Raw genomic sequence first — 72,089 nt, forward strand, 5'->3', positions numbered from 1 at the left:
AGTTGTGGGGACTATCCCGTAAGCACAGCAGGGGAGGACCACAACACACAAGCGCTAGAAGGTAGGCACAGATTTCCACCTGCAAAGGGAACTCTGGAGGTGCCATCGGACCGGCCGGACTTGCGCAGCCTGGTTAACCGTATTCCGGACTGAGGATCCTGAAGCCTTCAGTAAAGAGGTAAAGAGACTGCAACCTGGTGTCCTCGTTATTTACTGTGACCGGCACTGCACCGCACTACCACCACCATCCACACCTATTATTGGGCGCCCCTCAGCAGGGTCACGGACCGGGTCTAGCCACCGTGACAATCCCAGAGCAGAGACTCAGAGGCCCGGTACCGGGTACCCCTCGGCCCTGCGGCAGTGGGGGCGCTGCAAACTTGGCGTCACGAACAGCATCTACTTAAGCCTGAAGAATCAGGTCATGTGTGCCTTGGAACTGTGATTTATTGTGCTTGGACTGTGACTTATTGCAAAGACTGTGTATTGCCACTTGCCGCCAGAAGTTCCCGCCAAAACCGCCGCCATTACAGCGCTGAGGAGAGCGCAGAAGAAGAGGGGCGTGGAGTGGGCGTAGACAAGCTGAAGAGCGCGAAAGACAATGGCCGCCCAGTCTAAATATTTCTGCACCGTGAGGACGTGTCCGTCAGCAGCCGAGATCCGCCTCCTGATTCTCAATGGTGGGCGGAGGCAGAGGAAACGAAACCGCCCACGGAGGAGAGAGCGGGAAAAGGACCAGGAGGAGGAAGTCAGCGACATGGAGGACGCCATGGCGAGCCACCCAGAGCCGGAGCGTGGGGTAGGAGCAGAGTACTCCCCCAGCTACCCGGAGGGGCACCGCAACCAGGCCTCCACCGCTGATATTGACTTCCTGCAGGCCGGAGTGGATGAGCTCAGCGACCAACTCCGGCGGACGCAGCTGAGCACTGAGGCCGGGTGGAAGAAGACCTTCATCGGGAGCCTCATCAGATGTCTGTTGGCAGCCTCGTCTGGTCCGGAGCAGGAAAGAAGTTTCAGCGCTCCGAATCCAGAAAGCAAGGCCCTGCCGGAAAGCGAGGTGCTGCAAACGGAGATGACAACGCCGCAGCGCAAGGCCCTGCAACTAGCGTTCCAGACCCCAGCGGAGACGGAGCAGATCGGCACCGGAGGGACCGCATCTGAAGCAGGTATGAAGAATGACCCTGCCTCGCCAGCAGAGGACCTGCTGATAGGCCCCATTGCGGTACCCCCTCTCCCTGGGACCTATAGACTCCGGCGCCTTACACCCTGGGATCGGGCCACGGGTATGGAGCACTTCTTAAAGGCCCCGATCTCGCCAATCACCTTGCCGAGCGAGGTCTATGCGGAGCTACGGCCGCCAGAGCGACAGTAAACCTCGATGCCATGGATATGTAAATAGTTAACTGCTTGTTTCCCTGCTTTTTGCTGCTAATACCCGACTAGGGTTATTCTTAAAGGGATCCCTTCGTTTACCCAGGATCCCTATTGCTTTTTATTTTTGCTTTTATTTTCATTTTTGCTCTTGTTCCACAATGTTACAAAGAACTGCTGGATCATGAACGCTGCATGATTACAAACTCCTTGTAAATAGTTTGCACCTTCTTAAAGGTGCCCTCTACTGGTTTTATAAAAGAAAGGACTCTTTGCGAAGAAACTGTTCCTGGAAGCAGTACCGGAGTCCTTGCTGCGTACAGACTTGCAGCTTGAGAAGTTGCACTACCTCATAGAGACTTGGTTCCTTCTTAAAGGGAACGTTCACCCATAGCACTTAAAGTATAATGATGCCTTAAGAGAAATAGTGATAATGCTTACATGTAAAGTTATGTGTAGTTAGACAGTTGATAGTAAGAAATGTTTAATGATGTGTCAGAGAATGAGGACAGGAAGTGGACCCGTACGGGGTTAATCGGTGAGTCCTCCTAGGAGCCATACAGAGATGGCTCAGTGATCCTGAACTGAGAGATGGATGATACATTCTATACTGTGTATAGTAGCAGAAAGGCAGTAGGCCCGGGCGGAAAGGGGCGGTCCTGCAACAGAACGAGAGGCAGTAGGCCTGGGGCAGATAGACAGGCGGTCCTGCAGATGTAAAGATGGAAAATGAAGAAAAGTTGATTAGCCTTATAATGTTTTATAAGAAGGTCTTTAGTGGATTCAGCGTGTACGTCCTTAAAGGCAATGTTAAATTATTGTTCAGAAATTTGCACTAAGTAGAATACCCGGTTGGGTAAGAAAAGTTATTTATAGTATGTTATTCAAAGTATTTAACCATGTTTGTAACGTTCAAGTGTCCTCACCTCCCATAAAGGGAAGCTCTGTGCAAATTTGCTTATTGTTATTGCATTTCAAAAATTGTATGTCTTTTTGCTGACATGTATTGTTGTTTTCTTCCCAGTCCAGGAGTACTGGATTTAACCGGGGGGAGTGCAGCGCCCCAGAGTCCTGGTCGTTGCAGTACTGATGCTCCGCCGCTAAGGGGGGCTATGGTACGTCTGATGGCACTGAAGGAGTTCACCTGACCAGGTATCACAGACACCAATACACTTCACAGTCTGGCCTCCAGGGGGAGCTAAGGGTGCTATGTATTAGGCCACTCCTCACAATCTGGTAAAACTGGGGGTTGGATAGGAAGTTAGACAGAAGCTGACTGGGAATCGAACAGGCAACACCCTGTGGCAGAGGGTGTTGCGGGGAGAGACTCAGGGGGGTCCCTGTCAGGGGTGGGATCCTGACAGAGGCCTAGCGAACAGAGAGAACGTTACGGGACCGCGCCTGCACTTGATCGCGGCGGTACCCTAAGAAAGGACAAGAAGCGAGGTATATTGTGCTGAGTGAGAAACGAGATCAACGCAACAAGGAGAAATACCAGTAGGAGTCGTGCTGTAAGACGAGGCAACATCCTACTGAGGCGCGTAGCCGGTGGCCGGAACGCCGAGGAAGTACTAAGCTCCAAGCAATACTTCAAACCTACGGCAGGACAGTCAGCTATAGGCGGGCTGTCTCACACAAATCACCTACGAAGACATAGGGGGCAACAATAGGAGAAGGGCGACACTAGGGTCCAGGAAGAGCTCCGAGCCTACCCGTCATACGGGTGCGTCCTAGCCATATCATCTTGGGGACGAAGAAGAACATCAGAATCGAGTTGTGAGGGAACACGAGAAACAGACACAACAGTTGTGGGGACTATCCCGTAAGCACAGCAGGGGAGGACCACAACACACAAGCGCTAGAAGGTAGGCACAGATTTCCACCTGCAAAGGGAACTCTGGAGGTGCCATCGGACCGGCCGGACTTGCGCAGCCTGGTTAACCGTATTCCGGACTGAGGATCCTGAAGCCTTCAGTAAAGAGGTAAAGAGACTGCAACCTGGTGTCCTCGTTATTTACTGTGACCGGCACTGCACCGCACTACCACCACCATCCACACCTATTATTGGGCGCCCCTCAGCAGGGTCACGGACCGGGTCTAGCCACCGTGACAATCCCAGAGCAGAGACTCAGAGGCCCGGTACCGGGTACCCCTCGGCCCTGCGGCAGTGGGGGCGCTGCATAGACCTTCCCTGCGGAGCACCCGGGATAGTCCTCACAACTAATTCTTTCTGCCTCTGATGTTCGTTCTCTCTCCGTCCCCCAGATGATATGGCAGGACGCACCCGTATGACGGGGTAGGCCTGGAGTTCTTCCGGGACTCTAGAGTCGCCCCTCTCCCACAGCTGCCTCCGTTGTCTGCTTAGGTGGTTAAGTGAGACAGCCAACCTATAATTGGCTGTCCTGCCGTGGTTTGAAGTAATGCTTAAAGTCTCTTACTTTCTCGGCGTTCCGGCCACCGACTATTTGCGCCTCAGAAGGATGTTGGCTCGATCTTTCAGCACAACTCCTTCTGGTCCCATTGCCTCTTTGCTGTATTCCTGTTGCTCACTTGTTGCGTTGGTCTCTTAGGAGTCTGCCAGGATCCCATCCCTGACAGGTCCTCTCTCTAGCTCTCCCCAGTTACTTCTCTCCGTCTTGTTGTCCAACCCCCAGTTTTACCAGAGCGTGAAGAGTGGCCTACTAGATAGAACCACCCCCCCTGGTGGCCGGAGTGTGAAGTCTAGTGTGTGATACCTGGTCAGGTGAACTCCCTTAGTGCAATCAGACGCAACATCACTCCCCGTAGCGGCAGAGCGACGTTACTGCAACGACCAGGACTCTGGGGCGCTGCACTTACACTTGCAGAATGCTAAAAAAAACGGAAAAAAAACGCAAAAAAAAAAATGCGGATTTCTTGCAGAAAATTTCCGGTTTTCTTCAGGAAATTTCTGCAAGAAATCCGGACGTGTGCACATACCCTAAAGCTTCCAGACTAGTTGCATATGGAACACGGCTTCATTGAGCGCGCTGGTTGATCATCAATTTTCACCCGCCGCAGCTGCATGTACCGCGGCAGTGTGACTGGCACCACACCATGGCGAGGCCAACAAATAGGCTTCGGTTGTGCATGGGTTGTGCCACTCACACAGCCTTGGAACATGCGGCTGCGGTGCTGGAAAAAAGCAGATCATCCACCGCACACCAGGAAGCCGTGTACATATGCAAGTAGTTGGAAAGTGTTTAGCTTGCCAAGGAGGGAGCCGATCTTGTTCGCTCCACTCTTGCGAGTCTAAACTATTGAAGTCAGGATGCTGAAATACATCCTGATTCAAATAGTGTCGACACTTGGCCACGTGACCATTGCAACCACCTCACCAGAGCCATGACCTTATTGTATGTGTACAATCTATGTGATAATCCTGTTTGTGGTTGTAAACACCTTATAGAACAATGAGAGACACCAAAAAAAAGGCGAATTAAAAATTGATCAAATAATGTCTGACATTGCATATATATGAGGTGTATAAAACACAAAATTTGTGTAGACGGCGCACGGTGTGAGTTGCCGATAACTATAGTGAACAATAAAAACAAATATTGCTTGAAACACAACTGGTTTATTTGGAGAAACAAAAACAAAAGGGGGAAAGATAACTATGGGGTATCTATTTCTGCAATTAGGGGTGACAGGTAGCTCCCTGCTTGGGAGTGGGTAGAGGAAGAGGAGGATGTGGAGCCGTAGTCCAAAAGACTGGAGGGCAATTCAGACCACCCTGTGTGTGATGGCGATGATACAGCCACCTCTGCAGGGGAGGGAGGAGGCAACACAAGTCTGCTTAATGGTCTTGACTGGCTCTGGCTGCTCCTGCTCTGGCTTGACCCCCGCCGAGATCTTGGTGTCTGTGTTGGAGCAGCCAGAGCCACAGCAGCTGTTCTGGTTGTCTTCCTCCTTTTGGTTTGTCCCTCGGCGCCTTCCCTAGCAGGACGGGTTCGGGAGGTTGAGGTCCTAGCAGGAGCAGGACTCGGAGGCTCTGTGTGATGGTGTCGGTGGCGGCGTCCCTCGGCACCCGGACCTCGGTAGAGTTGCTCTGCAGCAGGACTAGGTGTCATGCTAGCCAGCGATGGTACTACGGGCATTGTAGTCGCTGACTGCATGATCCGAGCCTGCTGCAGAGCACTCATGTAGGCATTGTTGCAGGCCTGCATCACCGAAATCTGGAGTTCCGGCGTAAGATGTTCCACCATGCCCTTCGCAATGGCACTAAAAAAATGTTTTGCCGGCCTCATGAGCTCGGATTCCATTGTTTCAAGGCGCCGGTCGATAGTGGCCAGAGCAGTGTCCATTCTATCTCCCAGCACCTTGAAACAATTTTGGAATACCGTGCCCAAATGAAAATATTCGGGCATTAGCGGCCTGTCCGAGGCCCTCTGACGCTGGTGGGAATATCCAAACAAAGGAGCGCCAGAGGCCTCGGCCAGAGGAACACCTGATGGACCGGCTGCCGGTTCTCCAGAAAGTGGTGCAAGCCTGCTCTCGCTGTGCGATGGCTGTGACGGGTCAGATGGCGATTCATGAAGGACCGCTCCAGATGGCCGAACAGGTTCGAGGGTGCTGCTGTGTGTTCTGTGAAAAGATAAGGAAAACATGAGTATTCCAAAAATAACATATCACATACGCCAAGTCCTGTAATATAATAAAGTTAACATTACATCACACAACACTATAAAATAATTTAAAATATAATTGTACGGGTAACCTCCGTCTGTCAGTCTGTCTGTCCTTAGCTCATCATTCGCTGATTGTTCTCGCCAGCTGCCGGTCATGGCTGATGCGACCAATCAGCGACGGGCCCAGTGCAGAAGAAAATGAGCGCTCCTTCCCGCAGTCAATGCCTGTCGCCCGCATACTCACTACTGTCAACGCTAAACACACGGCCGGCGTTAACGCAAAAAGTTTTGGACGAAAAACATTGGTGTCAGCAACTGTTTAGTATTGACGCTGCCTATGCCGCATCAATATTAAACAATTTAAAGTTACCAATTTGATTTAAAAAAAAACCCTGCTATGCTTGCCCTCCATTGGCGTTTGAGACGACCGCCAGCTTTTACGCTGATCGCAGGACCTGCCATGACGTCACGGTCATGTGACCGAGACGCCATCACAGTTCCAGCGATTAGACCTACCCTGGCTCGGAACGGAACCTGTCGTGGACTACAAGGACTCACGAGGTTAATTTTTTTTATTTTTTAAAAAACAGTCACAAACCTGGATGGGCAATATACCATGCCACTAGGGAAAATGTAACGTGGCTGGCCAATATACTACGTGTACTACGTGGATGGCCAATATACTACGTGGATGGTCAATATGCTATGTGGCTGGACAATGTTCTATGTGGCTGGGCAATATACTATGTGGATGAGCAATATAATACGTGGCTAGGACATGTACTATGTGGCTGGGCAATATGCTATGTGGCTGGGCAATAAACTAAGTGGCCTGGCAATATACTATGTGGATGGGCAATGTAATACGTGGCTGGGCAATGTACTATGTGGCTGGGCAATATACTATGTGGATGGGCAATATAATACGTGGCTAGGACATGTACTATGTGACTGGGCAATATGCTATGTGGCTGGGCAATAAACTAAGTGGCTTGGCAATATACTATGTGGCTGGGCAATATGCTATGTGGACATGCATATTGTGCAGTACCCTATGCGTTGCACTAGGTACACCAATTAAATACTTACGCTCGGCGGCCAAGGATCGGTCTCAGGAACTGCAACGTCCTTGTATATTTGTATGTTGATTACCTGGCTGCAGCAGCACCACTTCGAACCTGTTCCTCCTTCCGCAGGCCCCGATTGAAACGGTCCTTCATGGATCGCCATCTGGTCTTCAACTTTTTGACTGTGAATGCAAACAACAAAAAAGGTTAGATATTGTACATTTCCAAATGATAACACAACCGTGTGCGATGCAACAAAGTTGAAGGAGTTGATCACATCACACACGGTTGTGTTATCCTGGACTGGTGGGTCTGAGCGGAGTTTCAGAAATACTTACCAAAGTTTGATTTGTGCGCAGCGGAAGCGCTGTCAAAGCCATCCCACAGCGATTTTGCCACCTCAGCCCACATCCACCTCAACACGACCTGGTCCAAGTGCCGGGGGTCACGGCTGTCCCACAACGGGCCTCGCTCCTGTATGCTGGCTATAAGGAGCTCGACATTTATACTCTCCTCGCGGTCCCGTTGTGAAACCTAGAATAATATAAAAACATTAGTGTTAGAAAGTTTTCAAAAATTGCCAACAACCACCACCACCCCCGGAAACAAAAAAAAAAAGTTTTGAAATATACTTAATCGCCGTCTTGCCGCCACAGCTTGGCCCCGAGGTCCCTGCTGCGGCTGGGTACCTTCCTCCTCACTACTTGCAGAAGCCTGTTAAAATTGTTTACAAAAAAAATTAGTGCCAAGTCTACAAATGACAGCGAATAGTAAGCAACTGTAGATAATTTACTCACTGAACTCCCCTGCGCCGTGTGGCTCGATGAGTCCGTCGCCATTCTACCACGATAATTCTGCAAGGAAAAATTGAAAAAAATATTACATTAAAAACACAAAACACAGCCACATACAAGAAAATAGCAAAAAAAACATACATAACATTACTACCACAACGGACTGTTCACTCATAGGACAATGCCTACTCAACAAGCGCTGATCAAACCACAACGCCATACATTGCAATAAAAATCAATGGCAGATACGACACAATGCAGAGTATAGCAAAAGATGAATTAAGTTCCAGAAAAGATAAAAAAAACAATTCAGCAACAACAGCCCCCTATGTACCAATCAAAAAAATTAGACACATATAGCTTTTTTGTTTAACAAAAAAAAAAAAATTTACAAAGGGCAAAGAAAAGGCAAACTAGCATAAACCGCCATACTTTACAATTAAAAACAACAAGACATGAGCCAAAACAACACCGTCTGGTTACATATAAAATACATCAGAAACAGATAAAAAGATAAAAACCTTTATATATATATATAAAAAAAAAAAAATTATGGCACAGCCGCTGTTAATTATAGAGCAACCCAATACAAGATAAACCACCATAAATTGTATTTAGTCAAATTAAAAAAAAAAAACAATTGACAAAGAAAAAAAAACCAGGCGCAAAAAAAAGCAATACATTATAAACAGCCATACTTTACAATACAAAAAAACAAGGACGGAGATATACGCTATACGGTTACAAATGCCTGAACTACATCAGAAACAAAAGAATATAATAAAATATATACAAACAGAAAAATACAAGGGAAAATACAATGGCATATAGCCGCATGGAACAACCCAATAAAAATTTACTGAAACACCATAAATGTAGCCTCCCCCCCCAAAAAAAAAGGCACACAGGAAAAAAAAAAGACGGAAAAAAAAAAAGGCAATCCAGTATAAACCGCCATACTTTACAATAAAAAACAGCAAGACATGAGCCAAGAAAACGCCATACGGTTACCCCCAGAAATAGAAACCAGAATTAAAACCACATAAACCAGAAATTAAACAAGAAAATCATTAAAAACACAGTGGAACAACCGCATGACATTACAGAACAACCCAAAATACATTAAAACCAATCCAAAACCAAGCAAGGCCGGAGACAAGAAAACGCCATCATATAACGCCAGAAATACATCAGAACCAGATTTAAAAACACAAATTTCCAATAAAAACCAACAGTGGCATAGCCGTACTAAACTACAGACCAAACATTGCACAAATTGCATTCAAAATGAAGAAATAAAACAGAAGAAAAATGCAATGAGAAATTATATACTTACAGGGTTTGAAAGCAGATCACTGTTGTTCTCACGTCTTGTGTCCTGATGCCAATTAAAAGACAATGCCACTCCCTTTTTATATATATATATATATATATATATATATATATATATATATATATATATAGGGTGTTTTGTCACTGTCTAGACACCGTCTAGACACTTTTCTTGTTTTTTAATTAAAGGACGCATGCGTCGTACAACGCGCTGCGACGCAAGTACTTGCGTCTTCTGCGTTGTCAATAGACTTCAATGGGGGTTTTGGCGCATAGACGACGCAAGCGCGACGCATGCGTTTTTTGAAAAATTTGTGACGCCGAAAAACTGCAACATGTAGTGTCTGCCGCGCTCTGCCAGGTGCGCCGAAACGATGCATGTGTCGCAAAACGCCCAATGTTAAAGATAGGGGCGCATGACGCATGCGTCAATAGGCGCAAATGTGAACGTAGCCTATATACTCTAACCTGTATACAGCACGGTGGCGCAGTGGATAGCACAGCAGCCTTGCAGTGCTGGAGTCAAGGGTTCTAATCCCACCTTGGACAACATCTGCAAGGAGTTTGTATGTTCTCTCTGTGTTTGCGTGGGTTTCCTCCCACATTCCAAAGACATACTGATAGGGAATTTAGATTGTGAGCCCCATTGGGGACAGTGATGATAATGTGTGCAAACTGTAAAGCGCTGCGGAATATGTTAGCGCTATATAAAAATAAAGATTATTATACTCATGTGTCTCCATCTAGTGGACTATCTTAGGTACTGCACTTTCCCTACCTGTACAATAGAAAACATATACATATAGCATCATACCGGAACATGACAATATATACATTCCATTAACTAGAAAAAGCGGAGGGGTACAAGACAGTCCTGGAGCACCCCTTACACATGGCTGGTAACCCGTATGTGAGGTGTTTTTTTATGCAGCCATCAACGGGCTAGTCTGATCCACAATATGGATGAAAGCTTGTACGCTATATTTTTGCACGAGCACCGTTGGTCCGTGGAGAAGACATTCATGTGCACTACCACATAGACTTGCACTGGTCAGTGTGTGGTTGTATGTCAGCCGTTCGTCTGAAGCCCTAAATGCCTGAGATGGGGTACCCCCACCATATAGGATAATGCCAGTGCTCAGGCTTTGGACAGATAAACATGCCTGCTTGTCTGGCATTGTAAGGCCACGTTCACACGTTCAGTATTTGGTCAGTAATTTACCTCAGTATTTGTAAGCCAAAACCAGGAGTGGGTGATAAATGCAGAAGTGGTGACGTTTTTCTATTATACTTTTCCTCTGATTGTTCCACTCCTGGTTTTGGCTTACACATACTGAGGTAAAATACTGACCAAACACTGTGTGATTGTGGCCTTAATGGTCTCAATTTTCAGTGGATTTTTTTACGGCCCACAAGTGAGATTTGATAAATGTGTAATTAGCTGCGGATTGAACGTTGCATACAACCACAGCATTCAACCCGCCGTGTCCAGATGTTACCGCATAGCGGAGGGGATTTTATGAAATCCCGTCTCCACTATGTGTACGAACATGCACCCGGCGGCCCTGCGTTTACAGACATGCGGTGCGTCTTTTCAGAACGCAGCATGTCTGTTTACCTTGCGGCGACGCTCCGTATGTATGGGGTGCGGAGAGTCTGGATGTGCGCAATGAACACATCCGGAATCACCACCCGTACAGAAGGGGGCGGCGCTTTGGGGTTTCTGCTCCATCCAAAGCGCCGTAAATCCGGACAGTGGACACCACGCACCCTAAGACCCTAAAATCCAGATGTGATCATGCGCCATGTAGCCACAACAGGGCCACATCTTCGATAAAAAGAGCACTACCCCACGGAGGCAGCCAGGAGTGGGGCCCCCTGCTGGCGAAACTGGCTGATGGCAGGGGACGAAAAGGGTCTCATCTAGTGAACCAGGTAGGTACAGGATAGTGGGGGCGTCCCGACCAGGGCCGGACTGGGACTAAAATTCAGCCCTGGCATTTGAAGTTACACAGGCCCACTTGTCACATGGTGACTGTATAATATCTTTGTACACTTGTAGGCAGGGCCGGTTTTAGGCAAAGTGGGGCCCTAGGCAAAGTTTAAAATGGGTCCCCAAATGCTAACATATTGCACATCACACAGAAGCCTTTCTGTTGTATTTACGTGCGCTGAGTTCAGGCCGCTAAACGAGTTTGATCGACAATACTGAAGTTGTTCAACGCTTGTTTCCCGGCCTCTTTCCACCAGCTGAGGAATAATGATGAGACAGAACGATCACTAATAGATCACCATACAGTATCATGTTTTCAGCAGCACATCTACAGTTTACACTGGCAATGTGCTGCTGACAACAAGGCTTTTTGTTCCAGCAAAAACAATCCGAATATGCAGCATTTTACTTGTTTAGTAAAATACACCCCATAGTCCTCCATATATTATAATGTGCTCCATAGTCCTCCATATAGTATAATACACTCCCTATAGTCCTCCATATATTAAAATACACTGCTCAGTCCTCCACATAGTATAATACACTCCTCATAGTCCTCCATATAGCATAATACAATCCTCATAGTCCTCCATATAGCATAATACAATCCTCATAGTGCTCCATATAGTATAATGCACCGCCACAGTCATCCATGTAGTACAATTCACTTCCCATAGTATAATGCACCCCATAGTTCTTCATATAGTATAACGTATTCCCCATAGTCCTCGATACAGTATAATGCAGCCCACATATAGTATAATGCAGCCACCCCAGAGTATAATGCAGCCACCCCAGAGTATAATGCAGCCACCCCACAGAGTATAATGCAGCCACCCCAGAGTATGTAACCCCCATAGAATATAATACAGCCCACCTCCCCATAATATATAATGTAGCCCCCCATAGAATATAATGCAGCCCCCCATAGTATATAACGCAGCCTCCCCCATAGAATATAATATACCCCCACAATAGTATATAACACTGCCACATAGTACATAACATGGCCTCCCCCATAGAATATAATATACTCCCCATAGTATATAGCAAAGCCCGCATATTATATAGCACAAACCGCATAGTATACAGCACAGCCTGCATACTATAGCACAGCTCGCGTAGTAGATAACACAGCCCACACAGCAGTATTCAGCACAGACCACACAGTAGTATACAGCACAGACCACACAGTAGTATACAGCACAGCCCACGTAGAAGTATACAGCACAGTCCACACAGTAGTATACAGCACAGCCCACAGAGTAATATATACAGCACAGCCCACAAAGTAATATATACAGCACAGCCCACAAAGTAATATATACAGCACAGCCCACTATATACAGCACAGCCCACAGAGAACTATATACAGCACAGCCCACAGAGAACTATATAAAGCACAGCCCAGAGTACTATATACAGCACAGCCCAGAGTACTATATAAAGCACAGCCCAGAGAGCACTATATACAGCACAGCCCAGAGGGTACTATATACAGCACAGCCCACAGAGTACTATATACAGCACAGCCCACAGAGTACTATACACAGCACAGCCCACAGAGTACTATATACAGCACAGCCCACAGAGTACTATATACAGCACAGCCCACAGAGAACTATATACAGCCCACAGCAGTATACAGCACAGAGCACAGCCCACAGAGAACTATATACAGCCCACAGCAGTATACAACACAGAGCACAGCCCACAGAGAACTATATACAGCCCACAGCAGTATACAGCACAGAGCACAGCCCACAGAGAACTATATATAGCACAGAGCACACAGTAGTATACAGCACAGAGCACAGCCCACAGAGAGCTATATACAGCCCACAGCAGTATACAGCACAGAGCACAGCCCACAGAGAACTATATACAGCCCACAGTAGTATACAGCACAGAGCACAGCCCAGAGAACTATATACAGCCCACAGCAGTATACAGCACAGAGCACAGCCCACAGAGAACTATATATAGCACAGAGCACACAGTAGTATACAGCACAGAGCACAGCCCACAGAGAGCTATATACAGCCCACAGCAGTATACAGCACAGAGCACAGCCCACAGAGAGCTATATACAGCCCACAGCAGTATACAGCACAGAGCACAGCCCACAGAGAGCTATATACAGCCCACAGTAGTATACAGCACAGCCCACAGAGAACTATATACAGCCCACAGCAGTATACAGCACAGAGCACAGCCCACAGAGAACTATATACAGCCCACAGTAGTATACAGCACAGAGCACAGCCCACAGAGAACTATATACAGCCCACAGCAGTATACAGCACAGAGCACAGCCCACAGAGAACTATATACAGCCCACAGCAGTATACAGCACAGAGCACAGCCCACAGAGAACTATATACAGCCCACAGTAGTATACAGCACAGAGCACAGCCACAGAGAACTATATACAGCCCACAGCAGTATACAGCACAGAGCACAGCCCACAGAGAACTATATACAGCCCACAGCAGTATACAGCACAGAGCACAGCCCACAGAGAGCTATATACAGCCCACAGCAGTATACAGCACAGAGCACAGCCCACAGAGAACTATATACAGCCCACAGTAGTATACAGCACAGAGCACAGCCCACAGAGAACTATATACAGCCCACAGCAGTATACAGCACAGAGCACAGCCCACAGAGAACTATATACAGCCCACAGCAGTATACAGCACAGAGCACAGCCCACAGAGAACTATATACAGCCCACAGTAGTATACAGCACAGAGCACAGCCACAGAGAACTATATACAGCCCACATCTCTTCTCTTCCTCCCCTCACCTCCTCCGAGAATGGCCCCACAGTCCAGAAAAAAAAAAAACTCCCCTCACCTCTCCTCGTGCCCAGCGTTGCTTCCTGGTTCCTGCTCCTGTCTCAGCAGCTGCAGTCTGCCCGGGACACAGCAGGTGCGCGATGATATGACGTCATCGCGCACCCGCAGTGTCAGAGGCAGAGCGGGGAATGATGGGAGAGGAGCGTCTGTAGACGCTCTCCTCCATCATTGCATTCAACTGTACCGGCGTCTATACGCCGGTATAGTTGAATGCGACGGCGGGGGCGGCGGATTGAGCGGCCCACCACTGGCACCGGCCCTTCTGGCATTTGCCAGAAGTGCCCTATGGCCAGTCCGGCCCTGGTCCCGACCCTCGCGCCTCATCCTGCACTGGAGAAGAGACAAAAAAGCTAGCACTCGACTATCATGGAGGTTGACGGTGCAAGTGAACGGAGCCAATAGTCCCATCAATCGTAGACTAAACAAACGCTGCACTCGTGCACTTCAAAAGAATTGCTTCTGGTGACTAATTTATCGGAATATGGTGAGGAAGGAAAAACCACAAAATTGCCTGTTGTTTCTCCTTCCTCATCATATTGCAATAAATTAGTCACCAGAAGCAATTCTTTAGAACTGTACGAGTGCAGCGTTTGTTCATCCAGCACTGTGACTGGCCATTAATCAGCAGGGTCCCTCCCCAGTGTGACGTATGAAGTCTCTGTAGGAGGAGCCAAACTCAATAGCCACGCCCACTGCTCGTCGCCTCAAAGCTTGAAAGCTGAATCGCCACGCCTCCACCTGACGTCATCTAATCCTCGGGCGTTGTTGTGCGACTGCGCAGTGTTCCTGTTGCCGGCACAGTACACTACACACAGTAAGAAGAACCAGGCCAAACTGAGGGCATCATGTCCGGCCAGTGGCCACAAAGCACGGCCAGGGGCCGAGACTTCAACAGCATCATCCAGGCCTGCAGCGGCAACGTCCAGAGGATCACCAACAACAGTGAGCACGGCTGGCATGTCGCCCTGGTGACCGTGCGGCCATAGGTTGTCTTCCGAGCTGTCATCGGGCTCTGTGAGGACCGGCGGTGCCCGTGTGGCCATCCACTGTAGGACCAGCACAGCACATAACATACAGGGTGCCTTCCCAGCACTGCTGGCATATCCTGCAGCTAGAGGTGGACCAGGGGAGGGGAGTCATGCTAAGATGTAGATGATGGAAGCCCCTGACCTGCAGGTGACGACCTCTGATCACGTGCCCAGGTCTGACTGTGACCGAGGAGGCCCGGTGGGCTCTACCAGTGCCATGCTCCTCTGCCCCCAGGTTCACACCGGTGTATGCACAGTCGTCCAGACAGAGGGGTCCAGTTGTCCATGTTCCTATCCATGGCTGCCTTTTGTTTCTTACGTCTGCGTACCATCCATATTTCTGTCTGATAACATCTGTATGTCATACGGTATTTACATGAAGAATTTAATATATATATTTTACACCCGACCATCAGTGAACCCATTCCTGTGAGCGCCCGCCCTGCCCTGCACTGGTCCGTGTGCATCTGTATGGTGGCGGCTTACACCCTTTATCAGCTGCACACATTCTATCTCCTAGTAACACAGGGATATACTCTAAGGAATGGTGAATCGGCACCGTGCCCACAGAGCACCAGGGTCTTTTTGTTTTCAGAGCGCTAGGGACCCCCCCAAAAAGTCCAGTGTATAATTGTGGTGTGTATGTCTGTCCTCACACCGTAGAATCGCGTTCACCTTCCCGGTCGCAGCTTGTGCCAGTTAGCCCATGGCTACACACAATATATGGCCGTACATGGGGGGCTGACACGGTTCACATCAAATGTCCGCCTGGCCGAATGCATGTACGGTATTTGGGGGTATGGAGGACTAGTTACAATCTCTCGCTCGTCAGGAGGTGGCTGCATCCTATCTAGTTTGTACTAATTGCTTTATCGAGGTTTTCTCAATGAGCCCGGGGTGGGGTAATAAAAAGGGGGGGGAAACAAATCATATACTAACATTTTGGGCTGGCGCTGCCCCTCCACACTGTATCCCGCATCAAAATCTTGAGCGGGCGCCACGTGACTTCTGCTTCCACTGGATGTAATGTGAAGGCTGCAGCTGATTGGTGCCGCAGCAGTCATGTGACCTCCACCGGTCTCCGATCATCAATATCTGGAGGGTGGACAACTTGCTTGTGAGTGTAGAGTGGTCTCAGTCTGAAAATAGGATTTTTTTTTTTCTTTTATACCCCACCCTTTACCCATTGAGAATTTATTTTTTTTGGTACGTGTCCGCTAACCTGTGGTTGAGGTGCCATGGCCCTGCGGCTTCTCCTACTTGATTTTCTCCTTTCATTCTCATTAATCCTGTAGCTGCTCAGATTCGGACCTTGCTGAATCAACTTGAAACCAGTGAAGATTCTAGTAAACTCCAACAGAACCTGTAAGTTCTACACCGTAGCACTGATCGATACCAAAGAATGTACGCAGCCCTTTCCTGATGTCTTGTAGTTTAACCCATTATTTTCCCTGTGTGCAGCCAACAGATTCAGCACTCCACTAATGTTTTGGCCAAGGAAACCAACACTTATCTGAAAAATCTTTCATTTGTTCCAACACCATTGTCTCCCACAGAACAGGTACCGTATTCATTTTCGTAAAATTGCAGTATAACCAATACCTTGTAATTTAAGATCATGCCAATATCTCTCACCAAAGCAGATGAATGGAAAACCCACCCAATGCCATCAGATTTCTCTCCATCTGTTGCACTTTTTTAGTTAAGTACTTGATACTGATTACCTGTCCTTGGGATAGGCCACCAATATCAGATCATTCCACCAATAAGCCGTCCCCATATGCCGTATGGTACCATAGTGCAGGATGGATCTGTGCGGCTCTGCTCCCATCCAATTGAATATCTGCATTTCATTATCGGTGTTGGTCACTATGTGATGTCCCTTTCTTACAGCGTCAGCAGAAACTGCAGAAGGAGCGTCTTATGAATGATTTCTCCGCTGCACTGAACCATTTCCAAGCTATCCAGAGACAAGTGTCAGAAAAGGAGAAGGAGACGGTAGCACGTGCCAGAGCCGGGTCTCGCCTCTCAGTGAGTCCAGTCCTAGCTTTGTCTTGGGATATCCCCTGTATAAACCATGTTGGATAATATGGGAAGTATAGGCAGAAAATAGTTCCAGTAACACTTGTTTTATTCCAATTGTGCTCCAATCTGGTGTTTGGCACATTGCATAGAAATAACTGGTATTTATGGTCAGCCAGCAGGACACTGGTGGTCTCCAGGCCCGAGCCCTATAGACCTTGCTGCAGGGACTCTTGGTTCTGGAGTATGGTCAGCTTTTCCCACCTGCTGCAAGTGGGTCTCTCCAGGTTCTAGTATATCCGTTGAAATAAGAGTAGGCACGGCTGTCTTGCATTTCAACCTGCCTATATTCTCATTACCGACAACTCTGCTGCTCTAGAATCAGGCCTCTGAGATGTTTTGTCCCATGTGACCACTGCAGCCTGTGATTGGCTGCAGTGGTCATGAGACATCATTGCCATATGAGGCTGTGTTATGCAAAGACCAGCAAGCAAGTCGTAGAAATGCTATGTGAGTTGATGATGATATAATTATTTAAATTTTTTTTTTTTTTCTTTTGTCTATTTTAAACTTCATTAAGTTTTTTTTTTTTCTATTGATTAGTAGTTGGCCATGTTGCTGTTGTTCCATAGGAAACCAACAAAAAGTGGGGTCCTAAACTTAATAGGACAATTCCTTCTTTACCAATGTGCCACATAAATTGACTTGCTTTGATTTAAGATCCGCAGCGCTGGTCAGTTTGTGTGGATTCCAAACCGATATTTTGTGCTGCATGTGGGTGAAATGTAAAATCCTATCCCCTTTGCTGTTACTGTAACATGATGCATTTTCTGCTCCTTGCGAACATACCTCAAGGGGTCGCTCACATGAACGTATACGTCAGACAAGTGCAATCTGATGTTTTATCAGTTAGCACTTGAACCAATATTATACTATGGGGCAGTGCTGATGAGCCTGCCTTTTTTTTTTTTTTTTTTCTTTTTTCTTTTTTACCTCATACCGATTCGGCACGACAACAATTGCAGCGCAAATCTGATAGCACATGCTCATTAAAGTGCATGTTTGCATGGAAATGATTGGATGCACTTGGATGACATCAGAGTGCAGTCCGATTTCCAAGGAATCATACAGTGGAGGACTTGTGTTCTCATCTGTGCTATGATTCTTTCATCTGAATGAATCAGAACACACGAAGCTGTCGCTTGGATCAGAGTTTGATCAGAGTGTCATTACCATAAAAATCAATCCGATTCTCTTGTAGATGAGGCTACACGCCTGTGTGGCCCCGGCCTAAGAGAGATATTTCTCTGCATGGGCATTATTCTGCTGCTGTGTGATGAGATCATGGCTTACTGCCATAATTGTAAATCTAATTCTTGGAGTTGAGCAGACGTGGCTGTGAAACTGATCAGGGATCACTTTTTGGATATGGCAGCTGATGTGCATTCAGTGGAGGTTACATGGAAAATGTCTACACTCAGATCACTGCAGTGATAGTCCCTGACACAGGAAATGTTATAGGCGCCCCTCTCCTCCTCATGTGGAAGTGACAGGTGGTGTAGAACTAAAATAGCTTATTTGGGGTTATAATTGGGATAGATGTTATATATGTGCCTAGGAAGACCAATGTCTCCCAAGCCACAGTACTCTGTATAATCTGTTTCTACACAGTGACATGCTTCACTTCATTTATTTCTTTTTTTTCTAAGGGTGATGAGCGCCAGAAGGAAGAACCGCTGGTTTCATTTGACAAGTAAGTGACACTGGTGATCGGCTGACCATGATTTTATCTGTAGTGGACATTTCCAGAGGGTATGTTCAAGTGGAAATTGTTTCCTTCACTGGAACTCTGAGCAGTGATTTATATAGGACTCATTACACTGATGTAAGGCAGCATGCTACATTTTTTCTCTTCGCCACGACAGCACCCACTGAGCGAGGGGATCTGCCCCTAGGAACAGGAAACCTACAGAGGGATAAAAGGGGCGGCCCCCCTCGCTCCTCAGTTGGTTTTCTGTTCCTAGAAGGGAACCTGCAGAGATTGTACTCTGAAGATTTGACAAAGAGGAGGATGCCTGGGCTGGATTGCCACCTGTGCGGTTTCTTATAGAGCGGCAAGGGCTCCAGCACCAGGGTCGGGAAAATGGTCTTCTATAGCTCCCTGAGCGGAGTGATATCTGAGCCCTTCCTGTCTCATACTACAGCAGTGCCGCCGGAGGATTCTATTCCAAGGGGCACGGTTCTCCCTAATAGAAGCAGGAGGTAAGTGGGCAGGATGTAAATGCCCTACCTGAAAGGCCCCAGTAGTGGCGGTCTCCAGTCCAGGATCCGGGCGCTGCAATTGGGGGATGCGACGGTAAGTAGGCAGCCAGAGCACCCCGGAAGTGGTTGGGTATACTTCCGGGCTGTTTGGGAATGCGGTGACGCGATTCACAGCGGCCGCAATATCGGCAATAATGCACGGGTTCGGTAGTGAGGATTACTTCCGGAGAGAGGGGGAAAAAAAAAAAAGGAGAAATTGCCTCTAATATCCAGTGCCATATAAGCACAGACCAGTGGATTTGTTAGTGTGCTACCATGTCATCCCCAAATGACCCTGTTTCGCACCCACTGGAGGAGTTAATGTTGCCTGCTGGCGGCAGTAGCAAGAAAAGTGGAAGTGGACACTAAAGAGTGATTCAACAGATAAGGCTGAAAAGGGTAAGAAGTCGGCTCGTTCCACACCTCAACCTGTGCCTTCATCCCCACAGCCGGTATTTTGCTGACAAGCCGCTTTGGTGAGTTTAAACCAATCACGCCTATTAAGCTGATGGTCGCCTTTTTCTGTTTTTCTATGTCCGTAGGCTAAAAAAAAGTGGAAAATCCAAGCAATGTTCTGAACCCCTTCCAGACGCTTATTTTAAGAGGTTGTCCGATCTGTATTTGCCATACCCTGCAGGAGGAGGGTTCAGTAAGAACAGAGGACATACGTTTGATTCGGGAGGAACTACAGTCCCTAGGGGGTTCTAGTAGTATAATAGGGAGAAAGCCCAGTAGGAAAATGACCTCTCCCAGAGCCGAATCCTCTTCCGATAGTGGCGAGATTAATTCAGATGCATCCCAGGTGTCGGTATCCTTGAACATGAGAAGCATGTATGTTTTCCAACTGACAGTATTAACAACTTAAGGTACCGTCACACTAAACGATATCGCTAGCGATCCGTGACGTTGCAGCGTCCTGGCTAGCGATATCGTTGAGTGTGACAGGCAGCAGCGATCAGGATCCTGCTGTGATATCGCTGGTCATTGAACAAAGTTCAGAACTTTATTTGGTCGTCAGATCGCCGTGTATCGTCGTGTTTGACACCAAAAGCAACGATGCCAGCGATGTTTTACACTGGTAACCAGGGTAAACATCGGGTTACTAAGCGCAGGACCGCGCTTAGTAACCCGATGTTTACCCTGGTTACCAGTGTAAAATGTAAAAAAAACAAACAGTACATACTCACCTTCGCATTCCCCGGCGTCCGCTTCCCACACTGACTGAGCGCCGTAAAGTGAAAGTGAAAGTACAGCACAGCGGTGACGTCACTGCTCTGCTGTTAGGGCCGGCGCTCAGTCAGTGCAGGAAGCGGACGCCGGGGGACGCGAATGTAAGTATGTACTGTTTGTTTTTTTTTACATTTTACGCTGGTAACCAGGGTAAACATCGGGTTACTAAGTGCGGCCCTGCGCTTAGTAACCCGATGTTTACCCTGGTTACCCGGGGACCTCGGCATCGTTGGTCGCTGGAGAGCGGTCTGTGTGACAGCTCTCCAGCGATCAAACAGCGACGCTGCAGCGATCGGCATCGTTGTCTGTATCGCTGCAGCGTCGCTTAATGTGAAGGTACCTTTAGTCAAGTCAGTAAGAGATAAGATGGGGTTGTCGGAAACCAGGGAACCCCAGACTCCTCAAGAGGTCATGTTAGCAGGTCTCTCTCAGCGGAAAGGCTGAGCTTTTCCAGTAATCCAATCAATTAAAGATCTAGTGAGAAAAGAGTGGGAAAAACAATGGCAAAGAGGTTTTATGCCCGCAGCATCCAAAAGGCGATATCTGTTTGACGACTTGGCCTCCTGTGCTAAAGCACCCAAAGTTGATGCGGCAGTTGCTTCTACCTCGCGTCGGTCTTCCTTGCTGGTGGAAGATGCCGGTACTTTGTCTGATCCTATGGATCGTAAGTCGGATGCCCTTCTAAAAGAGATCCTGGGAGTCTTGCACAGGAGCATTTAAACTGGCAGTTTCGGCCACATGTACGGGGAGATCTATGCTTGTTTGGCTGCATCAGCTGGAACAAAATATAATGAACGGCAGGTCTAGAAACAAGTTGTTCCTCCATTCCGTTAATTAAAGATGCGGCTGCTTTTCTATCAGATTCTTCTATTGATTCTCCGTCTAACAGCTAGAACGGCGGGTTTAACTAACTAATGCAGCCCGCAGAGCGTTATGGTTGAAGAGTTGGAAAAGTGGTGCCCAAACCAGATCCAAACTCTGCTCTATACCCTGTCAGGGTGAGTACCTGTTTGGGGCATTGTTAGATGACATCCTGACTAAAGCAGGAGAAAGGAAAAAAGGGTTTCCTAATCCATTTATTTCCTCCTACAGGACGGCATTCAGGAAACCGGCATTTGTCAGAAAGAAGGATTATAAAGACCGCTGGAGTAATAAAGATTTCAGGCAAAGGGGGAATCTCTTTAACAAATGTCCGCTAGCTCTGTTCTACCGGTGGGTAGCAGATTACTCCATTTCTGCTATCAATGGAGAGCAATAACGATTAACCCCTGGGCCATTAACATCGTAACATCTGGCTTAAATTTAGATTTTGTCCGGGATCCTCCAGACTCCTTTCTATTGACTTCCTTAAATTCACAAGTTCAGCAGGAGGAGTTAGAATTGGAAATTTGAGGCTTTTTGTCTAAACGAGAGTTAATAGAAGTCCCGGCAGATCAAAAAGGAAAGGCTTTTACTCCCCCTTATTTCTGGTCCCCAAACCTGATGGTTCTTTTAGAACCATAATTAGTCTTGGAAAACTAAATACTTTTTTTAAGATCTAAAACCTTCAAAATGGAGTCTAAACATTCAGCCATAAAAATGTTATTTCCCGAATGTTAGGCTGGTTTCACACTTGCGTTTTGATCTGCAGCGTTTAAAAAAGAAAAAAAAAACGCATGTGGTGAAAAAAACGCATGCAAACGGTGCGTTTTTTAGACGCATGCGTTTTTGCGGCCAAAAAAAAAAATTGCGGCAAAACGCGCCATTTTCCCGCCTTTACATGCGTTTTTTCCCGCATTTGCGTTTTTGAAACGCATGCTGAGAAGTGTGTGACAGCTGCCAATCATCAAAATCAACTAGAAAACACACTATTAATAGAATTAGTTAGGGTTAGGGTTAGGATCCCTAGGGTTAGGGGTAGCTTTTTATTAGAATGTCCTGGTCACCAGGTCACTGATAAGCCACCCCCCACCATCAAGGTGATAAAGGGATCCAAATCCTAACCCTACCCCTAACCCTAACCATAGGGATCCAAACCCTAACCATAACCCTAGGGATCCTAACCCTAAGGGTTAGGATCCCTAGGGTTAGGGTTAGTATTCCTAGGGTTACTAGGGATCCTAACCCTAACCGTTACCCTAGGGATCCTAACCCTAAGGGTTAGGATCCTAACCCTAAGGGTTAGGGTTAGGATCCCTAGGGTTAGGGTTAGGATCCCTAGGGTTACTAGGGATCCTAACCTTAGGGTTAGGGATGGGGTTTGGATCCCTATGGTTAGGGTTTTCTTGTTTTTTCTTGTGTTTTTTTTTAATAAAAAACGCATGCGTTTTTAACGCAAACAAACGCATGTGCTTAAAAACGCATGCGATTACATAGACAGCAATGCATTTTTTTGCCGCGAAAAAACGCATGCGTTTTTTTGCGGCAAAAAAACGCCGCTAGAAATTACTACAGGTTGCATTTCTGCAAATGAACGCACGCGTCAAACGCATGCGAAAAAACGCATGCGTTTTTAATGTTAAGTATAGGGAAAAAAAAGCATGCTTTTTTTGCATTTTTTAGCGCTAAAACGCAGCTTACAAAAAACACAAGTGTGAAACCAGCCTTATATGGCTGTGTTAGATCTTAAAGATGCATATTACTATCTCCCTATACATATTTCACATCAACGTTTTCTCTGAGTAGCGGTCACATTGTTGGGTCATATCTGTCAGCTACAATTCACGGCGATGCCCTTCAGGTTGTCTATGGCACCCTGTGTTTTTATCAAATTGATGTTGGAGGTTTATGTCTCATTTACGGGTTAAAGACACCCTGGTTGTTCCGTACCCCGATGACCTTCTCATAGTAGGGAATTCCCCTCTCCAATGTGAACAGAGACCGGTGGAAATAATCTCTTCCTTACAGACTCTAGGCTGGTTGATCAACTGGGAAAAATCCAGACTACGCCCTGTAACCTGCCAGATGTTCCTAGACCTTCATCTGGACTCTGTAAACCAAAAATGTCTGCTACTAGAATCGAAAAGGTTATCTATAATAATGTAAGCCTAGCAGTTAACAGTATGTCCTTACTGGGTTCATTGACCTCGTGTATTCCTGCAGTTCAGTGGGCCCAGCTTCATACTAGGAAGTTACAAAAAATCACTTTGCAGAAGGATAGAAGACTGCGTGGACATTTGGTAGGTACACTATCCCTGCCGTCAGATGTAGTCAACTCCCTTAAATGGTGGTTAAACCCAGTTAATCTCTTGGGAGGAGTACCTTGGGTTATAGTCCCCTCAAACATAATTACTACGGATGCAAGTCCCTTTGTGTGGGGGGCACATTTCAGGGACAAAATAGTCCAAGGTCCGTGGTCTAGGGCAGAGACTGATGACTCCTCAAATGTGAGTTAAAGGCTATATACCATGCCATATCTAACTTTCTTCCGCAGCTACAAGAATTCAGTCCGACAACACCACCTGAGTAGCTTATCTAAGCCAGCCAAGGAGGTACGCGATCAATCACTCTCACGTCCATCATGGCAGACATTCTGGAACTAGATGAAAAACACCTCTTGTCCCTGTCAGCCCTGCATGTCAGAGGCATAGACAACTCCAAGGCAGACTTTCTCAGCCGCCACACCCTGCACCAGGGGGAATGGGTGCTCAGGTGAATTTTCAGAATAAGGCCGGCCTCACACTAGCGAGTTTTACGGACGTAAGGGCGCAGAAATTACGTCCGTAAAACTCGCAAAATAAACGGCACAATTATTCTCAATGGGGCTGCTCCTATTAGCCGTATATTACGGTTCAGTATTATACGGCTTTCTACGGCCGTACAAAATCGCAGCATGCTGCGTTTGTCAGCGTATTGCGCAAAAAAATCGCTAATGAAAGTCTATGGGGGCGAGAAAAATACGGATTACACACGGACCAGCAGTGTGACTTGCGAGAAATACGCAGCGCTGTTAGTGAAAAGTCGGTAATTCAATTGCCGGCTTTTCATTTCTCCTGCACAAGCCCGACATGATATGAGACATGGTTTACATACAGTAAACCATCTCATATCCCCCTTTTTTTTGCATATTCCACACTACTAATGTTAGTAGTGTGTATGTGCAAAATTTCAGCGCTGTAGCTGCTGAAATAAAGGGTTAAATGGCAGAAAAAATTGGCGTGGGCTCCCGCGCAATTTTCTCCGCCAGAATGGTAAAGCCAGTGACTGAGGGCAGATATTAATAGCCTAGAGAGGGTCCATGGTTATTGGCCCCCCCGTGGCTAAAAACATCTGCCCCCAGCCACCCCAGAAAAGGCACATCTGGAAGATGCGCCTATTCTGGCACTCTCAATCCATCCGGAACACCCTCGCTTGGAAAAATAATAAACGCACAAGATACATACCTTCTGGTGAACCGTCTCGTCCCACGAAGTAATCCCCGGCAAATGAATGAAATGTAGGTCATTGACCTACATTTCCTTCAGTCGCGGTGAGGCGCCCTCTGGTGGATGTTCTCATGAACTGCAGCCTGGGAACTTTTTCCCACGCTCCAGGTCAGATGAGGACATCCACCAGGGGGCGCATCACCGCGACATTCATTTGCCGGGGATTACAGGCACGGAGCACAGCTGCATTTAGCAGGGCTCGTGCCTGTAATATTAGTTAACCCCTTCAGATGGATTACTTCGTGGGAAGAGACGGTTCACCAGAAGGTATGTATCTTGTGCGTTTATTATTTTTCCAAGCGAGGGTGTTCCTGATGGATTGAGAGAACAATAAATTATTACAACAACCGCTGTGTTTATTTCATTAAAATACTTTTAAATCATGTGTGTGTGTGTGTGTGTGTGTGTGTGTTTTTTAACCCTTTCCAACAATTGGATTAATAATGGATAGGTGTCATAATTGACGCCTCTCCATTATTAATCTGGCTTAATGTCACCTTCCAATAGCAAGGTGGCATTAACCCTTCATTACCCCATAGCCCACCGCTACAGGGAGTGGGAAGAGAGTGGCCAAGTGCCAGAATAGGCGCATCTTCCAGATGTGCCTTTTCTGGGGTGGCTGGGGGCAGATGTTTTTAGCCACGGGGGGGCCAATAACCATGGACCCTCTCTAGGCTATTAATATCTGCCCTCAGTCACTGGCTTTACCATTCTGGCGGAGAAAATTGCGTGGGAGCCCACCCCAATTTTTTCCGCCATTTAACCCTTTATTTCAGCAGCTACAGCGCTGAAATTTTGCACATACACACTACTAACATTAGTAGTGTGGAATATGCAAAAAAAGGGGGATATGAGATGGTTTACTGTATGTAAACCATGTCTCATATCCTGTCGGGTTTGTGCAGGAGAAATGAAAAGCCGGCAATTGAATTACCGGCTGTTCACAGATATCGCGCTGAATGAAATCTAAATACAGAATATATATATATGTGTCTCAATGACATATATATATATATACTGTATATATGTTTTCCCGAACATTTGAGCACATAAATCCATTAGATGTCGGTTTTGCAAGCCTGCGCGAAAATCTCGCAGTACGGATGCCATACGGATTACATACGGAGGATGCCATGCGCAAAATACGCTGAAACACCCTGACTACGGATCAATATTTTGGGAACATTTCTCTGTATTACGGCCGTAGTACGGACGTATAATACGTGGCGTATTGTCTTACGCCAAGTGTGAGGCCGGCCTAACTGTTATGTGAGGCTTGCCACAAATGGACTTATTCGTCACAATAGAGAACAGGCAGGTCGAAAGCTTCGCTTCACTGTACAGGATGGACAATCCGGACATATTCGACGCCTTGCAGACCCCACGGACATTTCACCTGGCCTATGCCTTTCTGCCTTTGATGCTATTACCAATAGTGATCGGGAAGATGAGGAAGAAGCAAGAGTAATCTTAATAGCCCTATTTTGGCCCAAGAGGCCATGGTTCTCATGGCTGAGAGCCATGTCCATCTCCGATCCATGGATACTCCCGGAGGTCCGAGACCTGCTCTCATAAGGCCCTTTTTTCCACCCTCAGGTCAAGGGCCTGCACCTCACAGCATGGAACTTGAAAGGCAGCTACTAAAACTTAGAGGATTCTCTGATAGTTTAATTAATACCCTCTTAAAAAGAAGGAAAGAGTCCACAACAAAAATCTACATCAGAGTCTGGAAAAAAGTTCTAGAGTTTCATTCGGTAAACCTATCTCCTGAAGTACCTATATTAGAGTTCCTAAAGAAAGGATGTGAATAAGGGCTTTCAGTTAGTACTCTAAAAGTTCAAATTTCAGCTCTGGGAGCCTTATATAATTATGACGTTGCAGGCAATAGATGGGCGTCTCGATTTATATCAGCATGCCAGTGTACACACCCGGTCCATATACCGCAGGTTCCACCATGGGATCTGAATTTAGTCTTAGATGCCTTGACGGAGACCCCTTTTGAGACCCTCCTCTTAGCCTCGATTAAAATATCTCATTGAAGACCATCTTATTAGTGGCCTTGGTGTCAGCTAGGAGAGTGAGTGACCTTCAGGCTCTATAAGTAGATCCTCCTTTTTTTTTTTTTTTTGTCAATATATCCTGACAGGACGGGTCTGTTTTTAAGACTATTCTATCTTCCCAAAATGACTACTAAATTCCATAGGTCCCAAGAAATCTTCCTACCTGCCTTTGATGATAATCCCTCAACACCAGAGGAGGAGAGACTCCACAACTTGGATGTAAAAAGAACTGTTTTAGCCTATTTGGATAGGACTAAGCCCTGGAGGCAGAGCAGGGCTCTCTTTGTATCTTTCCAGGGTAACAAGAAAGGATCCAAGGTCATGAAAAATACGCTGTCTTGCTGGATCAGAGATGCGATAACACTGGCATATAAGGCAAAAGGAAGAGACCCACCGCAAAATGTGGGAGCACACTCTGCAAGGGCCATATCTTCTTCCTGGACCGAAGAAGCAGATGTCCCGATAGACCTTGTATGTAAGACTGCAACCTGGTCTTTGCCTTCTACATACTATAGGCTAGATTTATCTTCTTCGACTGATTTGGCCTTTGGTAGATCAGTTCTTGACACGGTGATTTCCCTCCCCCCCCCCCCCTCCCCCAAGGTGATTGTCTCTGAAAATCTCTCAGTGGGTGCTGTCGTGGCGAAGAGAAAAGAATGGATTACTTACCAGTAATGCTCCTTTATAGAGCCCACAACAGCACCCACTCACTTCCCTCCCTTAATTATAGTTCCACGTGGTGCATTCCGGTGGTGAGGGGTCAATTGTATATAGTAGTAGACTGTACATAACTTAAGATTGTAGATATGAATATATACTTTTTTACGGAGCAAATTAACTAAAACCCGGTGGCGGTTCCTCTCATTCTCTGTAATACAACTGAAGAGCAAGGGGGGGCCCGCCCCCTTTTATCTCTATAGGTTTCCTGTTCCTAGGGGCGGATCCCCTCTGTAGGTGCAGTCGTGGGCTCTATAAAAGAGCATTACCAGTAAGTAATCCGTGTTTTTTTTTTTTTTGTCATTCTTAGGCTACGTTCACATTAGTGTTCTGCGCCGCAGCGTCGGGCGCCGCCGCATGCGTCATGCACCCCTATATTTAGCATGGGGGCGCATGGACATGTGTTGCATTTGCGTTTTGTGACGCGTGCGTCGCTGTGGTGCATGCGTCAGGGCGCAGAGGACGCAGCAAGTTGCAGTTTTTTCTGCGCCCAAAACCATGCAAAATTGGACGCATGTGTCAAACGCTGCGTTGTGCATGCGTTCACATTTGCGTTGTGCGTTGCGTCGCCTACGCTGCGGTGCACAACGCAAATGTGAACGTAGCCTTACAAAACCTGGCAAAGAAAAAAACTTTGTGATATCAAACACATACTGAGGGTACAGTACAGCCTCCAGCACCTCTATAGGTGCCCTATTCTAGTTTTGCACAGCATAAATCGTACATTGCTGTGTATATAAGACCAGGTTTTGCGGAACGTATTTTTATATAAAAACAAGCCCTGAAACTGTACAGTATCAGAACTCTGATTAGTACCAAGGAGGTTTCGCTGCTCTATAAAGATTGTAAAGTCTTAGTCACAGACTTCAATACCTCACCATGCCTTTATAGATACTTTATTATATATGCTGAGCATGTGGACACCTACAACTTCTTGTCATTTACTAGATTCAACTTTTTCTTTTTTTTTTTCCTTAAGCAATGAAGAGTGGAACCAAATGCAAAGCCAAGAGGAAGATCTTGGAATAACAGAACAAGACTTGGAACTTATAAAGGAGAGAGAGAGTGCAATCCAGAAATTAGAAGTAAGATTCCTGTAAAATGTAATGAGATATATATATATATATATATATATATATATATATATATATATATATATATATATATATATATATATATATATATATATATATATATATATATATATATATATATATATATATATATACACATATATACACTCACCGGCCACTTTATTAGGTACACCATGCTAGTAACGGGTTGGACCCCCTTTTGCCTTCAGAACTGCCTCAATTCTTCGTGGCATAGATTCAACAAGGTGCTGGAAGCATTCCTCAGAGATTTTGGTCCATATTGACATGATGGCATCACACAGTTGCCGCAGATTTGTCGGCTGCACATCCCAAAGATGCTCCATACAAGGCAGGATGGATCCATGCTTTCATGTTGTTTACGCCAAATTCTGACCCTACCATCCGAATGTCGCAGCAGAAATCGAGACTCATCAGACCAAGCAACGTTTTTCCAATCTTCTACTGTCCAATTTCGATGAGCTTGTACAAATTGTAGCCTCAGTTTCCTGTTCTTAGCTGAAAGGAGTGGTACCCGGTGTGGTCTTCTGCTGCTGTAGCCCATCTGCCTCAAAGTTCGACGCACTGTGCGTTCAGAGATGCTCTTAGGCCTACCTTGGTTGTAACGGGTGGCGATTTGAGTCACTGTTGCCTTTCTATCAGCTCGAACCAGTCTGCCCATTCTCCTCTGACCTCTGGCATCAACAAGGCATTTCCGCCCACAGAACTGCCGCTCACTGGATTTTTTTTCTTTTTCGGACCATTCTCTGTAAACCCTAGAGATTGTTGTGTGTGAAAATCCCAGTAGATCAGCAGTTTCTGAAATACTCAGACCAGCCCTTCTGGCACCAACAACCATGCCACGTTCAAAGGCACTCAAATCACCTTTCTTCCCCATACTGATGCTCGGTTTGAACTGCAGGAGATTGTCTTGACCATGTCTACATGCCTAAATGCACTGAGTTGCCGCCATGTGATTGGCTGATTAGAAATTAAGTGTTAACAAGAAGTTGGACAGGTGTACCTAATAAAGTGGCCGGTGAGTGTATATATACACATACACACACATATATACACACATACACACACATACACACACACACACACACACACACACACACACACAAGTCCTGCATAGGATAAATTGATTTTTCAAGTTTTAAACATTTTCTGTCGAATATCTTCGATGCTAATATGACATATTATATATGGTTTTGTTCAGAATACAATTTTGCATTCTCTCCCTGTAATATTTTTATCTTTTGAAGCAGTTTTGCCTGAAATTATTGCAACAATATGGGAATTGAAAGCACAACTAAATATTGTACAGCTTCAGATCCAAAATTAGCCAATCACAGATTAGGTTCTTGTGACCAATCATAACCTGGATATGGCAGCCAATCTCATTGCATTACATTGCATCACATCTGCTGCTTTGTTTGTTTGTTTTATCTGTTGGTCTATCTAGTGAATCATACTGTAGAGTTTTATGATGGGAGCCTTCAGATTTTTGTCAGTGGAGGATCGTGTGCGAGTTGTGGTGCTACATGAAGAGGGTTATACTGGCCCCCAGATCGCAAGGAAGGTCGGCTGTAATCAGAGTACAGTCGTAAGAATTTTGCAGAAACATAAGCAGCTTGGAATTACCCAGGACAGGCCCAGATCTGGTCGGCCCAGAAAGTCAACTAAAAGGGAGGATAGAGTACTCATAAGAACATCCCTTGCCAATTGAAAGCTCACCTCTCCTCAGCTTCTGTGAGAATGGCAAGAAAAGTGCAATATTGAGGTAGCAACATCAACTGTTAGGAAGAGATGTTTGGAAGCAGGATTGAGAGGGTGCAAGGCCTGAAAGAAGCCATTGATGACAGCCATACAAAGACAAAGGCGAAAACTGTGGGCATTGAAATATTTAAAATGGAGGAAGGAGGAGTGGGAAAAAGTGCTATTTAGTGATGAAAGCACTTTTTGCATTTTAGGAAATGATGGCAAGTCTTATGTGAGAAGGTTCCCACATGAAGAGTACAAGCCAGAGTGTTTGAGCTTCTCTGTGAAACATCCGATGAAAGTAATGGTCTGGGGCTGTATGGCAGCCATTGGTGTTGGAAGAACAAGGTGGCTACTATTGACTGGCCAGCTCAGTCCCCGGACCTCAATCCAATTGAAAATTTGTGGCACAAGGTATCATTAGAGATATCTAGAAAACAGCCAAGGACCAAGAGTGAGTTGATTGAGGCTCTGATACAGGCCTGGAACCACATCATCACTCGTGAACATCTGCAGAAGCTTATTCACTCAATGCCACAGAGATGCAAGCTGGTGCTCAAGAGCAAAGGCTGGCCAATAAAGTATTAGAAGCTTAAGATGCACTCAAAAGGCCCTTTTCAGGACTCTGAATTAAATAAAAAATAATAAATCTTAAAAAGTAAAATTTAAGTCTGTGTGAACTTGCATTGGAAGTCAATGAACTTAGAAACCTGTTCACCATTCTACACACTGTACTGGTGTAGGTATGGTTATGCTGTAAAAAAAATTAATCAAAAATGCGCATACCATAACAATTTATACACTTGGGACATTCAAAAATGAGTATGGCATACAATGAGAGATTACAAAAACATATATGTTCCACCAGTTTCACTGTAGAGCTGCAGAAGTATGAAACATATAGTTTTCTTCACGCCTATGCAGGACTTTTGAACACCACTGTATATGTATGTGTATATATATATATATATATATATATATATATATATATATATATATATATATATATATATAATGTGTGTGTGTGTGTGTGTATATATATATATATATATATATATATATATATATATATATATATATATATATATATATATATAATTTTATTTTCCTATGATATCTTGTACATAATTTTAATGTAGTTGTACAGACTGCTAATGCTCTCTACACTTCCTTCGAACAGGCAGATATTCTTGATGTGAATCAGATTTTTAAAGACCTGGCAGTAATGATTCATGACCAAGGAGAAATGATAGGTAAAAATAACTGACTTTATTTTATGTTACAAATAGGAAAAAGGATAGGAATCAATGAGGGTTTATTGTAATAGCAATGCCACAGATACGGTATTCATCCATTATACAATATGTTGCCTTACTAAAGAGACAATAAAAATAATATAACTGCACCCTAACCTCCCAGCCGAGGGGCAGTTCTGTAGAGCAATGCAGGCTAAGGTTTCTATGTCAACTGAGAATTCTTATTTTAATCCCATATGACGTACCATCCTGTCGAGGTGACCTTGGACTTAATTCCCAGGGACGGGATAGTATGTCATAGGCGATCAGCCACGCTCACCGGGGGGGTGGCGATCGCCGCCGAGTGTCAGCTGATTATTACAGCTGACATCCGGCACGGTGTGCCAGGAGCTGTCAAGGACCGCTCCTGGCACATTAACCCCTGGAACACTTCGATCAAACATGATCGCAGCGTTCCGGCGGCAGAGGGAAGCATCGCGCAGGGAGGAGTCTCCCTGCGTGCATCCCTGAGACCCTCGGAACAACAGTGCTTTGCAAAGTGTCCGATCAGCGATCTGACACTATAGCATGATGCCCCAGCCTGGGACAAAATAAAAAAGAAGAAAAAAAAATCAAACAAACAAATTCCTAAGTAAAGGAAAAAAAAATTATTGTTCCAATAAATAAATTTCTTTAAGTAAAAAAAACAACAATAAAAGTACATATTTAGTATCGCCGCATCCGTAACGACCCGACCAATAAAACTGACTAGTTAACCCCTTCAGTGAACACCGTAAAAAAAAGAGCCAAAAAACAATGCTTTATCATACCGCCGAACAAAAAGTGGAATAACACGCAAAAAGACAGATATAAATAAACATGGTACCGCTAAAAAACTTCATCTTGTCCCGCAAAAAAAGAGCCGCCATACAGCATCATCAGCGAAAAAATTAAGTTATAGTCCTCAGAGTAAAGCGATGCAAAAATACCGTATATACTCTAGTATAAGCTGAGAATTTCAGCCTATATATATTTTTTTTTTTAGGCTGAAATTGCCCTGCTCTGCTTATACTTGAGTCATTCCCTGGGGTCGGCAGGGGAGAGGGCGCAGCAGCTGTCTAATACTCACCCGCTCCTGGCGCAGTGCAGTCCCTGGTTCTCCGGGTGCCGAAAGCTTCTTCCTGTAGTGAGCGGTCACATGGTACTGCTCATTGCAGTAATGAATATGGATCCGGCTCCACTCCCATAGGGGTGGAGCCGCATATTCATTACTGTGGTATATGTGGTATCAGCGTACTCAGGACAAATTGGACAACAACTTTTGGTGTCCAATTTCTCCTGTTATCCTTGGGAAAATACAAAACTGGGGGCTAAAAAATAATTTTTGTGGAGAAAAAAAAATTATTTTTATTTTTACGGCTCTGCGTTATAAACTATAGTGAAACACTTGGGGGTTCAAAGTTCTCACAACACATCTAAATAAGTTCCTTGGGGTCACTTGTGGGGGGTTTCAATGTTTAGGCACATCAGGGGCTCTCCAAACGCAACATGGCGTCCCATCTCAATTCCAGTCAATTTTGCATTGAAAAATCAAACGGAGCTCCTTCCCTTCCGAGCTCTCCCGTGTGCCCAAACAGTGGTTTACCCCCACATATGGGATATCGGCGTACTCAGGACAAATTGTACAACAACTTTTGGGGTCCAATTTGTCCTGTTACCCTTGATAAAATAAAATAAATTGGAGCTGAAGTAAAAATTTTTGTGAAAAAAAAGTTAAATGTTCCTTTTTTTTTTTTTTTTTCAAACATTCCAAAAATTCCTGTGAAGCACCTGAAGGGTTAATAAACTTCTTGAATGTGGTTTTTAGCATGTTGAGGGGTGCAGTTTTTAGAATGGTGTCAAACTTGGGTATTTTCTATCATATAGACCCCTCATAGTGACTTCAAATGTGATGTAGTCCCTAAAAAAAAAAAAAAAAAAATTTGTAAAAATGAGAAATTGCTGGTCAACTTTTAACCCTTAACTCCCTAACAAAAAAAAAAAAATTTTGGTTCCAAAATTGTGCTGATGTAAAAGACATGTGGGAAATGTTACTTTTTAGGTATTTTGTGTGACATATCTCAGTGATTTAAGTGCATAAAAATTCAAATTTGGAAAATTGAGAAATTTTCTAAATTTTCGCCAAATTTCTGTTTTTTACACAAACGCAGGTAATACCAAAGATATTTTACCAATATCATGAAGTACAATATGTCATGAGAAAACATTGTCAGAATCATCAGGATCCATTGAAACGTTCCAGAGTTACAACCTCATAAAGGGACAGTGGTCAGAATTGTAAATATTGGCCCGGTCATTAACGTGCAAACCACCCTTGTGGGTAAAGGGGTTAATAAGTAGATGGTGTGATTTAAGGACCCATTCCACCTTACTACATATGATTATAGGCAATCTGCCAATCAGGAGTATTAACCCGTCTGCGCACCCTGACGTACAGGTACATCTCACTCGGGGTGCCAGTGTATGAAGCGTTCTAAGCCCACTCCATAGAGGGCATATTATGGCTGGAATACAGAACTGTCACCAGCCTGTAACAGCAGTCATCTACAGTAGGTGTGATCGCTGCTGCTCCCAACTATTTACCTGCCTCTGTCAATCTCTGACCACGGAACAATGAACAGTGCAGAGCATTATATATGGCACAGCTTTATAAAGAGCATCTATGGGGCCATAATGAACAGTGCAGAGCATTCTATATGGCACAGCTATATATGGAGCATCTATGGGGCCATAATCAACGGTATAGAGCATATATGGCACAGCTTTATAAGGAGCATCTATGGGGCCATAATGAACAGTGCAGAGCATTCTATATGGCACAGCTATATATGGAGCATCTATGGGGCCATAATGAACAGTGCAGAGCATATATGGCACAGCTTTATAAGGAGCATCTATGGGGCCATAATGAACAGTGCAGAGCATATATGGCACAGCTTTATAAGGAGCATCTATGGGGCCATAATGAACAGTGCAGAGCATATATGGCACAGCTTTATAAGGAGCATCTATGGGGCCATAATGATTGGTGCAGAGCATTATTTATGGCACAGCTTTATATGGAGCATTTATGGGGCAATAATGAACGGTGCAGAGCATTATATATGGCACAGCTTTATAAGGAGCATCTATGGGGCCATACTGAACGGTGCAGAGCATTCTATATGGCACAGCTATATATGGAGCATCTATGGGGCAATAATCAACGGTATGGAGCATTATATATGGCACAGCTTTATATGGAACCTCCTTTGGGGCAATAATGAACGGTATGGAGCATCTATTTTTATTTTTGAAATTCACCGGTAGCTGCTGTATTTTCCACCCTAGGCTTATACTCGAGTCAATAAGTTTTCCCAGTTTTTTTGTGGCAAAATTAGGGGGGTCGGCTTATACTCGAGTATATACGGTAATATTTTAGTAATGCAGTATATAGCATAAGCAATCAAACAACTGCAGGTTAAAGTCCTCTAGGAAAATAGTGTTTAAAAAGATTAATATAAAGGATTAAATTGCCCCTTTTTTTTCCCCAGTTTTAAAATATAGAAATACAAAAATTTATAATAAACGTAATTAGTATTACCACATTCATAAAAGTTTGGTGTTTACAAATGTAAAATAATGTAAAATATGCATTGAACGAACCCCTACAAAAAAAAACAACTTAAACTAAGATTTGTATTTTTGGGAAACTTGACAGAAAAAAAAAAATATATAAAAATCAATAATAAGTGATCAATATGATGCATGTACCCCAAAACGGTATTAATAAAAAGTTCGGCTCAAGGTGTAAGACAGGCCCGAACACAGCTTAATCAACAGAAAAATAAATTATTGGTCTCTGAAAATGGCAGCACAAAATGTATGTACAAATTTCCGAATTTGTAGTGTAGTAAACACATAAATTGACGATTTATTCGAAAAAGTGTTCGGAAACTGAATGTGTGTTTTTTTTTTTTTTTTCTCCAGATAGTATAGAAGCCAATGTTGAAAGTGCAGAAGTTCATGTAGAAAGGGGAACGGAGCAGTTACAGAGGGCAGCCTATTACCAGGTAAGCAGCACTGACTGTACGGCCAAGTTCACACAACTGTATTATCGGTCTGTCTGTGAAAAAACAGACGGCACTTAAACCAATGTTAATCAATTGGGCAGTGCTGATGATAGTGACATTATTTTTTTTATGTTTTTTATGGTCCGAATCTGCACATGAAAAAGAATCACAGCATAAATTATTCTTTCCTGGGCATTGGCTAAGACTTGCATAATCAGGTCTGAGTGTGCACTAGTACCCGGTGTTCACACTTGTATTTCTATACCCTTTTCAAAACTTAATAAAGATAAATTTATTAAAAAAAAAAAAAGTCTTGTGTGCAAAAAATAAATCGTAACCCATACAGTGTAACTGTATAGCACCTGATTTTTACAGATACATTGCAGTTTTTCCTGTTCCTGCAAATAAAGGTTGTATTCATGTCTTGGAAAGGGGTCCTCACTTGGTGAGGGGACTCAGGAGTTGAGTTCCCCCAACATGCTGCAGATACCGACTGCATCATATTGTGAGCATTTGTCTCTAACTGCCCCAGCTTGCGCAGAGTTACGGCTGCAGCTGGTATAGGTGTATTCCCATCTCCAAGATCCCATCGCAATATGTTACCATCACTAACTGTCACTATAGGAGTGCTCATAGCCCTGAGGACCTAAACTATTGCAATGCCTGCACATGGCGTAGGAGACACAGCGAATCAGAAGAATTAGGCCGGGGTCACACTTGCGAGAAACTCTCGCATCAAGTACCGGCACTGCCGCCGACACTCGGGACTGGAGTTTGCGGCTGCATGTATTTCTTTGGGCCCGAGGGCTGGCGCCAGTGCTGGGACTTGATGCATTGAACTTGCAAGTGTGACCCCTGCCTTATACTACATTTCTACTTGAAGGTATTTGCTAATTTTATACATACACCTACTACATATTAGGATAGAATCTTGGAGATGGGAATGCCCCTTTAAACATTTACATCCACTTTCAATCTCTGACAGCAGCATTTAAATGGAACGAGTGCTAATGCCAGCTCGCATCAGTTTCCATTGTGGTGATAGCGAACTTCCGGCTGTCATAGTAACTCATCGGTCCCCTGCTGAAACCCCCTACCCCCGCTATCATCTCAGCCCTCCTCTGACGTTCAGCTTGAGGCTAAGCTCCGTAGAAATTTCCACTATATTCTAGAATACTATGGTATTTCAGTATAAACAAAAGCAGTCAAATTGCAGTTTAGAAGTCCCCCAAGAAAAATAGAAAATAATGTTAAAAAAAACAACAAAAAACATTAATAACTCTCATGTACATGGAGAGCAGTGAATATTCGTTCCCTTAAGTAACGGGCACACTTCCAAGCCCAGCTGCTGCAGGAAGCCTGCATATGACAGCGTGCCTGCTATTAAACAGAAATGACTTTTTGCTGCTCTCTGCTCCCATGGGTGGGGAGAGCAGTGCATATTAATTTCCCTGGCTCCTGCCTCCTGTGACCTTTTGCTCTGCCCCTGCCACTCCCCCACAAAACCCAAAGCAGGTACACACACACGTATGTACACACACACACGTACACACACACGTATGTACACACACACACACGTATGTGTACACACACACACACACACGTATGTGTACACACACACACACACACACACACGTACACGTATGTGTACACACACACACACACACGTACACGTATGTGTACACACACACACACACACGTACACGTATGTGTACACACACACACACACACACACACGTACACGTATGTGTACACACACACACATGTGTACACACACACACACACACACACGTACACGTATGTGTACACACACACACACACACGTACACGTATGTGTACACACACACACATGTGTACACACACACACACACACGCACGTATGTGTACACACACACACGCTCCAAACTTTTGAAGGATAAAAAGTGTCTTATAGTCCGAAAAATACGGTGTACTCAGATTTGTTGGCAGCCTTGTTGGACTTAGGTGGACACACAATCACTCTGCATGTAGGTAGTCGAAATCTCAGAAGCCCCATGAAATGTAATGTTGATGTGTTTCACTTTTTTAATTTCACTTTTAAACCAAGAGTACAGTAATTTGTATATCAAAAGTAATACATTCTTCATCAATTACGCTTACATCTCCTGGACCTAATGCAAACATGAGGTTGGCACTACATCTTATTAGTAGGAGATGCTAAACATGAGATCTTTTGTTGAATAACTTTTTTTTTTTTTTTTTTATCTTTTGTACAGAAAAAGTCCCGGAAGAAGATTTGCATCATAACGCTGTTCCTTGCTCTTGTAGTGGTTATACTGGCCATTATTATATGGTTGTCTGTGCGGTCCTGATCCATGTGTCCTAGCACAGGAATGCCTCCCACTGATCTGTAAATATGGACTTCCTAGTGCACAAAAATCACCCTTCCACCCCCAGAGTGAATGTAAAGGGGCAAGGGTCTAAAAGAAAGTTTGAGAAGTGGGATTTAGAGCAGGTTCAGTATATGTGGAGTAGTATAAATGTCAAGATTAAAGGGTAGCGTTAGACCTAGTTATTTATCTATGCAGCTGACTGACTCGTGTGCAGAGTGACCCTCTGGATTTCTACTGTTTTTGGCATACACCACACACTATGACTTGGGTCTTTTTAAATAGATGCTACATTGATCTTTCAATCAGCTGCTGTGCACCTCTTGGCTGTCGACCAGTCCTCTGTAGATACTGTCTCCCCTATTAAGGTTGTGTAGATAACCAATGGTTATTTCCTTTTTGGTGGCTGTCGTTGGGTTGTATATAAAATATATATATATATATATCTATCTTTTTTGTGTTTAGAATTCTGACCTTAATTAGCCACTATCACTAATGAAGATAAGGAGCTCTGCAATATTTTCTAATACTGCACAGCTGTAATGGATTATTCTTATGCCGTGTGTGCTTTATGTATACACATTAATACGTGAGATCATTGTATATACTTTGTCTCATTAACTTTCTTTCTACTTTTTGATGTTTATGGACCACACAGAGGAGTAGTAATATATATGTATAGGGGTTCAATATGAAAACTGTATTAAACATGAATATATCTGTTGTGTTGTCTTCATTCAGTTTGATTTGTGTGAAAAGAGTAGAGGTAGCAGTTTCGGAATGGTCCACACCAGATGAACCCGACGCTTTCAGCATGATCTAATGTGCATGGGGGCTTGCCATTGGCAGATGACTGGGGAAAGGATTGAGTATGGTGGATATAAACATGCCCTATCCATTTCTTCCAAGCAACCAGAGATTGGCACTCAAACAATTATTCTGCAGAATTAAAAAAAATAAATGGAAAAAAAAAAAATCCATCTTTGGAGAATTGCTATATATGGGAGCAGTGTGTATGTATAAAACCAACAGAGGGCCTGGATCCTGTCAGAAAAATACGTGGAATCATTAAACTAACAATTTTGAAAGGATTCTGTTATGTTGTGACTGGACCTACTCCTGGTCTTAGCTCTATGTACACAGCTTTTTTTTTTTTTTTTACAGCAACCCGCCACCCCCAATGCCTTAATGTACAGTTGGGGAAATAAGTATTTGTTCCCTTGCTGATTTTGTAAGTTTGCGCACTTACAAAGACCTGAACAGTCTATAATTTTAAGGGTAGGTTAATTTTAACATTAAGAGAGAGAATATCAAAAACAAAGTCCAGAAAAATCACATTGTATAAATGTATTTGTATTTTGCAGTGAGAAATAAGTATATGATCCCTTACCCATCATTAAGAGTTCCGGCTCCTACAGACCAGTTAGATGCTCCTAATCAACTCGTTACCTGCATTGAAGATATAGCTGTCTTACATAGTCACCTTTATAAAAGACTCCTGTCTACAGACTCAATCAGTCAGACTGTAACCTCTACAACATGGGCGAGACCAAAGAGCTTTATAAGGATGTCAGGGACAAGATCATAAACCTGCACAAAGCTGGAATGGGCTACAAAACCATAAGTAAGACGCTGGGTGAGAAGGAGACAACTGTTGGTGCAATAGTAAGAAAACGGAAGAAATACAAAATGACACTGAATCGACATCAATCTGGGGCACCATGCAAAATCTCTCACCTTCCTCATTATCAAGGACACCCAACGAGGTGAGATCAGCCTAAAACTACACGGGGGGGGGGACTTGTTAATCTAAAATCCTGCAGTGCCGGCAAGGTCCCCCTGCTCAAGAAGGCACATGTGCAGGCCCGTCTGAAGTTTGCCAATGAACACCTGGATGAGTCTGAGTGATTGGGAGAAGGTGCTGTGGTCAGATGAGACAAAAATTGAGGTATTTGGCATTAACTCATCTCGCCGTTTTTGGAGGAAGAGAAATGCTGCCTATGATCCAAAGAACACCGTCCCTACTGTCAAGTATGGAGGTACCATACAAAGGAATTTTGTGGATATCCTCTGCGCTGCTGAACAAATAGAAATCCAGACGTATTGAAGAAAAGGAATGGTGGCTTTATTCAATGCGTTTCTAAGTCTACATATGACTTCTTCCTCAGGAATTACCACATACATCAATCTATATCGGATAAGATCCTATTTGCGCTTCTTTTCTCCTACAGTTCCCTTGATTGAAGCATGGAGGTGGAAACATTATGTTTTGGGGGAATTTCTCTGCTAAGGGCACAGTACTGCTTCACGGCATCAAAGTCAAAGGGCGAATGGATGGAGCCATGTACCGTAAAATCCTGAGTGACAACCTCCTTCCCTCTGCCAGGATGTTAAAAATGGGTCATGGCTGGGTCTTCCAGCAAGACAATGACCAGAAACGTACAGCCAAGGCAACAAAGGAGTGGTTCAGAAAGAAGCACATTAAGGTCATGGAGTGGCCTAGCCAGTCTCCAGACCTTAATCCCATAGAAAACTTATGGAGAGAGTTGAAGCTCCAAGTTGCCAAGCGACAGCCTCAAAATCTTATTGATTTAAAGATGATCCGCAAAGAGGAGTGGACCAAAACTCCTCCCAACGTGCGCAAACCTCATCATCAACTATAAAAACCGTCTGACTGCTGTGCTTGCCAACAAGGGTACTGTCACCAAGTATTAACCCCTTTCTGCCAGCTGACTGAATAGTATGTCAGCTGGCAGTATCCCCCGTTTTGGGGTGGGCTCCGGCGGTGAGCTCACTTCAAAGCCGCGACATGTCAGCTATTTTCAACAGCTGATATGTGCCTGCAATGGGCGCGAGCGGAATCGCGATCCGCCTGCGTGCATTAACTAGTTAAATGCCGTTGTCAAACGCGGGGCCGGGCGGCCGGAAATACGAGCACCGCTGACCCCCCCCCATCACGTAATCGGGGGTCATCGGTGCGTTGCCATCACAACCAGAGGTCTCCTGAAGACCTCTATGGTTGCTGATGGATTGCTATAAGCGCCACCCTGTGGTCGGCACTCATAGCAATGCTGTAATTCTGCTACATCGAGGTGATCTGTGCATCACCTCTATGTAGCAGAGGCGATCGAGTAGTGATGTTCGTTCTTCGTAGTCGAAGATGACCGTAACTTCAGGGTTAGAAGAGAATTAGTAGTTATGGGTGGCTGATGAGTCCAATCCGGGCCCTGAAGGTTTGCCCACATACTTGACATAAGGAAGCAGATGTAGTCAGTACACCAGATTCTACTTGTGCCTTGCGGACAGCACGCTTTCTTTTTGCGTCAAAGATTTTCCTATCTTCTGCTGCACGTGCTCCTGAGGTGATCCTGCCCCGCCAACCTGGACGATCCAGGGCAAGCTCTTCCCATTCATTGGTGTTGACTTCCAGGTTTTTGAGAGACACCTTAAGGCAGTCTTTATAGCGCTTCTTCTGCCCCCCAACTGCTCGCTTTCCTTGGCACAGTTCTCTGTACAGCAGTTGTTTTGGTAGTCGGCTGTCAGGCATTCTAACCACTTGTCCAGCCCACCTGGCTTGGACTTTCAGCAGGAGAGTGTAAACGCTGCAGAGCCCAGTTTGTTCCAGAATTGCCATGTCCGGGTCATTGTTTTGCCAGCTGATGTGGAGGAGTCTGCGGAGGCAACTCATATGGAAATGATTAAGCTGTTTAGTGTGCCGGCTGTACACTGTCCAGGTCTCGCTAGCATAGAGAAGTGTGATGAGGACCACCGTGCAATAGACCTTCAGCTTGGTGGTAAGGCTGAGTCCCCTTCGCTCCCAGACGTTCTTACGCAGTCTCCCGAAGGTGGCACTGGCTTTGGCAATTCTGTTATTAACCTCAGCATCTATGGTTACTTCACGGGAAAGTGTGCTGCTTAAGTAGGTGAAGTTATCGACTGCTTTGAGGTTTTGCTCCTTCACCGTGATACGTGGCTCCTTGTATAGTTTTCCTGGAACAGGTTGATACATGGCTTCGGTTTTTCTAATGTTGATCTCGAGACCAAAACTGTCGCTTGCGAAAAACAGTCCATTTCATGCTGTATCTGCTGTTCCGTGCTAGCGTTAAGTGCACAGTCATCCGCAAATAATAATTCACGGATAACAGTCTCATGCACTTTCGTAACCGCCTTCAGGCATTTTGTGTTGAATAGCTTGCCATCAGTCCTGTAGCTAACCTGGATTCCATCTTCACAGTTGTTAAAGGCATCACTTAACATTGCAGAGAATAGCATACTGAGAAGGGTTGGAGCAAGAACACAGCCTTGTTTTACACCGTTTGTTACTGGGAAAGCCTCAGATTCGTCTCCATCATTCAGAACCTTCACCATCATGCCATCATGGAACTTCCGAATGATTGAGAGGAACTTGCTCGGGCAGCCGAATTTTGCCATGATCTTCCACAGGCTGTCTCTACTGACTGTGTCCAAAGCCTTTGTCAAATCAACAAAAGTTATATAAAGGTCACGGTGTTGCTCCTGGCACTTTTCCTGAAGTTGACGTGCTGAAAAGACTATATCTACTGTCTCACGTTTAGCACGGATGTAAAAGGCAGTTGAGCAAGAGACGAGCCAATATCTTTCCTGCAGTGGACAGAAGGGAGATGCCTCGATGGTTGTCACAAGATTGGCAATTACCTTTCCTCTTGTATATGTGAATTATGCTGACATCTTTCATCTGTTGTGGAACCTGTTCCTTTTTCCACATATACTGGAATACTTTGGTCACCGTTTGCATCAGAGCAGGGCCGCCAGCTTTATATACCTCAGCATCATTTCCGGATGCTTTTCCACAAGAAAGTTGTTTTACTGCTTTCCTGACTTCATCTCCACTTGGAAGAACCCCAAGGTCCTTGTTGATTTCTATCTGGAGCTAGCCTCATCATTCGTTCCAGAATTTGTTTCTTTTCTGTCAGCAGCTTAGTTCCATCTGCGTTAAGTAGAGATGAAGCGCTTGATGACAGGGGTCCATATACAGCTTTGAGCGCATCGTAGAAGCATTTCTGGTCATGGGTATCTGCATAGCCCTGAATTTCATCGGCCTTCTTGCTAAACCAGTTATCCTGCATCTCGCATAGCTTGATCTGTACCTTTCTTTTTATGTTGGTAAAGGCATCTTTCTTAGCTAACAATGTGGGGTCATTTTGTACCGCTGATGTTTCTCTTCTAGGAGTGTCTTTATTTCCTCGTTGTTTTCATCGAACCAGTCTTGATTATTTCTGGCTGCTGATCCGAGATGCTCCAGAGCAGAATTATAAACAACATCTCTCAGAATTGTCCGCTGTTCCTCAACGCCTATCTCTACCTGCAGTATATTTAACAGTCTGCTATCAAGGTCATTGGCAAATTCCCTTGCAATTGTTTTATTTAGCAGCTTATAGATATTCAGCCTCTTTGTCGTTTTCTGCCCTTGGGGTCTCCTCACAGGCAGGATGGGGAGCCTGCACTTAGACACAATGAGCCGATGGTCAGTCCAGCAGTCTGCTCCGCACATGGCCCTTTTCACTCTAAAGTCCATCTCCTCCCTTTTCCTGACGATGTAATCAATGAGATGCCAATGCCTCGAGCGTGGGTAAGCGGAATAAAGTGGTGATGACAAGGTCATGTGTGGCACACATCTTGAGGAGCAGCAGGCCATTACTGTTCCACTTGCCAGTGCCATGTCTCCCAATAACCCCTTCCCAGTTTTGATGGTCTGTTCCCACTTTGGCATTAAAGTCTCCAAGTATAATGAGCTTGTCTGCCTGTGGGATTGCTGAAATAAGTGTGTCAAGTTCAGTGTAGAACTTATCTTTAATGTCATCTGGATTAGTCATCGTGGGAGCATAGGCACTGATCAGAGTCGCGTGTTTCTTGTTTGTAAGTGGGAGTTGAAATGTCATCAGACGGTCTTTGATGCCCTCCAGAAGCTTGGTAAGTTTACGAGCAAGATGAGTTTTGATAGAAAATGCCACGCCTGCTTCTCATTTTTCAGTGCTGCCTCGACCACTCCAGAAGAATGTATATCCACCACTATGCTCTGTCAATTGACCCTTTGTCTGCCAGGCGTGTTTCGCTGAGAGCTGCAATATCAACCTTGTAACAAGCTAGCTCCCGAGCAACCAATACCGTTCTTCTCTCTGGTCTGTCTGCCTTAGGGTACTTTCACATTTCCGTCGGTACGGGGCCGTCGCAAACCGTCGGCCCGACGGATGGTGTGCTAAATTTAGCACAACGTGGGCAGCGGATGCAGTTTTACAACGCATCCGCTGCCCATTGTGATGAGCGGGGAGGAGGGGGTGGGGTTCCAGCCGCGCATGCGCGGTCGGAAATGGCGGACACGTCGCACAAAAAAAGTTACATTGAATGTCTTTTTTGCGTCGCGTCCGCCAAAACCCGACGTATCCGTCGGACAACGGATGCGACGTGTGCCTGTCCTTCGCTCATACAAGTCTCTGGGCAAAAAACGCATCGTGCAAGCACATTTGCAGGATCCGTTTTTGCCTATAATGACGGATTGCGATGGAGCACAGAAAATGGAAGTGTGAAAGTACTCTTAGTATTATCCAGCAGAGTTCTCACATTCCATGTGCCAAGGTTGAGTACCATCATATTCTTTTTCTTTATTGTGTGTCGACCGCTGTATGGGAAACCGGCCAGCTGCGGTAGGCTGGCCAGGTGAAATGAAGCAGACTATGTTTGAGGCCGTCTTTGATTGAGGTGAGCAGAGTGATCCTGAACAGGACTGCTCAGACACCCAGGAAGCTGCCGAACTACACTGCTGCTTCGGTCCAGTGGGGAGCGACCATATGGCCTGGGCCGCCTGCGTGCAGGTTCGTGACTACAGCTTCCAGTGACTCCACACCTGCTTTGCCACTCTCCCATCGCCACAGGACTTTAGAGATGCAGTGGTTGAAGTCATGACTTGTACTTGACTTGGATTAAAGTGAGGAAGAGTTTTGCAGTCGTCAGCCTCACTCGCCCATACCTATCGAGCCCCAGTGGCAAGAACTAGGCGAGACAACTGGAGATAAGTCAGGGTGCAGTGGATGGCCAGCAGTGTCCTATATGTGCCTCATTGCGCCCTCTCGGCGCTCCACAATGCTGTGCTGGGAATCGCTTGTCTGTCCGTTGAATCTTGGTTTCTTTCGCACAGTCTGCCATGTCCAGTCTTCACATGCAAGGGTAGGCAAACCCTTGAAAATCACCATAGGTCTCAAAGAAACCCACCAGCTACCCTCACCTGGTTTGGTCCGCCTGCCGAGGGTGTACCCGCTGCCGCATGCTAGCAGCTACCTGGAGGTACAGATGAGAGTTGAGCATCAGATGAGGACCAAAGATGGAAGAGCTGTCCAGAAAGGACACGGCAAGCCCTCCACCAGAGGTGCTACCTCTATCTAGATACCCCATGTACCCCGGCGATCGAGTAGTGCATGCTTCTAGCCTCCCATGGAGGCAATAGCAGCATGCCAAAATAAAAAAAAAGTGTTTAAAAATATAAAAAAATAAGTTTAAATCACCCCCCTTTCGCCCCAATCAAAATAAAACAATTAAAAACACAAACCTACATGTATTTGGTATCGCCAAGTTCAGAATCACCCGATCTATCAATAAAAAAAAAAAAAGGATTAACCTGATAGCTAAACGGCGTAGCGAGAAAAACAGAATTATGTTTTTTGCATTAAAATGCAATAACGGGCGACAAAAAGAATGTATCTGCACAAATGTGGTATAATTAAAAACGTCAGCTCGGCACGCAAAAAATAATCCACCACCCAAGCCCAGATCACGAAAAATGGAGACGCTACAGGTAATGGAAAATTGCGCTTTTTTTTTTTAAATCCCATGTGACGTACTATCCCGTCGAGGTGACCTGGGACTTAATTCTCAGGGACGGGATAGTACGTCATAGGCAATCGGCAGCGATCACGGGGGGAGCGCGGCCAATCGCCGCCAGGTGCCAGCTGATTATTACAGCTGACATCCGGCACTATATGCAAGGAGCGGTCACGGACAGCTCCTGGCACATTAACCCCCGAAACACTGAGATCAACCATGATCACAATGTTCCGGCGGCATAGGGAAACATCGTGCAGGGAGGGGGGCTCCCTGCGTGCTTCCCTGAAGACTCTCGGAACAACGCGATGTGATCGTGTTGTTCAGATGGTCTCCTACCTCCTCCTCCCTTTAGGCCCCGGATCCAAATGGCCACCGGGCTCCTTGCGCGTCCTGCAGGGAGGTGGCTTGCAAGCGCCTGCTCAGAGCAGGCACAAGCAAACCTCTCTGCAGTGCCTCTGAGATCGCTGATCTGACACAGTGCATTGCAAAGTGTCAGCTCAGCGCTCTGACCCTATACTGTGATGTCCCCCCTGGGGCAATGTTATAAAGTAAAAAAATATATAGTTACAGTAAATACATTTCTTCATCTAAATAATAATAAAAAACAATAAAAGTACACATTTAGTATCACCGCGTCCGTAATGCCCCGTCTTATAAAAGTGTCCCACTAGTTAACCCCTTCAGTGAACACCGTAAAAAAAAAAAAGGCAAAAAACAACGCTTTATTATCATACCGCCAAACAAAAAGTGGAATAACACGCAATCAGAAAGATGGATATAAATAACCATGGTACCACTGAAAACGTCATCTTGTCCGGCAAAAAACGAGCTGCCATACAGCATTATCAGCGAAAAAATAAAAAAGTTATATTCCTCAGAATAAACCAATGCAAACATAATTATTTTTTCTATAAAATAGTTTTTATCGTATAAAAGCGCCAAAACATAAAAAAATGATATAAATGAGGTATCGCTGTAATCGTACTGACCAGAAGAATAAAACTGCTTTATCAATTTTACCAAGCATGGAACGGTATAAACCCCCCCCCCCCCCAAAAGAAATTCATGAATAGCTGGCTTTTGGTCATTCTGCCTCACAAAAATCGGAATAAAAAGCGATCAAAAAATGTCACGGGCCCGAATATGGTACCAATAAAAATGTCAACTCATCCCGCAAAACACAAGACCTCACATGACTTTGTGAGCCAAAATATGGAAAAATTATAGCTCTCAAAATGTGGAGATGCAAAAACTATTTTTTGCAATAAAAAGCGTCTTTTAGTGTGTGACAGCTGCCAATCATAAAAATCCGCTACAAAAACAGCTATAAAAGTAAATCAACCCCCCTTCATCACCCCCTTAGTTAGGGAAAAGTAATAAAATTTTAAAAATGTATTTATTTCCACTTTCCCATTAGGGTTAGGGTTGGAGCTAAAGTTAGGGTTGAGGCTAAAGTTAGGGTTAGGGTTGGAGCTAGGGTTAGGGTTGTGTTGTGAATTAGACTTTTTTGGCTCCCTCTTGTGGTCACTAGTGATATGACTCTGGGATTGTCTTTCCTCAGTTTGGCACCCACCTGGGTCGTTAGTCCAGGGGTGTTGCTATATAAACTTCCTGGATTCTCAGTCCTGTGCCTGGCATCGTTGTAATCAGTTCCTTTCTGTTTGCTCCTGTCTGCTGGTCCTGGATCTTGCACAATTAAGCTAAGTCCTGCTTCCTTGTTTTTTGGTTATTTGCATAGCTCTTATTTTTTGTCCAGCTTGTACTAAATGTGATTCCTGATTTTGCTGGAAGCTCTAGGGGGCTGGTGTTCTCCCCCCGGGCCGTTAGACGGTTCGGGGGTTCTTGAATATCCAGCGTGGAAATTTTGATAGGGTTTTTGCTGACCGTATAAGTCATCTTACTATATTCTGCTATTAGTCAGTGGGCCTCTCTTTGCTAAATATCTAGTTCATTCTTACGTTTGTCTTTTCTCCTTACCTCACCGTTATTATTTGTTGGGGGCTTGTATCCAACTTTTGGGGTCTTTTCTCTGGAGGCAAGAAAGGTCTATCTTTTTCCTTCTAGGGTTAGTTAGTTCTCCGGCTGGCGCGAGACGTCTAGAACCAACGTAGGCACGTTCCCCGGCTGTTGCTATTTGTGGTGCTAGGATTAGATATATGGTCAGCCCAGTTACCACTGCCCTAAGAGCTGTTTTTTTTGTGTTTGCAGACTTGGTATGTACTTTTGAGACCCTCTGCCGTTGGGGTCATAACAGGGTTGGGGCTAAAGTTAGGGTTTGGATTACATTTGGGATTAGGGTTAGGTGTGTGGTTAGGGATTAGGGTTAGGGCTGTGTTGGAGTTAGAGGTGTGGTTAGGGTTGGGATTAGGGGTGTGGTTGGGATTAGGGTTAGGGGCATGTTCGGGTTAGGGGTGTGGTTAGGGTTATGGTTAGGCTTGGGATTAGGGGTGTGTTTGGGTTAGGGTTTCAGTTAGAATTGGGGGATTTCCACTGTTTAGGCACATCAGGGGCTCTCCAAACGCGACATGGCGTCCGATCTCAATTCCAGCCAATTCTGGGTTGAAAAAGTAAAACCGTGCTCCTTCCCCTCCGAGCTCTCCCGTGCGCCCAAACAGGGGTTTACCCCAACATATGGAGTATCCGCGTACTCAGGACAAATTGGACAACAACTTTTAGGGTCCAATTTCTCCTGTTACCCTTGGGAAAATACAAAATCGGGGGCTAAAAAATAATGTTTGTGGGAAAAAAAAAAGATTTTTATTTTCACGGCTCTGCGTTATAAACTGTAGTGAAACACTTGGGGGTTCAAAGTTCTCACAACACATCTAGATAAGTTCCTTGGGGGGTCTAGTTCCCAATATGAAGTCACTTGTGGGGGTTTTCTACTGTTTAGGTACATCAGGGGCTCTGCAAATGCAACGTGAAGCCTGCAGACCAATCCATCTAAGACTGCATTCCAAACGTGCTCCTTCCCTTCCGAACTCTGCCATGCGCCCAAATGGTGGTTCCCCCTCACATATGGGGTATCAGCGTACTCAGAAGAAATTGGACCCCAAAAGTTGCTGTGCAATTTGTCCTGTTACCCTTAGGAAAAAAAATTGGGGGCAAAATATCATTTTTGTGAAAAAATATGATTTTTTTATTTTTAATGCTCTACATTATAAACTTCTATGAAGCACTTGGTGGGTCAAAGTGCTCACCACACATCTAGATAAATTCCTTAGGGGGTCTACTTTCCAAAATGGTGTCACTTGTGGGGGGTTTCAATGTTTAGGCACATCAGGGGCTCTCCAAACGCAACATGGCATCCCATCTCAATTCCAGTCAATTTTGCATTGAAAAGTCAAATGGCGCTCCTTCCCTTCCGAGCTCTGCCATGCGCAGAGGTTTACCCCCGCATATGGGGTATCAGCGAACTCAGGACAAATTGTATAACAACTTTTGGGGTTCAATTTCTCCTGTTACCCTTGGTAAAATAAAACAAATTGGAGCTGAATTAAACAGCTGAAGGGTTAATAAACTTCTTGAATGTGGGTTTGATCACCTTGAGGGGGTGCGGTTTTAGAATGGTGTCACACTTGGGTATTTTCTATCATATAGACCCCTCAAAGTGACTTCAAATGTGATGTGGTCCCTAAAAAAAAACCGGTGTCTTAAAAATGAGAAATTGCTGGTCAACTTTTAACCCTTATAACTCCCTAACGAAAAAAAAATTTGGTTCCAAAATTGTGCTGAAGTAAAGTAGACATGTGGGAAATGTTACTTATTAAGTATTTTGTGTGACATATCTCTGTGATTTAAGGGCAGAAAAATTAAAAGTTGGAAAATTGCGAAATTTCCGCCAAATTTCTGTTTTTTTTTTCACAAATAAAGGCAGGTAATATCAAATATCTTTTACCACTGTCATGAAGTACAATATGTCACGAGAAAACAGTTTTAGAATCACTGGGATCCGTTGACGCGTTCGAGAGTTATAACCTCATAAAGGGACAGTGGTCAGAATTGTAAAAATTGGCCCGGTCATTAACATGCAAGCCACCCTTGGGGGTTAAAGGGTTAAAGCAAATTTGGGAAATTTTTTTTACCACTTAGATAAAAGAGAACGTAGACATGTTTGGTGCCTATGAACTCGTAATGACCTGACGAATTATAATGGCAGGTCAGTTTTAGCATTTAGTGAACCTACCAAAAAAGCCAAACCAAAAACGTGTGGGATTGCACTTTTTTTGCAATTTCATCGCACTTGGAATGTTTTTCCTGTTTTCTGTTACATGACATGCTAAAGCCAATGGTGTCGTTCAAAGGTACAACTCGTCCCGCGAAAAAAAAGACTTCACATGGCCATATTGACGGAAAAATAATGGCTCTGGAAAGAAGGGGAGCTAAAAACTAAAACACAAAAAAAGCTTCGGGGGTTAAGTCTTGTTTGTCAGAGGGATCAAATACTTATTTCTCACTGCACAATGCAAATACAGTTATATAATTTATACAATGTGATTTTATGGATTTTATTTTGACATTCTATCTCTCAATGTAAAAATTAACCTACCCTTAAAATTTCATACTGTTCATGTCTTTGTCAGTGGTCAAACTTACAAAATCAGCAAGGGATCAAATACTTATTTCCCCCACTGTATTTTTTTCAAAATGGCTGCCGTAAAAGCATGGGATAACTGTGTTGTGTGGTGAACACATATATAGCCTCATAACAGCTGATGCGCATTAAAGTAGCAGTAGTTAAGGGGCCTTATTCCTTCATCGCCATTTTAACATGACATTAAGTAATTATCGCCACCCTGCGGCCAAAATTCCTATTGGTGACAACAGACATCCTGCGGTATCTGCCCCAGCCAATTTTGAAACTGATTGAGGTCAATTAACCCCTTAAATACTGCTGTCAATCGTGACAGTGATATCTATGCGGTTAAAACCCTTGACAGTATAAACCATAGAATGTTAGAGTTGGAGGGGACCTCAAAGGTCATTGTGTCCACTCCCCCCTCAATGCAGGATTCACTAAAACCATCTCAGACAGATGTCTATCCAGCCTCTGTTTGAAGACTTCCATTGAAGGGTGTCCATCATTGCCATCTTCGGGCTCATACTCACTTGCGCGAGACTCCGATGAGTCTAGCACGGCAATACCTGGCACTGCACCTGGCACAGAGAAGCGGAGCGTGCGGCTGCATGTTTTCCTATGAGGCCGCACGCTCCGATCTGAGTGCCAGCAGCAGCGCCAGGTATTGCCATGCGAGACTCATCAGAGTCTCGCGCAAGTGAGTATGAGCCCTTACCCTGAGGTCACCAGATAACCCATGGGTACAGTGGCCTAGAACCAGCTATAAGCCGGATCTCACAAGGCTGTGTTGACAGGTCTCATGCACTGCGGTACACAAGCACTGCATGAGATCAAAAAAATATACATGTCCCACAGTGGGATTAAGTCTAAAAGGTAAAATAAATTTGTAAAAAAAAACACGCACAAAAACCCCCTTTCGCCAATAAAAACACAGCCTTTGTGATTAAATAAAAAAGGTATACATACTTGGTATTGTCGCATCTGTAACAATCCAATCTAGAAAATGTTATTTATTCCGTACGACAAACACCGTAAAAAGAAACACCACCAAAAATGTTGCTTTTCATCATACTGACATGCAAAAAATATAATAAAAAGCAATATATATATATATATATATATATATATATATATATATATTAAAAATGGTATGCATGAAAATGCCAAAATAACAAGTCCAAATATGACTCATTCGGCAAAAAATAAAAAAAAGTTATAGCTCTCAGAATATGGCTATGCAAAAACAAATCAATTTTTGTAAAATCTTTACTAAAAGTAGCAAAACATAAAGAAATATAAATCTGGTATCGATGTAATCATACTGATCCGATAGACAAATCGGTCTTATTACTTTTACCACACACAAAAAAAAGAATAATAACTGAATTTCTAGGTTTCGTTCATTGTCTGAAAAATGTGAGAAAAAAAAATTGTGTCCCAAAGTAATTCCAAAAAAAACCTCCAACCCCTTGCGCAAAAAATAAGCCCTCATACAGCTCTGTTCCTGAAAAAATAAAGTTGCAGCTCTCAGATTATGGCGACAAAATAACTGTTTTTATAAATAAAAACAATCTGGTGTGGTTATAATCGCACCGACAAAAATTATAGTCACCTAATCACTTCTATGAAAAAATAAAAACTATTCTTGTCACACTTATGCTGAACGCTTACGTTGGAGTTTCTGTGTAAATTCCCGAAACTGCAATTCAGACAAAACCCTGAGGCCGGCCTCACACTAGCGAGTTTTACGGACGTATGAGCGCATAAACTACGTCCGTAAAATACACATAACACACGGCCCAATGATTCCCTATGTCCCAGCTCCTATCAGCCGTATTTTACTGATCCGTATTATACGGTCTTGTACGGCCGTACAAAATCGCAGCATGCTGCGTTTGTCAGCGTATTGCGCAAAAAAATCGCCAATGAAAGTCTATAGGGGCGAGAAAAATGCGGATTCCACACGGACCAGCAGTGTGACCTGCGAGAAATACGCAGCGGTGTTAGTGAAAAGCCGGTAATTCAATTGCTGGCTTTTCATTTTCTCCTTCACAAACCTGACAGGATATGAGACATGGTTTACATACAGTAAACCATCTCATATCCCTTTTTTTTTTTTTTTGCATATTCCACACTACTAATGTTAGTAGTGTGTATGTGCAAAATTTGGGCTCTGTAGCTTGTAAAATAAAGGGCTAAATGGCGGAAAAAATTGGTGTGGGCTCCCGCGCAATTTTCTCCGCCAGAGTGGTAACGCCAGTGACTGAGGGCAGATTTTAATAGCCAGGAGAGGGTCCATGTTTATTGGCCCCCCCTGGCTAAAAACATTTGCCCCCAGCCACCCCAGAAAAGGCACATCTGGAAGATGCGCCTATTCTGGCACTTGGCCACTCTCTTCCCACTCCCGTGTAGCTGTGGGATATGGGGTAATGAAGGGTTAATGTCACCTTGCTATTGTAAGGTGACATTAAGCCAGATTAATAATGGAGAGGCGTCAATTATGACACCTATCCATTATTAATCCAATAGTACTAAATGGTTAATAAAACACACACACACACATTATTACAAAGTATTTTAATGAAATAAAGACACATGTTGTTGTAATATTTTATTAGACTCTTAATCCACCTGAAGACCATCGTCCTGAAACAAAGTAAAAAAAACAAACAACAATATTCCATACCTTCCGTCGTTATGTCCCACGATGTAAATCCATCTGAAGGGGTTAAATCATTTTACAGCCAGGAGCTGTGCTAATGCACTCGCTCGTACCTGTAAACCACGGGTACTGAAAGGAAAGCTGGGTGATCTGTAGTTACCTTAAGTTGCGGTGATGCGCCCTCTACTGGATGTCCTCATGAACTGGAGCCTTGGAAAAGTTCCCACGCTCGAGTAGAATACAAGAATGTGATCCCTTATGCTGGAAGCGACCGAAAAATGTTACCAATAAAAAGATTAAAGGGAACCTGTCACCCCCAAAATGGAAGTTGAGCTAAGGCCACGGCATCAGGCATACAGAATGCTGTAGATAAGCCCCCGATGTATCCTGAAAGATGAGAAAAAGAGGTTAGATTATACTCACCCAGGGGCGGGTCCGGGTCCGATGGGCGTCGCGGTCCGGGGCCTCCCATCTTCATAGGATGATGTCCTCTTCTTGTCTTCATGCTCCGGCACAGGAATACTTTATCTGCCCTGTTGAGGGCAGAGCAAAGTACTGCAGTGCGCAGGCGCCGAGCCTCTCTGACCTTTCCGGCGCCTGTGCACTGCAGTACTTTGCTCTACCCTCAACAGGGCAGACAAAGTACGCCTGCGCCGGAGCCGCAGCGTGAAGACAAAAAGAGGACGTCCTCCTATGAAGATGGGGGGCCCGGACCAGACCACGACGCCCATTGGACCAGACAGCAGCGGGACCGCCCCTGGGTGAGTATAATCTAACCTCTTTTTCTCATCTTTCAGGCTACATAGGGGGCTTATCTACAGCATTCCAGAATGCTGGAGATAAACCCCTGATGCCGATGGGCTTAGCTCATCTTCCATTTTGGGGGTGACAGGTTCCCTTTAACTTATCGCACACAAAACCAGCCCCCACTCTGGTCTGTCATGGCTCACTGGAAATATAGGGGGTTCCCACATTACAGGTATAACAAAGACTCTAGGAAAGTGACACTACTCCCATCCCCCACATAACATGCAGTGAAATCTGTGCTCTAAAATCTAAATACCCCCTCTTTCAGCGCTCCTAGCAAGTCAGCATTTCTGCTACATATAGGCGATCTGATCACTGTATGTAGCAGAGCCGATCGGGTTGTGGCATGTTCTAGTCTACTATGGAGGCTATTGAGGCATGACAAAAGTGAAAAAAAAATGTTTTTAAAAATATATATAAAAAAAATTAAAAAATATGTAAGTTTAAATCACCCCCATTTGCCCCATTCAAAATAAAAAAATTAAAAAAAATTAAACCTACACATATTTGGTATCGCCGAGATCAAAATCGCCCGATCTATTAACATAAAAAAAAGAATTAACCTGATCGGTAAGCCGCATAATGAGAAAATAATTCAAAACGCCAGAATTTATGTTTTTTTTGGTCGCTACATTGCAATACAATGCAATATCGGTCAACCAAACAATCGTGTGTACTTACACCAAAATTATATCAATAAAAACATCATCTTGGCGCACAAAAAATAAGCCCTCACCCAACCCCAGATCGTGAAAAATGGAGAAGCTACAAGTCTCGGAAAATAACGCAATTTTTTTTTAACCAAAGTTTGGATTTTTTTTTCACCACTTAAGTAAAAAAAGAATCTAGACATGTTTGATGTCTACAAACTCGTAATGACCTGGAGAATCATAATGGCAGCTCACTTTTAGCATTTAGTAAGATTGGTAAAAGAAAAAAAAACAGCTGTGACATTGCACTTTTTTTTTTGCAATTTCACTGCACTTGTAATTTTTTTCCCATTTTCCAGTACATGATATGTTAAAATCAATGGTTTCCTTCAAAAGTACAACTCGTCCCGCAAAAAACAAGCCCTCACATGGCCCTTTTGACAAAAAAATAAAAAAGTTATGGATCTGGGAAGAAGGGGAGCAAAAAACAAAAACAGAAAATGGCCCAATGAAATAGCATGAATGAAATGAATGGTCCATGAAATAGCCTTGGAGTCAATTGTCCAATTACTTTTGGTCCCTTTAAAAACAGGGTGGCACATGTTAAGGAGCTGAAACTCCTAAACCCTTCATCCAATTTTAATGTGGATACCCTCAAATGAAAGCTGAAAGTCTGAACTTCAACTGCATCTGAATTGTTTTGTTTAAAATACATTGTGGTAATGTCTATTACCAAAATTAGAAAAATGTTGTCTCTGTCCAAATATATATGGACCTAACTGTATAGTAGGACAACAACCTGTATGCCCCCATCTACAGCATTTTATAAAGCACAACCACTATCTGTATGCCCTTATATATACATTCTAGAATGCCAATCTGCATAACGTTAAAAAACAAAACGTATATTAGACTTGCCTACGAGGCGGTCCCATCCAATGGGCTTCGCTAGTCTTAATCTGGTGCCTCCTCCTCCTCTTCTATCACCGTCCATCATCCACATAGTGTCTTCCATCGCGCTTTTGTGCAGGCAAACTTCTTTCTGCAGTACTTTGCTTTGTGTTCGTCAGGGCAGAGATGTGTTCCTGCACAGAAGCGTGATGGGGAGGTTGTGTGAATGATGTAGGACGGATCATCTACGGAAGGAGGACTGCGCCGGAAGAAGACCAGCGACATCTGTAACACCGGATTGCCCTGCAGGTGAGTATAAGAAGTTATTTACATATGTACAGCACTCTAGAATGGTGTGTATAATGGCATATAGGTGCTGGTGGTACTATATATGGGGAAAAACTTAGTGACAGGTTCCCTTTAAGAAACCTATGGAAGTAGGTTAAGTTACAGTAGCATGACACTCGGCTCCCGCTCGCAGCAGAGCAAGAGCTGAGAGTCATTAGCATATCGCATCCGATGCTCTCGCTGTGAAACGCTGCAGTGTTCTAGTTACAATGTACTTCTAGAAGCCATAGACTTCATTGTTGGACTGGAGAATTCTCCGGTGAGTCCAGGCCTTTTCCTTCAGACGCCATTCCTCACAGCTGGTATGGTGGCACTGAGACATTAATAGTATTGACTGTTGAATACGATGATGGAAGACAGACATGATTGCTCCCTACTTCATTCAGCTAATGCATCTGAGACTGGAAGCTGAAGATGTGAGGACGATACTAGATTGTGACTCAGACCACACGTGAGGATATCACTAGATTGTGCCTGCTGTGCCTCAGACCACAGGTGAGGATATTGCTAGATTGTACCTGTCGTTCCTTAGACCACACGTGAGGACCAGGGCCGGCGTCGGCACCCGGGCAAGTGCCGGGGCCCTGAGCATGCAGGGGGCCCACTCGCCGTCGGGGACACTGGCGTGCTATAGTGTCAGCCCCCGCGAGTGGATCCCCCCTCCTGCTCCGGGCCCTGGCACTTGCGATACTTACCTCTCCCGGTTCCGGTGCGCGCCCTCTGCTTGAACAGTTGCAGCACAGAGAGCAGGAAGATGCCGATGGTGAGGAGTCCAGAGCAGAGCAGCGTCAAGCAACGAGAGGTATTTCATTTTTTTTTTAATATTTGGAGCAATATATGGGGACCATCAGAAGGGGCCCATATATGGAGCATTATATGGGGCTAACGCTATATGGAGTATCTTATGGGGCCAATACTATAGGGAGCATCTTATGGGGCCAATAATATAGGGAGCATCTTATGGGGCCAATTCTATAGGGAGCATTATATGGGGCCAATTTAATATGGAGCAGTATATGGGGCCAATTCAATATGGAGCAGTATATGGGGCCAATTACATATGGAGCAGTATATGGGGCCAATAATATATGAAGCATCTTATGGGACTAATTATATATGGAGCATTTTATATGGCCAATTATATATGGAGCATTATATGGGGCCCATTATACATGGAGCATCTTATGGGGCCAATTATTTTTGGAGCATTATACGGGACCCATTCTGTAAGGAGTATTATATGGGGCCCATTCTGTATGGAGCATCATATGGGGCCCATTCTGTATGGAGCAATATATGGGACTCAGTAAACTGTATGGGGCCGATCATATACTGTATGGAGCATTATATGAGGCCCATTATATATGGAGCAATAGATGGGGCCCATCATATACTGTATGTAGAATTATATGTGGCTCCCTATACTGTATGGAGCATTATATGGGGTCAATTCCGTATGGAGCAATATATGCGGCTCATTCTGTATGGAGCACTCTGTGGTGCCCATTATACTGTATGGAGCATTATATGAGGCTCATTATTCTGTATGGAGCATAATATTGGCCTCATTATTCTGTTTGGAGCAATATATGGGGCTCATTATTCTGTATAGAGGACTATGTGGTGCCAATTATACTGTATGGAGCACTATATGGGGCCATTATACTATATGGGGCAATATATGGGGCTCATTCTGTTTGGAGCAATATATGGGGCTCATTATTCTGTATAGAGGACTAAACTGTCCGGTTTCTGAGCTAATGTAGAATACACAATAGACATCACTCATGTAATGTAAGAAGTAAGTGAAATCTTTGGCATTGTACTATACCTATATTTCTCTGCCGTATTGTGCATTATGAATTGTGGTATGTGTTAAAGGGGCCCACCGGGACTCTTTCGCCCAGGGCCCATGAAAACCTGGAGCCGGCCCTGGTGAGGACATTACTAGATTGTGCCTGCTGTGCCTCAGACCACAGGTGAGGATATTACTAGATTGTACCTGTCATTACTCAGACCACACGTGAGGATATTACTAGATTGTGCCTGCTGTGCCTAAGACCACAGGTGAGGATATTACTAGATTGTACCTGTCGTTACTCAGACCACACGTGAGGATATTACTAGATTGTGCCTGCTGTGCCTAAGACCACAGGTGAGGATATTACTAGATTGTACCTGTCGTTACTCAGACCACACGTGAGGACATTACTAGATTGTACCTGCCATGCCTCAGACCACACGTGATGACATTACTAGATTGTACCTGCCGTTCCTCAGACCACACGTGAGGATATTACTAGATTATAAGGGCCGTGCCTCAGACCACAAGTGATGATATGGGGTGGGGTTAGAACAATTACTAATTTAAGCAAGAATAGAGGTACAGAGAGATATATAAAGTGCATGTATACTAATGCCAGAAGCCTCGCCAACAAAATGGACGAATTAGAATTAATGGTGTTGGAGCATAATTATGACATGGTGGGGATATCTGAAACATGGCTGGATGAGAGCCATGACTGGGCTGTTAACTTGCAGGGCTATAGTCTGTTCAGAAATGACCATACAGATAAGCGAGGGGGAGGTGTGTGTCTATATGTAAAATTGTCCTTAAAACCCATCCTGCGTGATAATATGGGTGAATCTAATGAAAATGTAGAGTCCCTGTGGGTGGAGATAAAGGGAGGGGGAAAAAATAAATTACTGACGGGTTTGTTATAAGTCACCAAAAATAGTGGAAGCAACGGAGAAAATCCTCATAAAGCAAATAGATGAAGCTGCGACTCAAGGAGAAGTCATTATTATGGGGGACTTCAACTACCCTGAAATAGATTGGGGAACAGGAACCTGCAGTTCCAGCAAAGGTAATCGGTTTTTGACAACTATGAGAGACAATTACCTTTCACAACTGGTTCAGGACGCAACAATAAGGGGGGCACTGCTAGACCTAATATTAACCAACAGGCCAGACCGCATATCAAATATAAGGGTTGGGGGTCACTTGGGGAATAGTGATCACAAAATAATAAGTTTTCGTGTATCCTTTAGTAAGATGTGTAGTAGAGGGGTGACAAGGACACTAAACTTCAGGAGGGCAAATTTCCAACGGATGAGAGAGGATCTTGGTACAATTAACTGGGACGAAATCCTGAGACATAAAAATACACAAAGAAAATGGGAGACGATTATTAGCATCCTGAATAGGACCTGTGCACAGTATATACCGTATGGGAATAAACATACTAGAAATAGGAGGAAACCAATATGGCTAAATAGAGCTGTAAGGGGCGCAATAAGTGACAAAAAGAAAGCATTTAGAGAATTAAAGCAAGTAGGTAGTGATGAGGCATTAAATAAATACAGAAAATTAAATAAATTCTGTAAAAAGCAAATCAAGGCAGCAAAGATTGAGACAGAGAGACTCATTGCCAAAGAGAGCAAAAATAACCCCAAAATATTCTTTAACTATGTAAATAGTAAGAAACTAAAAAATGATAGTGTTGGCCCTCTTAAAAACAGTCTGGGGGAAATGGTGGATGAGGATGAGGAAAAAGCCAATATGCTAAATTAATTTTTTTCCTCAGTATTTACACAAGAAAATTCCATGGCAGACAATATGATCAGTGATAACAAAAATTCCCCATTAAGTGTCACCTGCTTAACCCAGCAGGAAGTACGGCGGCGTCTAAAAATCACTAAAATTGACAAATCTCCAGGCCCAGATGGGATACACCCCCGAGTACTGCAGGAATTAAGTACAGTCATTGATAGACCATTATTTTTCATCTTTAAAGACTCCATAATATCAGGGTCTGTACCACAGGACTGGCGTATAGCAAATGTGGTGCCAATATTCACAAAGGGGACAAAAACTGAACTCGGAAATTATAGGCCAGCAAGTTTAACCTCTACTGTGGGTAAAATCCTGGAGGGCATTCTAAGGGATGCTATGCTGGAGTATTATTATTATTATTTATTTATATAGCACCATTGATTCCATGGTGCTGTACATAAGAAGGGGTTACATCTGAAGAGGATCCGAGTATCTGAAGAGGAATAACTTCATCACCCAGTATCAGCATGGGTTTACTAGGGACCGTTCCTGTCAGACTAATCTGATCAATTTCTATGAAGAGGTAAGTTCCGGACTGGACCAAGGGAACCCAATGGACGTAGTGTATATGGACTCTTCAAAAGCTTTTGACACAAAAGGTTGATACATAAAATGGGAATGATGGGGATAGGGGAAAATATGTGTAAGAGGGTTAAGAGCTGGCTCAAGGATAGGAAACAGGGTGGTTATTAATGGAGCACACTCGGACTGGGTCGCGGTTAGCAGTGGGGTACCACAGGGGTCAGTATTGGGCCCTCTTCTTTTTAACATATTAATGACCTTGTAGGAGGCATACAGAGCAGAATTTCAATATTTGCAGATGACACTAAACTCTGCAGGGTAATCAATACAGAGGAGGACAATTTTATATTACAGGATGATTTATGTAAACTAGAAGCTTGGGCTGATAAATGGCAAATGAGCTTTTTTAGGGATAAATGTAAGGTCATGCACTTGGGTAGAAGTAATAAGATGTATAACTATGTGCTTAATTCTAAAACTCTGGACAAAACTGTCAATGAAAAAGACCTGTCAGGCAGCTGCTACAAAGGCAAATAAAATAATGGGATGCATTAAAAGAGGCATAGATGCTCATGAGGAGAGAATTTTACCTCTATACAAGTCACTAGTTCGACCACACTTACAATACTGTGTACAGTTCTAGTCTCCGGTGTATAACCCCTTTACTCCCAAGGGTGGTTTGCACGTTCATGACCGGGCCAATTTTTACAATTCTGACCACTGTCCCTTTATGAGGTTTTAACTCTGGAACGCTTCAACAGATCTTAGCGATTCTGACATTATTTTCTCGTGACATATTGTACTTCATGATAGTGGTAAAATTTCTTCGATATAACTTGCGTTTATTTGTGAAAAAAATGGAAATTTGGCGAAAAATTTGAAACTTTCGCAATTTTCCAACTTTGAATTTTTATGCCCTTAAATCACAGAAATATGTCACGTAAGATACTTAATAAGTAACATTTCCCACATGTCTACTTTACATCAGCACAATTTTGGAACCAAAATTTTTTTTTGTTAGGGAGTTATAAGGGTTAAAAGTTGACCAGAAATTTCTCATTTTTACAACACCATTTTTTTTTAGGGACCACATCTCATTTGAAGTCATTTTGAGGGGTCTATATAATAGAAAATACCCAAGTGTGACACCATTCTAAAAACTGCACCCCTCAAGGTGCTCAAAACCACATTCAAGAAGTTTATTAACCCTTCATGTGTTTCACAGGAATTTTTGGAATGTTTAAATAAAAATGAACATTTAACTTTTTTTCACACAAAATTTATTTCAGCTCCAATTTGTTTTATTTTACCAAGGGTAAAGAAGAAAATGTCCTGAGTATGCTGATACCCCATATGTGGGGGTAAACCACTGTTTGGGTGCATGGCAGAGCTCGGAAGGAAAGGAGCGCCATTTTACTTTTCAATGCAAAATTGACTGGAATTGAGATGGGACGCCATGTTGCGTTTGGAGAGCCCCTGATGTGCCTAAACATTGAAACCCCCCACAAGTGACACCATTTTGGAAAGTAGACCCCTTAAGGAACTTATCTAGATGTGTGGTGAGCACTTTGACCCAACAAGTGCTTCACAGAAGTCTATAATGCAGGGCCGTAAAAATAAAAAATCATATTTTTTCACAAAAATGATCTTTTCGCCCCCAATTTTTTATTTTCCCAAGGGTAAGAGAAGAAATTTGACCCCAAACGTTGTTGTGCAATTTGTCCTGAGTACGCTGATACCCCATATGTGGGGGTAAATGACTGTTTGGGCGCATGGCAGAGCTCGGAAGGGAAGGAGCGCCGTTTGACTTTTCAATGCAAAATTGACTGGAATTAAGATGGGACACCATGTCGCGTTTGGAGAGCCCCTGATGTGCCTAAACATTAAAACCCCCCACAAGTGACACCAGTTTGGAAAGTAGACCCCCTAAGGAACTTATCTAGATGTGTTTTGAGAGCTTTGAACCCCAAGTGTCTCACTATAGTTTGTAACGCAGAGCCGTGAAAATATTTTTTTTTTTCACAAAATTGATTTTTTAGCCCCCAGTTTTGTATTTTCACAAGGGTAACAGGATAAATTGGACCCCAATAGTTGTCCAATTTGTTCTGAGTACGCTGATACCCCATATGTGGGGGGAACCACTGTTTGGGCGCATGGCAGAGCTTGGAAGGGAAGGAGCGCCATTTGGAATGCAGACTTAGATGGATTGGTCTGCCGGCATCACGTTGCATTTGCAGAGCCCCTGATGTACCCAAACAGTAGAAACCCCCCACAAGTGACCCCATATTGGAAACTAGACCTCCAAAGGAACTTATCTAGATGTGTTGTGAGAACTTTGAACCCCCAAGTGTTTCACTACAGTTTACAACGTAGAGCCGTGAAAATAAAAAATCTTTTTTTCCCGCAAAAATGATTTTTAGCCCCTCAAATTTTTATTTTCCCAAGGATAACAAGAGAACTTAGACCCCAAAAGTTGTTGTCCAATTTGTCCCGAGTACACTGATACCCCATATGTTGGGGTAAACCCCTGTTTGGGCGCACGGGAGAGCTCGGAAGGGAAGGAGCACTGTTTTACTTTTTCAACTAGCAGAATTGGCTGGAATTGAGATCGGACGCCATATCGCGTTTGGAGAGCCCCTGATGTGCCTGAACAGTAGAAACTCCCCAATTCTACCCGAAACCCTAATCCAAACACAACCCTAACCCTAATCCCAACGGTAACACTAACCACACCCCTAACCCTAACACACCCCTAACTCTAATCCCAACCCTAATCCCAACCGTAAATGTAATCCTAACCCTAACTTTAGCCCCAACCCTAACTTTAGCTCCAACCCTAACCCTAGCCCTAACAGGAAAATGGAAATACATTTTTTTAATTTTATTATTTTTCCCTAACTAAGGGGGTGATTTTACTTTTATAGCGGATTTTTATGATTTGCAGCTGTCACACACTAAAAGACGTTTATAGCAAAAAAGTTTTTGCGTCTCCACATTTTGAGACCTATAATTTTTCCATATTTTGGTCCACAGAGTCATGTGAGCTCTTGTTTTTTGCGGGACAAGTTAACGTTTTTATTGGTAACATTTTCGGACACGTGACAGTTTTTGATCGCTTTTTATTCCGATTTTTGTGAGGCAGAATGACCAAAAACCAGCTATTCATGAATTTCTTTTGGGGGAGGCGTTTATACCGTTCCACGTTTGGTAAAATTGATAAAGCAGTTTTATTTTTCGGGTCAGTACGATTACAGCGATATCCATTTATATCATTTTTTATGTTTTGGCGCTTTTATTCGATAAAAGCTATTTTATAGAAAAAATAATTATTTTGGCATCGCTTTATTCTGAGGACTATAACTTTTTTATTTTTTTGCTTATGATGCTGTATGGCGGCTCGTTTTTGCGGGACAAGATGGCGTTTTCAGCGGTACCATGGTTATTTATATCCGTCTTTTTGATCGCGTGTTATTCCACTTTTTGTTCGGCGGTATGATAAAGCGTTGTTTTTTGCCTTTTTTTTTTTTTCTTACGGTGTTCACTGAAGGGGTTAACTAGTGGGACAGTTTTATAGGTTGGGTCGTTACGGACGCGGCGATACTAAATATGTGTATTTTTATTGTTTTTTATTTATTTAAATATATTTATGGGATTATTTTTTTTTTCTTTATTTAGGATTTTTTTTTTTTTTTTTTGTACACATGTGGAATTTTTTTTTTTAACTTTTTTACTTTGTCCCAGGGGGGGACATCACAGATCGCTGATCTGACAGTTTTCACAGCACTCTGTCAGATCAGCGATCTGACTTCCAGCGCTGCAGGCTTACCGGCGCCTGCTGTGGACCCGGAAGTAGTCCCCGCAGGACCCGGATGCAGCCCCACGGCCATTTTGGATCCGGGGCCTGCAGGGATAGGAGGTAAGAGATGCTCGGAGCAACGCGATCACATCGCGTTGCTCCCAGGGTCTCAGGGAAGCACGCAGGGAGCCCCCTCCCTGCACGATGCTTCCCTTTACCGCCGGAACACTTGCGATCATGTTTGATCGCAGTGTGCCGGGGGTTAATGTTCCGGGGGCGGTCCGTGACCGCTCTTGGCACATAGTGCCAGATATATTCACATTAAATTGCTCAATATTTCAAAAAAACAACTCCCTCCCAAATGAAGGGTATATGTACCACTAAACTAGAACCTACATATGAAGTGTGATCTATGAAATAAATCGATCTCCACTATGGTACTAATGTAAAACAGTCAACTTTATTTAGACACAATAATATAAAACATTAAAAATAGAATTACTACATGTTTAGAAAGGTACAAATCCATCAAAGGGACTATCCGCCTGAGGAAGATGCATAAGAAAAAGATATAGGCTATTAACTTGTGAACAAATGCATATCACTACTATAGTATAGGAAGCCTGGATTCAAAAAACACCCCTAGTAGGGAAAACATATGTAACCAATAAGTACTATAAGGCCAGACTCCCTGTATATTTGGCACTCTATATATAATAAATAAGGTATATTACCTTGCTATCAGCCTATTGCAAAGACCTCGGCGTCCCTCTGCCCCGACGCGCGTTTCGCGTTTGCTTCTTCTGGAGGCGTGTCAGGGCAGGGGGTTAGCCGGTTTAAATATACTAAGCCCCGTCATTCATTGGACAATTATAATGATAATTTACCACCAGCCGGGTGGAAGCGGGCGGCGCATGCGTCCGAACCAGACTCTATTATCTCTAGTGTGCCCGCACAAGTCGTGCCTGTATTGCGTCATTAGGTGAGTACCGCCCCCCGTACGGAGCCCGGAAACTGTATGCAGGAACTTCCTATCCGACACATCGTATGGAACAATATCGCTCCAGGGTCTCCTGGCGCATGCTCAGATTTGCTAAAGCCGGTATCCAATGGGGAGTCAGGTCGCGGTCACGGGGTTGTGAGCATCAGGTCGTTCGTAAGTACGACTCTAGTGCCCCGTTCCCCATTCGACCGCTCGCTGCCCTCCCCTCCAGCCTGCAATCTATCCATGCGCACACCTTGGAGCGATGCTCGGAGAAGAAAAGGAAACAAAGAAAAGAAGAGAAACAAAACAAAACATAAATGATGTTGAATAAGGTGCCGTATGTATATTGATGGGAAGAATCTACATATATTTGGTAGCCTAGCTTATGTGTAAGTGATGACTATATAAGAACTAACCTGAGTGACTATAATGCTTAAATAGTTATGACTTAAAGATAAAACCACTGTGCCTTATTTAAAGTGCCAAATGCATCGATACCTACCATACTAAAGTGGCCCTTCCTAAATATGTCAATATACTAAGTACAATAAGTGACTATATTAAAAACTAACCTAAGTTAAATGATTACCATGGCTAAAAATTAAGCCACACAAGTATAAAATAAGTGCTACTATACCTTATTTAAAGTGCCAAATATATTAGTGCCAGCCATACCAAGGTGGCCGATCCTCATCCTATCTAAATTAAACCACATAAATATGAAATAAGTGCTACTGTGCCTTATTTAAAGTGCCAAATATGTTGGTGCCAGCCAGATGTCAGCTGCGATAGTCAGCTGACACCCGGCCGCGCTCCCCCCATGAGCGCGGCCGATCGCTATGACGTACTATCCCGTCGAGGGTCAGATAGGCCCAGGTCACCTCGACGGGATAGTACATCTAAGGTCAGAGAGGGGATAAGAAAGACATAGCTGATCTAGAGCGGGTGCAGAGAAGAGCGACCAAGGTTATTAGAGGACTGAGGGTCTGCAATACCAAGATAATTACACTTGGGGCTATTTAGTTTGGAAAAACGATGGCTAAGGTGTGATCTTATTTTAATGTATAAATAGATGAGGGGACAGTACAAAGACCTTTCTGATGATCTTTTTAATCATAGACTTGAGACAGGGACAAAGGGGCATCCTCTACGTCTGGAGGAAAGAAGGTTTAAGCATAATAACAGACGCGGATTCTTTACTGTAAGAGCAGTGAGACTATGGAACGCTCTGCCGTATGATGATGTAATGAGTGATTCATTACTTAAATTTAAGAGGGGACTGGATGCCTTTCTTGAAAAGTATAATGTTACAGGTTATATATACTAGATTCCTTGATAGGGCGTTGATCCAGGGAACTAGTCTGATTGCCATATGTGGAGTTGGGAAGGAATTTTTCCCCCAATGTGGAGCTTACTCTTTGCCACATGGTTTTTTTTGCCTTCCTCTGGATCAACATGTTAGGGCATGTTAGATTCGGCTATGGGTTGAACTAGATGGACTTAAAGTCTTCCTTCAACCTTAATAACTATGTTACTATTACTAGATTGTACCGGCCGTGCTTCAGACCACACGTGAGGATATTACTAGATTGCATGGCCGTGCATCAGACCACACATGATGACATTCTTACATTATTATTATTATTATTATTTATTGTTATAGCGCCATTTATTCCATGGCGCTTTACAAGTGAGGAGGGGTATACATAATAAAAGCAAGTACAATAATCTTGAACAATACAAGTCATAATAGGTACAGTAGGAGAGAGGACCCTGCCCGCGAAGGCTCACAATCTACAAGGGATGGGTGAGGATACAGTAGGTGAGGGTAGAGCTGGTCATGCAGCGGTTTGGTCGATCGGTGGTTACTGCAGGTTGTAGGCTTGTCGGAAGAGGTGGGTCTTCAGATTCTTTTTGAAGGTTTCGATGGTGGACGAGAGTCTGATGTGTTGTGGTAGAGGGTTCCAGAGTAGGGGTGATACGCGAGAGAAATCTTGTATACGATTGTGGGAAGAGGAGATAAGAGGGGAGTAGAGAAGGAGATCTTGTGAGGATCGGAGGTTGCGTGTAGGAAAGTACCGGGAGATGAGGTCACAGATGTAAGGAGGAGACAGGTTGTGGATGGCTTTGTACGTCATGGTTAGGGTTTTGTACTGGAGTCTCTGGGCAATGGGGAGCCAGTGAAGGGATTGACAGAGGGGAGAGGCCGGAGAATAGCGGGGGGACAGGTGGATTAGTCAGGCAGCAGAGTTTAGAATAGATTGGAGGGGTGCGAGAGTGTTTGAGGGGAGGCCACAGAGCAGGAGGTTGCAGTAGTCAAGGCGAGAGATGATGAGGGCATGGACTAGGGTTTTTGCAGATTCTTGGTTGAGGAATGAACGGATTCGTGCAATATTTTTGAGTTGAAGTCGGCAGGAAGTGGAAAGGGCTTGGATATGTGGTTTGAAGGAGAGATCAGCGTCAAGGATAACCCCGAGGCAGCGAGCTTGTGGGACTGGGGAGAGTGGGCAGCCATTTACTGTAATGGATAGGTTCGTTGGGGGGGTCACGTGAGATGGGGGAAAAATGATGAATTCTGTTTTGTCCATGTTAAGTTTCAGAAATTTAGCGGAGAAGAAGGATGAAATAGTGGACAGACATTGAGGGATTCTGGTTAGTAGGGAGGTGATATCTTGTCCAGAGATGTAGATCTGTGTGTCATCAGCATAGAGGTGATACTGAAAGCCATGAGATTCTATGAGCTGTCCCAGGCCAAAGGTGTAAATGGAGAAGAGCAGGGGCCCAAGGACTGAACCTTGTGGGACTCCGACAGAGAGGGGGCGAGGTGAGGAGGTGGTGTGTGAGTGGGAGACGCTGAATGTCCGGTCTGTTAGGTATGATGAGATCCAGGATAGGGCCAAGTCTGTGATGCCAAGGGATGAGAGGGTCTGTAATAATAGGGAATGGTCCACTGTGTCAAAGGCAGCCGACAGGTCGAGGAGGAGGAGAACAGAGTAGTGTCGCTTGCTCTTGGCGGTTAAGAGGTCGTTGGTGACCTTAGTTAGTGCAGTTTCAGTGGAATGGTGTGACCGGAAGCCAGATTGTAAGCGGTCAAAGAGGGAGTAAGAAGAGAGATAGGAGGACAGTTCAAGGTAGACGTGTTGTTCCAGTAGTTTGGAGGCATAGGGGAGAAGTGATATAGGGCGATAGCTAGATACAGAGGATGGGTCAAGAGAGGGCTTTTTGAGGATAGGTGTGATGGAGGCATGTTTAAAGCTTGAGGGGAAAATACCAGTTGTTAGTGATAGGTTGATGAGATGGGTTAGGGTTGGGATGAAGATTGTGGTGAGGTTTGGGATGAGGTGGGATGGGAGTGGGTCAAGTGCACAGGTGGTGAGATGCGATCTTGAGAGTAGAGTGGCGAGTTGATCTTCTGTAATGGAGGAGTAGTTGGTTTTGGAGGTGGAGGGTAGGGAAGCTGGGAGGAAGGGCTCTGGGGCTTGTTGACCAAAACTGTCTCTGATGTTATCAATCTTCTGCTTGAAGAATGAGGCAAAGTCTTCAGCAGAGATAAGTGAGGAGGGAGGAGGTGCTGGGGGACGGATGAGAGAATTGAAGGTGTTGAATAACTGTTTAGGGTTGTGAGACAGGGAGGATATGAGAGATGAGAAGTAGGTTTGTTTAGCTGTGGCGAGTGCAGTCTTGAAAGTAGTGAGGGACTGTTTGAATGCGATTAAGTGGTCGTTGGAGTGGGATCTTTTCCATCTGCGCTCAGCAGCCCTGGAAGCTCGCCTCAGTTCTTTGGTCAGGCTGGTGTGCCAGGGCTGTCTGTTGATTTTGCAAGCTTTGGTATGTGTAAGTGGGGCAGCAGATTCCAAAGCTACAGCTATTGTGGTGTTATATAGAGCGGCAGCGTCATCCGCATTGTGTATGGAACTTATGTCTGTGAGAGGGAGGAGGGATTCAGAGAATGAATGTAGGTCAAGATGTTTAAGATTTCTGCGAGGGTGTGAAAGTTTGTGGGGTGGGGACTCTAGACATGGAGTGGAGAGAGATGAGAATGTGAGAAGGTTGTGGTCAGAGAGAGGAAGAGGTGAGTTAGAGAGGTTAGATAGGGAGCAGAGGCGGGTGAAGATGAGGTCCAGTGTGTGACCATCTTTGTGAGTGGCTGCAGAAGACCATTGAGTGAGGCCGAAGGAGGAAGAGAGAGATAGAAGTTTAGTGGCAGCTGAGAGGGAAGTGTCAATGGGGATGTTGAAATCGCCCATGATGATAGTGGGAATGTCTGCAGAAAGGAAATGAAGTAGCCAGGTGGTGAAGTGGTCAAAGAAGATGGTGGCTGGCCCTGGGGGGCGGTAAATGACAGCCAGTTGGAGGTTGGAGGGGGAGTAGATGCGCACAGAGTGCACCTCAAAGGAAGGGAGGGTAACAGAGGGTGGCAGTGGGATTGGGGTGAAGGAGCAGTTATCTGACAGGAGAAAACCAACTCCTCCACCATGCTTGCTGCTGGGGCGGGGTGTGTGAGAAAGGTGGAAGCCACCGTAAGAGAGTGCAGCAGGAGAGGCTGTGTCAGAAGGGGTGAGCCAGGTTTCGGTGATGGCGAGGAAGGAAAGTTTGGTAGTAACAAAAAGATCGTGGATGTAGGAAAGCTTGTTACAGACAGAGCGAGCGTTCCACAGAGCTCCTGTTAGTGGGACTGGGGAAGCGGGGGCTGGGCGAATGGGTATAAGGTTTTATGCCTGCCATGCCTCAGACAAAGCGCCACAGAAAGCAGAGCAGAAAGTTGGTCATTGTATTTTAAGTCACTACCGGTGGGGGATACTTACTGTATATATAGGAGATTTGGTGAGTACATACTTCATATAAAGATCTGTGTGGCCCTGTACTGTACAGTGATGTGAAAAAATTTTTGCCCCCCACCCATGACTTTTACGCTTTTGCATGTTTGTCACATTTAAATGTTTCAGAGCAACAAACAAATTAAAATATTTGACAAAGATTACACGAGTAAACAAAATTCATTTTTTAAATGAAGGTCTTTATTATTAATTGGAAAAAAATACATTGCCCTGTGTGGAAGTGATTGCCCCCTACTTTGTTTTAGGCCTGTCCCACATGTCCAGATAATTCCGGTACCGGAAAAATCGGTACCGGAGTTATCCGTGTCCGTGAGCTCATGTAGGCCATCCGTGTGGCACATGTGCGGCAGCCGTGTGCCGCCTGGGTACCACACGGACCGTGCAGGAGAGACAGCGCTACAGTAAGCGCTGTCCCCCCAGCATGGTGCTGAAGCTGCCATTCATCCGTTCTCTCCAGTGCTCGCTGGGGAGAAGTGATGAAAAATCTTTTTTTTTTTTGTTTAAAATAAACTTTAGGGCATCCTCCCCCCTCCCACCCCCTGTGCGCCCGGCCGCCGGCATTAAAATACTCACCCGGCTCCCTCGCTGGCGCTGCTTCCTGTCCTGGCCGCACCTTCTACTGTATGAGCGGTCACGTGGGCCCGCCGATTACAGTCATGAATATGCGGCTCCACCTCCCATAGGGGTGGAGCCGCATATTCATTTCTGTAATGGGCGGCCCCACGTGACCGCATACAGGAGAAGCTGCGGCCAGGACAAGACACTGCGAGGGAGGCGGGTGAGTATTTTAAGAACAGCGGGTGGGCGCACAGGGGGTGGGGACATGGATCTTTATGTTAAACACGAGAAACAAAAAAAAAAAGGATTATTCATATCTTCTCTGCAGCAAACGCTGCTACAGAGAAGATATGAATGGCGGCTTCAGCACCATGTGGGGGGGACAGCGCTTACTGTAGCGCTGTCTCCTGCACGGCACACGGACTGCACACGGACAACATCCGTGTGCGGTACGTGTTTTACACGGACCCATTGACTTTAATGGGTCCGTGTAATCCGTGCGCTCCCACGAACACTGACATGTCTCCGTGTTTGGCACACGGAGACACGGTCCGCAAAAAATCAATGACATCTGCACAGATGCATTGATTTCAATGTGTCTACGTGTGTCAGTGGCTCCGGTACGTGAGGAAACTGCCACCTCACGTACCGGAGCCACTGACGTGTGAAACCGGCCTTAATTGGGGTTAGTCACATCTTTGAAAAGCAGAGTTGTTTCCCTAGCCACACTCAGGCCTGATTACTGCCACACCTGTTCACCATCAAAAAATCACTTAAATAGGACATGTCTGACAAAGTGAAGTAGACAAAAAGATCCTCTAAAGCTAGACATCATGCTACGATCCGAAGAAATTCATGAACAAATGAGAAGCAAAGTAATTGAGATCTATTAGTCTGAAAAAGGTTATAAAGCCATTCCTAAAGCTTTAGGACTCCAGTGAACCACAGTGAAAACCATTATCCACAAATGGTGAAAACATGGAAGAGTGATGAACCTTCCCAGGAGTGGTCTGGTCATTAAAGTGAAAAAATGCTGGGGGAAGAAGAGGTTAAAGAAATTAACATTTTTTTTCTGTTGTATTTATTTATTTTTTATATGAAAAAAAAACTAATATTTTCTTCAACTGTACAATACAGGAACATAGAGATACATTGTACATAGCAGTGTGTCTCTGTGTACCTATATCATCTGCTTCAGAACTCACAACTTGCAGTGCAGCAAACTATTAACATTGCAATCTTTTTTCAGTGTGGACTGTGGATCACTGATAGAGCTGTTACCTGTGGGCATTATTTTTATTGATTTTAGTATGCTTTGAATAAAGCTTTTAGTCTATTTCTATTTTTTAATGGTAATGAAAAGATTTTTTTCTCTCTCTATATACTCCATTCCGATGTCATCACTAAAATACACCTACCAGGAGCCCATACATTCTGATATTATCACTAATATATACCTGACGGGTCCATACATTCTGATGTAATCACTAATATATACCTGACAGGAGCCCGTACAGCATATATCTACAATAATATATACCTGACAGGAGCCAATACAGTCTGTATCTACAATAATATATA

The 72,089-nt window shown here is 44.4% G+C and overlaps 1 protein-coding gene across 1 annotated transcript; it reads left to right on the forward strand.

The window, feature by feature from the left end:
* Positions 1–14,811: 14,811 nt before the first annotated feature.
* On the forward strand, positions 14,812–39,125 carry STX12 (syntaxin 12). Its single transcript, XM_077295763.1, has 9 exons — positions 14,812–15,012; positions 16,394–16,463; positions 16,560–16,659; positions 16,992–17,129; positions 18,830–18,873; positions 28,811–28,916; positions 31,867–31,939; positions 35,951–36,033; positions 38,289–39,125. The coding sequence occupies exons 1-9, from the start codon at positions 14,916–14,918 to the stop codon at positions 38,382–38,384; spliced, it is 807 nt and encodes a 268-aa protein (XP_077151878.1). The 5' UTR covers positions 14,812–14,915; the 3' UTR covers positions 38,385–39,125.
* The last annotated feature ends 32,964 nt before the right edge of the window (positions 39,126–72,089 follow it).

The sequence above is a fragment of the Ranitomeya variabilis genome, chromosome 3 (assembly GCF_051348905.1).
Source record: "Ranitomeya variabilis isolate aRanVar5 chromosome 3, aRanVar5.hap1, whole genome shotgun sequence".
In the NCBI taxonomy this organism is placed as follows: domain Eukaryota; kingdom Metazoa; phylum Chordata; class Amphibia; order Anura; family Dendrobatidae; genus Ranitomeya; species Ranitomeya variabilis.

Bases quoted from the DNA above. Each gene is read 5' to 3' on its own strand.
- STX12 (XM_077295763.1), top strand. From the start codon at position 14,916: ATGTCCGGCCAGTGGCCACAAAGCACGGCCAGGGGCCGAGACTTCAAC. The intron at 17,130-18,829 runs GTGAGTCCAGTC...TTTTTTTCTAAG, and splicing joins GAGCCGGGTCTCGCCTCTCA to GGTGATGAGCGCCAGAAGGA. The intron at 18,874-28,810 runs GTAAGTGACACT...TTTTTCCTTAAG, and splicing joins CCGCTGGTTTCATTTGACAA to CAATGAAGAGTGGAACCAAA.